We start from the raw sequence: 53,752 nt of genomic DNA, 5'->3' as shown, positions 1-53,752 counted from the left end.
CCAATCTTATTTTGTGAACAATTGCTATAAGAAGCTTTTTAAGTGGTCTCCATGTTTGATGTTGAGGTGGAATCTCCCATAATCCCCATTTGGGTATCTTTTTCCCATCTTAGACCTCACCTTTTTTCACCATGTATCCTTAATGGATTAGGTTCCCTTTTTGGTCGGCCTCTAAAACCGACCATGCTACTGTTTGTGGTTATAGGCTGTCGATTGCTCGAGTTCTAGTTGAGATGTGACCAAACAGTATCCATATCGGGTGTGGGTTGGTCCGGAAAATTTGGATTATGTTCAAGTTGTTATCAAGGAAGAATTTCCTTCTTATTGCTTACATTCATTGTAAATCTCTTGTCCATTCGAAGTTGGAATGTTGTTCCCTGAACACTATTCCTCCTTCTAAACCTCTTGCGAGTAATGAGAGTGTTTTTCCAACTATTTGTGGAGGTTCATAATGAGAAGGTGGATTTGGATCCTCTAAAGGAGGTTGTTGATGTTGGTGAAGGTCATTTTGGAAGCTATACTAATGGTGGTAGTTTGGGTTTGCCCGCTCCTGTGGCAACTTCTGTGATGTCTCCTAAGATTGTGTTGATTTCTGAGGTTGCGCACTCTCCTGAGCTAATGGTTGCCCCTGATGGTTTGGTTAATGATGGTATTGAGGTAATGGATCCCGTGCAAGAGGCTGATGATTCTGTAGCTGTTATTGGTAAGGATTCATTGGATGTTATTCTTACGATGTTATTATTACTGTTTCTCTTGTCTTGAATGTGGCTAACATAGAGTTATGTTGTGTTAACAATGTGGTGTTAAAGGTTTCTTTAGGTGGTATGCATGATGTTCTTGATGAACCTGGTATGCCATCTTCTTTGGCTAATCGCACAGTTGATATCTCTGCTGGTATTATTTCCAATGATAATTTAAAAGCTCAATCAAAATTGTCAATGCATAATACTTGTAAGGAACAATCTGATTGGCTTGAAGACAACTAGGCCTTGCCTGGTGAGGGTGAGCGGGTGGATTTACAAGGAGACGAGGTGGAGTTTGATGAAATGTTTAATTTGAATGTGAACCATTTGGTTAAGAAGGCTTTCTCCTAGGGCAGTGGCAAACGTAGGGGACGTAAACCTAAAAGGAAGTAATGTGGTTGGTCTCTTCTTGTTGGGTCGAGAACGTCTTTTGTTTCCTTAGTCATTTTGTATCTCTCTTGACATTGCTTGGAATTTGGATTGTTGAGGATGTGCTCGGATTGGGTTGGCTTACTGGTTGCTTTGTTTATTTTTTGGACAATGATGTGGCTAGGTTTTGCTTGCCATCTGGAGTGTCGAGGCCTGTTGGCAACCATTGGTGGTGCTGCAAATTTATCTCAGTTGATCCTTCGTTAATTTTGGTGCCTTCCGCCTGGGCGGCCCTTGCCTGGCATCTGGGTGGTTATAATTTCTTTGCAAATTGCTAAGCCTGGTGTCTTCTTTGTCATATGTTTTGCTTCACTGTGAACCTATCTTTTTATTACCTGCTGGTTGTATCATCCTTTTTATTTATTGGAATTAAAAAAAAAAAAAAGCCTTTTAGGTTAAAAACAAATGTAGATACTGCAAGTATTTTTTAAAAGATGGAGGATTTCCTAGCTAGAATTTAGATATTTGGGTTTGCATGTAACATGTTAAGTTTGCCTAGTTAAATTTATATTACTTTGCAATAGGAGAATATGTCTGATAAGATTAATGATAGAAACAATATGGTAGATTCACAAAAAGAATAACTTGAAAGCATTTTAGAAATAAATAAGTTTGTTGAAATTCAGAAGCAGCTCCTCCCCTCTTAGGCTTCGTTTGGGATGGTTTTTTCACTGCTTCTTAAAGCAACTTTCTAGTATTAAAATTTTAATTTTTGAACTAAAAAGTCGCTTTAAGAAGTAGTAAGAAAGCTGTCCCAAACGAAGCCTTAGAGGAGTCTCTTACAGTTAGATAATTGATTGATTCTCATATGCGAAGAGAGTGAAAGGCCAGGTGATTGGTTGATTATTCTCATGCAGCTTCAATAATACTGAGGCTTCATTTGGAATTTTAGCCCAAAAATTATTTATAGATTTGTATTCATGTTTTCTTTCTCCTATCACTATAATTTTTTTTTAAAATTATTATAATATATATTTAATCATTGATAATTTAATTCTACGACGTAGAATTACTAAAGAGGGGAAGAGTTGATGACCGTCAATGAATGAATATTTTTTTATGAATAATCATATTTAGTATAAGATTGATATATTGATTAAAATGATACAATATTTCATGAATGAAGGAGAATTGTGTGGTTTATGAATTATTTTCATTGAATGGAGTTTCATGTAAGTTTGAATTTCTCATGATGATGAAGCTATTAGTCAACATTTGGATGGATGGATAATTTTGTAATTGAGTCTAATTTAATGGATGAAATCAGATAATGATACTAATGTAACAAATATAATTGCGAGATAAAAATTGATCAAGGAGTCGCAATGATTTTTTTGTGATTTGAGCTTAAACTAGCCTTCATTCATGTCAAAGCATTTCACATGCTTAAGATTTTATTATCTTAATCAATCACCCAATCACTACAAGTTGATAAAAACCATTATAATCATCTTACATAAAGTGTGAAAGGGCCCTTGATCTGCAATTGGATATGGGCCCCCATTAAGCCTTCTTTTTTTTATGACGAGGAACCGCCCGCTGCCACAGTACCCGACTTCATCGAGTCCGTAAACCCCGACCGACCTAATGGGCCACCCAGGCCACAAACCCATAACCCAGGCCACAAACCCATAACCTTAAGGGCCGACTGCCGCTCGAGGGAATCGAACTCGGGATGGGGGGTTCTTAACCGAGCACGCCTAACAACCGAGATAAGCATTGGTGGGTCATTAAGCCTTCTTCAAGAGACTTAGTATAACATATAACTATAAGTGAGTACAAAAAAGAAATTTTATAAGCAAATAATATCTTATACATTAAGAAATAATTTTTTTATTATTTTTCTTGTTGTTTTGGTTGCTTGGAAACTTGCTTGGCATATAACATTTATTTGGCTAGCTTGAATCTCCATGTCCTACTTTTGGTCATCTCAATGGGTGGAATTTGATGGATTTGTCATCGACCAAACAATTGCAAAATTTGAGAAGCTTTGAAATAATTAAAGATTCGTTTGAGATAGTTTTTTTGTTGCTTTATAAAATAGCTTTCTAATATAAAAATTTTTTAATTAGAAAGCTGTTTTAGAAAGCAGAGAGAAAGCTATCACAAACAAAGCCTAAATCTTCACGGTAGCTCAAAAAAAATCAAATATTTAAAATGCTAATAGTCACTTGATCTTCCATGGCCAAAATTTGATGAAGAGGTGGGCTTTATTTCATGTTTCAATGCAACTATGATTATAATTATTCAAGGCTCATACTAATAATAATATTAAATGCCATAATATGATAAAAATGATAATAAGAAGCTCACATAATAATTTTTTTATATGATTTTAAAGCTTACAAAATTAATTCCATAATTTTACTTTCTCAAAATAATCTAAAATTTTCATAAATAATTTTCATCCTCTTGCACTACATCAGTTACCAATGACCTACATACATTTTTATATATCTTGATTTTTTTAACTTTGTTTTACTAAGTATATTTTTGCAAAATAAGTTTATTCCTTCACTTAAAAAAGTATTTCTAGCATAACATAAAAATATAATTAAGGATATTTAAAGGAAAATAAATACAATATAAATTCAAATGATGGTGAAGACGGTAATGATGACGGTGGTGGATGATAGCAGTCAGTGGTAACACAACTTGCAGTGAAAAATGAATTCATCCAAAATTGGACGATTTTATAATACATAAGAAATGAACAATAAAGTGAAACAAGAATTCACTAACATTACAATGTATTTTTTCATCTCAAACACATAAAATTTAAAATATCTTGTATTTGAAATATTTTTTATTCTTTTTTCAACAAATCAAATAGCTCCTTAAAAAATAAAGATATTTAAGGTAAAATTTTAATTTAGAAAAATGTATATTTTTAATGGAGATTAAAGATATTATTTATTTTATGAAATTTTTAATATTGTTGTATTTATTGTTATTTTAAATAATACAAAGTTTATAAACATATTAAAAAAACATCAACTGCTTGAGCTTCTCAGTTATATGGTAAATTATTGCATCCGGTTGCTGGACGCGAAGGATATGTTCGGACATCCAATAAAAACATGCCACGTCACCTGCGCTTTTGACTTGCGCTTTAGGTGTGTTTTAGTTGCGCTTTGACTGCGCTTTACCTGTGCTTTTGACTTGCGCTTTGCCTGTGCTTTACATGCGCTTTTCCTACGCTTAATTTAAAATAATATTTTATTAATATTCGAACCTATCTCCCCGTCTGGTGACCGGATGCAATAATTTGCCCAGTTATATTGACAAAGATTGTGAGTACTACATTCAGGCAACTCTACTGGATACAGCATTTTTTTGGGACTATCTAATCCTAATTCAGTAAGCATCATCTATTTAGGCTTCATTTGGGACGGATTTCTTTCTGCTTAAAGTAAATTTTTAGTACAAAATTTTTAAATTTTATACCAAAAAGATACTTTAAGAAGCGATAAGAAACCAGTCCCAAACTAAGACTTAATATCCATATACAACAAAACAAAATCATTAACTTTCTCTACGTTATTTGATTTTCATATTAAAGTGTAATATTTTGTTTGAGAGGATTTTTTTGTTGTTTCTTAAAGTAGCTTTTTAGTACAAAATTAAAAATTTTATACTAGAAAATAGCTTTAAGAAGCAATAATAAAGCTGTCCCAAAGTCTCATCATTGAACATTCTTAACATATAAACTAAAATATAGTAGGATTATCACAATGCACACTAAACTATAACATTTACACACAAATGAACATAAGAGTTGTTATCTTTATTTATCAAGCCATTTTTTTTCTTCAATTCAAGACTCACTTTTTTAGAAGTTTTTGAATTTGTTGGAGATTTGTTGGAGAATGAATACAAAATATTTAAATGCAGATGGTTATAAATTTTGGGCGTAGAGCTTAATGAAAAAGAAATACAGAGTAAATTTTTAGAGAATTCTTTTTCATTCCCTATTTTCATTTTTGATGTATTGTAAACTCACTCAATTTCAACTGAATTTATTTTTCATCATAAGCTGACTGTGTTGTTGCTGCCCGCAGCCTGCCATAGATCACCATCAGCCTCTGCTGCCATCTACTTCCACCGCCGCCACCATAGCTGCTACTCATTGTCAACGACATCGATTGCCACCACTAACTGCTGTACATCAGAAGCCTACATGTCGATTGTTGGTGCAACCACCATCACTATTGCCTAGCTCCCTCCCACCACCATCCACCGCTATTGATCACTATGATCATTTAATTCATTTTATTTCAAATAAAAATATAATCAACTATATTTTTTTTAGACTCATCTAAACAATCTTAAACATTTAAAACTTCCTTCTACAAACTATATTCCTTTTGGTGATTCTTTTTAAGTAAATCAAACAGCCCCTACAAACCCCCTACAAACATAATTAACATTTAATGTGGCCTTCTGAGCTTCAGGAGAAATTATTCTGTGCGGAATCCGGTTATAGAGCAGTGTTCGGATGCCAGTAAAATCATTACGCGTGGCGTGCTTACGTGGAAAGTTAGGATATTCATTTGACTTTTTACCCGACTCATTTGTCTTTTCGGACTTACTGTAGACGAAGAGAAATCCACAACAAATAAGCAGAAAATGCGCAATATATATGCAACAAATACTCAATAAATACTCAACAAATACATAATAAAATACTCAATAAATACGCACATTTTACACAACGAATACACAATAAATATTCAATCAATTCGTAAGTCAAATAAATATCACCAACTTTTAACTTTTCATGTAAACATCCAAACACAACTCTGTAACCAAAATTCCAGACAGAATAATTTCTCGAGCTTCAGCGCATCGCCCATGAAATACACACTTTTTTTAGCGAATTCGGAGCCGTCCAGTTAATGGATGTTATCTCTGTTCCCACTTTCTTCTCTCCAAAAGCCCTAGGAACTAAACCCCATAAATCTCCCCCTTCGTTTCGCCGCTCTTCCCGACGGCCTCTGCCGCCGAAGACTCCATCTCCTCCCAGGCTACCTGCCGCCGTTCGCCGACCAAAAGTTTCTAGCAATCCCCTAAGCAGTTCCTCAAATGCACAAAACTCTCCACCTTCTAATCCTTTAGACAGCAAGCTCTGGCTGTCCAGCAAGATTTGTCCTTCTCCTTCTACTGCTTCCCCTCCAGTCAATGATAACCCAGAGACCAGTCATTATGGTGGTGACGCCGTGGAGCTTTGCAGCACGGATTATCGTCAGAAAGGGAAGATCTTTTTGGGTAATCTTCCATTGTGGATTAAGAAGAACGAGATTGCCGAGTTCTTCAGGCAGTTCGGGCCGGTGAAGAATGTCGTGCTTATCAGAGGCCACGAGGACCCCGAGCGGAACGTAGGGTACTGCTTCCTGATCTATGGAGGCCCAACTGCAGAGGAGGCGGCGGGGAGGGCAGTAGAGTTCGATGGCATGGAGTTCCATGGTAGAGTGCTCACTGTAAGGTTGGATGATGGCAGTAGGCTTAGGGCAAGGGCGGAAGAGAGGGCTAAATGGGTGGCTGGGGAAAAGAGGGAGTTCCGGTCGAAGTGGCATGAGGATCGGGATGTTGCTTGCCGGAGGTTCCGGACAGTTCTAGATACAGAGCCGGAGAATTGGCAGGCCGTTATCTCCGCCTTTGAGAAGATATCAAAGGTATCCTCTCACTCGTGAACAGTCGCAGCATTTTTTTATAGTTCTGTAGAATTTAGCGCTATCATTTGTATTGATAACCTGATACGTTAGTTTTTATAAGGTTAATACCATCTAAATCATTGTGCGTAGAATCAATCTGACCTTTATGGTTGCAAAATTAAATAGTCAATCTTGTGGGCTTCAAAATATTCTCACTGAAAAGATTTCAGTGTTTGGGTAGTGGTCCCGGAATTACCACGACCAACAAATCCTAACATAAATATTTAATTATCAGTGGAAGAGAGGTTAGAATATGTATTCTATAGATTTTTTCCTCAAGGCTATAAGTGACTAAGTAAAGTTTATTTAGTCATGGGGGTGGAGTTCTTCCATGAGCGTAAGCCTCAATGATTAATTACATCTCGACTGCAAAATGCAAGAGTATTCTCAATTTAGGAGTTTTGTTTGTGTTCTTGATTTAGCAAAAAAGGGTTTTTTGGGCAACAAACTATCAAGAGGAGGTTTAGTCAAGCAGAAGGTGTCCATAAGGCAATAGAGTGACTAGAAAGGCAATAAAGTGACTAGAGTGTCAATAGCTTGATAAGGATTTTGATGCCTTCTCTTCAAGAGTTTGAGCAAGAATAGGTCAACTGGATTGGGCATAACTGAAATGCTTGAGAGAATACCTAGGTCCTACTATACTTAGGAAAGGACATCCTAAAAAGGGACATAAGGGGTGCAATGCATTGAAAGTTGGCATCACTTATGGTTTTTGAAGGGATGGTGCATGAAAAGATTAATAAGTTTATGCTAGTTGCAAAGGGAGATTGCTATAATTGACCAAGAAAAGGATAGAACCTATTATTTTCTATACCAACTAGAGAAAATGCTTACATTTGACTCATAACAAACTAATGGGGTAGTTGCCTTGATGACCAACTAGAAAGTGGGGCTTATGACTCTACAAAAACTAGGGTGAGCTTCTTAGGTTGCGTCTTACATCACCACTCACGTGAATGCCCTCCTAAATCTAATACAAATAAAAGGGATACATGTGACCGTTTTTCCACCTACTAGGACGATATAAAGATATTTACAACCCAACTATGAAAGATCAGGAAGCCCTAAACTATTTTTATTTCCTAAGGAATGCCACTAAGTTCCTTATGTGAGTTTTAAAGCAATGTCATTTAGGTCTTTACACAATGCAAAATAGACTAATCAATAAGGAGGATATCTGTCTTAAAATCCTCCCCTATTTGCATGATGTCCGAACATGCATGTGGGGGGTCATTATACATTTGATGATTACATTAGTTACGTAGTTTACTTACATACATGTCTTAGTTTTGTTTGTTTGTATCATGCCTATACACTAGGGCACATCTTGCATTGTGTTAAGAGCCCAAAATATGATGGGTCCTAATTTGCTCATTAGAAAAAATCTTTCCTCTTTGGTGCTAGTTGGTTAATTTGGGCAGATATTAGAAGAGTGTGCAAATCTTGAACTATTTTTGGAGCATGTATATTAATACCTAACAGTCAAGTGTTTAGCACTTAAGCCTAAATTTCAAGAAGAGTTTACTAATGTTATGAAAGTTGAAGCAAATCTAGAGGAAATGAGTCGATCAACATGCTATGATCAGACACATGGACAAGAATTAGTTCAGTGGAAGGGAATAGGGAAACAAATCAACAGGCTGGTTGTAAATAGGATGAAAGTCTTTGGCCAAATGCCAACTGGGAAAACAATGTTGGGTGCCAAGATTTGGATATCACTTAGTGGAGAAGTGCCCAAGGAGGGTATCCTGATCGGGGTTTTAGGAGTTAGCACTAATGAGTTGCAACATGTGTAAAATTTAGATTCTTCGGGACACAGTTGTCCAATGGAAGGCGCTGAGGTAGAACACCCAGATTGACAAAATGACATTAAAGGGTTGGGGCCTAACAGTTGGCACTGAAGGAATTGGTCGTAATTTGATAAGAAAATGTGTTGACATTGGTAAATGATCGTGGTTCCAAAGTTACTGGTGCATGCTTGCAATTATAGCAGTGAATTTATTTTATATGACTTGATCAAATATGAACTATCATGGCAAGTTCTTTAGCTTTGCCTGGCTGTACATATATGAAGTATGCGGGCTTTCTTTTGGATGAACGTCATACAACATGAAGCTATTTTGCTGCAGTTTTATTTTGTTTGCATTCAATACACTGCTCTTGCTTTCTCCAAATGATTACATTAATTCCTTGAAAATGCTTTTTCCTGTTTAGCCTTCAAGAAGGGAGTTTGGGTTGATGGTTAACTATTATGCCAGGAGAGGAGACAAGCATCATGCTCGTGCTACTTTTGAGAACATGAGGGCAAGAGGAATAGAGCCTAATTCTTATGTGTTTACCAAGTAAGCAAAATTTTATGATATTCTTTTAAGCAAAATCATCTTTTTTTTAACCTTCACCTAATACTTGCCTTGAAAAAAATATTAGAGTGAGTGTATTGAGCAATTTTTTGTTTTTTTATTTAGCTTGGATTAAACTCATTTTTTTATAGCAGTTGTTTGCACTTTATTTTTCTTTTGTTGTCCACATATGTGATGAGGAAGGAATAACAAAATCATTTATAAAGCTAACCTCAATAGTTTTGACAAGGCTAGTCATAATGATGATGCTTATATTTAAATTTGTTTTTTTTGTTGAATCTTTAAGAAATTCTATAAGGCTAGGTAAAATTATACTTGCTTTTATAAGTGGACTTCATTCCATGCCTTCATTCTTTTTTAACCTTTGTTTGGCTTGGCCTGCTATGCTACTCACTATTTATCAAAAAAATATTATCTTTCTATAAAATATTGCCTGAAAGATAATACACCCCAATAGTACGGGACTTACAAAAACAATAACAACATCAACCATTCATCCCACTATATGGAGTCGAACAATATGGGACATGATTAAGAGATTTAATCTCAAACCCATGGGATAAACTTCAAGATTTTAGATCAAATTTAAAAAATTTGTATTCAAGAGGAAAATTTTCATGTATAAATATTTGAAGCACAATGTATGATCATAAATATAAGAGATGACATTAATAAAGTCTTTATCAATATTTCAATAAAGAAAATAGAACATCTACTAATGAAAAGGAAAACAAAGGAAAGGAACAAATTGCATGAGCAATAACTAGCCCAAAACTCAATAGAAGTATAAATAAAGAGCTTCAATCCAAACACAAATGCCGAATTAATGAAAAAACTATTGTGAAAGATATACTTCTGTAGTAACGGTCCACTGTGCAAACTAGTAGATTCTATTAAAAAATTTACCATAAATATATTTGATATATAAATTTAATAGGTAACTTCTATTCATTAAAATATAAATGGCAAGGTGATGAACATTAAAAGATATATGATTTATAATATAATATCAATATAAGGAATGCCATTAGAATAATATTGCCTGTCAAAATGTATCGATTGTTTTAAGATGATGCACAATATGTTGAGTCATGATTATTCATATAAATAATAAAAATCAATGCAATTCTATGTTAACATATTCATGTGCAATCACATCTGGCATATTCATATATATCCAAGAGTGTCTCATCTATTATCTTTCATAATATCTTTTAAAATTGTGAATATATCTATAGCCAGCCTATTAAGGCATGATTTACGTCCATTATAAACAAGCATAAACTATATATATATAGTGAGTGCGTGAAAAAAAAATCATTTTATTTTCCTTTCGATCACTCTAAAATATTGTAGCTTTTGTCATAAATGCTAGTGGCTTTTGCAACAGTATTTCATGTCAAATCATCATTATGAGTAATTAATTCATTATCTTCATTTGATTCATTATCTATTTTTTTTATTAGCCACTTATTTACATCATTTATATCATTTTAAAGAAGTAGGGTCAAGTACGTCACTATGATTTTATTTGCGATTCAATGCCCTATTATATTCTACATAAACTAAATCTTTGAGTCCACCATGATCCATTCTGCTTTAAAAAATATAAAACTTCATGAAAACAATCTATACATAATTTCATTTTGTACTTATATGTTTAAATATATTCCAAATATGTTCAAATTCATATTAACTACTAGTTAGGTTTAGGACTTTAATTGCAAAATTTTGTGTGGAGCTCCTTTGCCATACACTAGCCATCAATCAGTTGAAAGTAGTGAGATATTTAAGAACTTTTATTATTATTTAAATATCAAACTATTGCTTATTATTAATTATAATTTTACTTAAATCATGTTTCTCATTGCCATACGTATCTGATTGATGACTAGCCTTAATCGAAAGTTCTCTCTCGTTATCGAGAGGGGTAATTAACTATAGGGGCTTGCGCCTATAGGAAACCAGAACTCAGATCATAAAGTCCTCACAAAATGAGGGCGAAATCTCTGGGTAGTGTCTTATCTACAAACCTATCTGCCTTCCAAAATTTACCCCGGAACTTATTCTGTTAAAACTCCCCCTCGCTCAAAGCAAAAAGAAATTGCGCGGCGGGGAGGCCGGGGCCGAATTTTCGGAGCCCACATCAGACAATGAGCTGCTTAAGGAGTCCAGTATGTATTGATATTTATCCTTAAATATTTTTCGTACAATAATATTAATAGTCATGCAACAATAAATTAATATCCTACTTTATATAACTCAAACCAAATGGAAGTTTATAGTGAGTGACACACTTACAAGAATGTTTTCATAGGCATCATTTGTAACCATTTGAATGCACACCATGTGACCCAATGTCCTCAACAAACTTATTTATCAATTCAAATGCTTCACTACATTCTTTGAATAAGAATTGATATCAACTAACTTAATGAATGCTATTCCTTTTGGACAATTCGCCAAAAAATGACTAAAAGTTTCCCATTACGTGATGTCAAATCATTAGCTGTAAGAGAACAACCGTATCTAAGGTGAATTTCCTTATGGTTTTATAGTAGTTTTTGTATGTCCTTTTTGTTTTAAGAAAAAGATGTGCACCTCATGATGGAAAGTATGTTTAATCCAATGATCAAATTGTCCAACTGCCTCTATTATAATAAGGAAGTCATCATACTTAATATCATTGAATGTAATGTCACATCAGACACCCATCGACAAAATGTTTGAATATATTTTTCTCTCATTTTTTTCATGGCAGCATCTATCTCATTGTAGAATTTACCTTTTATTTGCTTCATCACATCATCAGGTTTTCAATAAAATATGTATCCAATGGTCCTTTAGCCCTAGGGTTTTAAGCATAGAAGTTGTTTAACTTTGACTAAATGTATTAGATTTTATTGCCTGGTATCTTTTGGATGGTCCAATGCATAAAATGTCATCATCCAACATCACATCAAAATCATCGTTTTCATCATTATTGGCATATGACATTTCATTAGTTTGGTCTTTTATGTCTCTGTTCTTCTTTAAAGAATCTTATATTTCATCATTCACATGCTTTGGGAAATTAGAGCAAGCTTTAGTATTTTTTAAACCCCCAACTAAATTTTGTTTATGATGAGTAATACCTTGCTCTGTAATTTTTCCACAAAAAATACATGTCACACAATTATTATGGTTTTCATTTGCTAAGATTGTATATTCCATGAAGGTTCTATATATCTTTGTAGTTTGAACTAAATTTGTTTTTTTTAGAATACCTATAAGCAAAATTGCATTTGGAAATTCTTATGCTTTTATTTTAGATATTTGGGTGAAATGATGAATAATAGATTATACAAAAGTAATGATTTTGTCATTCATAAATCTCAGTAGAAACTTTGAAGAAATTTGACTAATAATCATAATATATTTAGTTTGTAACTAATAAAATTATGAGGAACTTTTGCTTTCATCTTAAAAAATTTGGCACTCTTACATGTAATGATGGCGTCCGAGCTTATCTTGAGGTGGTTGCGATGGCGGCGTTTGATGACATGTTCTGGGTGAGTTCTCAACTTTTTTGTGGAGAAGAGGCGGGGCCTTGCGGGATTCTTTGATGGTAGGATTAAGGGAGATGATCTTCTTGATGTTGAGAAGAGCTGCATTGAAACTGAGGAGGAGAGGCGCGAGATGCAATGTACAGTTGATTGCTCTTCTTTGTTCAAAGCTGAGAAGCCTAGAGGGAGATACATGACTGATGCGATGTTTTTTCTATTTGAAGCCGATATACCGAGATGGGAGATGATGCCTTCCGAAGTCGAGATGCTAAGTGAGCTAGAGGGAGACGGCTAGGGCATAGGTCTTTTTTATTTATTATTTGAAAAAAATAAATTAATAAATTAACAAATATAAATATAAAGATTAATTTAAAATTTTAAACCCTAAAAAATAATATAGCATGTGTTATGTGGGATTCACGCTATGCAAAAAAAAAAAAAAAAAAGGAAAAAAGTGAGATTCACGCAATACGTTATTGCTCCAACATTACATAAATAGCTTGTGCCATTTTCAACTATGCACCGTGCCAAGTAAATAGCCCCGGATGCGTCGTGCTGTAGCATATGCCATGGTGTGTACTATTTTGTGCCATTGACATGTATGTTCAAGTGTATAAAAAATATTCTATAACCAATATGACTATAGATAGTTTTAAAATAAAGTATGCTATGTATGGTTTAAATTTATTTTATTCAACTAAAACAATGTGCATGACGATATATTTTGCTGCCATATAGAGTTAAAATAAACCCTTGCGCCTCACGCTGTGCTTAGTATTTTGAAAATACTGGCAACATTCCAGTATTATTATACTATAGTACTTAATAATTATGAAAATAAATCAATGCATCACTTATATCCTGAAATTAATGATTTTAGCATGACAAAAATAGGTCAAAGTACTTATAACATCAAATATTATTTATCCATTTAAAAGATGAAAGGTTTACAAACCAACCTATGAAATTGTTAGTAAAGAAAAGATTGAAACAGGTGGTGTTGGCTACTTAGATGATAAGTAGTAAAAAGATGATGGCTGCTTTTGCTCCTTACAAGAATGAAGAGGGACGGGTGGATCAATGATTATGAAAAAATGAGGTCATGATCAGGACAAAATGAGGTCACCATCTCAAAGAGGATGAGAAGAGTAGGGCTAGAAAATCTTGAAAACACGTGAGTCAACAAAATAGGTACTCAAATTATTAAAATAAAAAATAAAATTTTTGCCATGTTGTCATTGTATATATCTTGTGTTTTTGATGGATGTAAACTTTGAAAATTTCACACTCTATCTTGCTTGAAAAAATTTGAATTTGACGAATTGAGAATTGCACATTAAGCAAATCTCAACATAATAGAATAATCCATGAATTACCACATGCAAGCTTGTTGTCACGACAGTGAATAAAATATCCCTAGTTTCCACTGTCAATAATGGATATGATCTCATCATCTAAATTAGTCTTAAGAATATGCTGTACAATAGTATCTAATAGAGGATTGAATGTGGATTCACATGGAAGAGATGGAAATGGAGGATAATCCAAGAAATGATTTGACAACGTGATCATGAAATAATATTAAATTAATCACATTTAGAGCTAGGTGGATACCATAATTTCCTAGAATTTCTAATTTGTAGTCATTATCTCCAATGTATTTAACAATTTTGAATGGCCATGCTTCATTGCATTCAATTTCTTAAAAGTTCCTTATGAAAGCCTTTTTTGATTTAGATATGTCATGGCTTTTACTAATTTTAATTTTTATATACATAATGTTCATTTCAACAAAAAGTTTGTAATTGTCATAAATAATGGGTGATTCTTTGTGAATATCCTCATGCATATGTTGTGAAATTGTATTTATATGATATGAGACAATAACACCGTAGTTGTTGGGTCTTTAAGCCCTAGATGAGAAAAGTAGAGGGTTACGTTAAGTAGTCAACAACCAGCGTAAAACTTGTCGAAGAATCTTTACATTAATACTTTAATGATATATGATACAACAACAACAACAACAACAACATCAAGCCTTTATCCCATTACGTGGGGTCAGCTACATGAATCCTTTTTCTCCATTGTGTCCTATTAAAAGTCAAATTCTCGTTTAAAAAGTACTAATATGCATTATAATGAATACTAATTATGATTTATATTTAAATTCTAAAAAAATAAAATATTAGTGTGGGCTAGCTAATAAGACTGACATAAGATGGGGATAAATTAACTTTTTAATTAATTTCAAAAGAATAAAAAATTCTCAAACCAACGAATTACTAACAACAACACCCCATGGATCAAAGAGGTAGTAAAATTGCGAACTTCAATCCAATCATGCCGCAAGTTAGCAAAAATCCCATAATATCTTGCAAGCAAGAAATCCACAAAAGCCCATCCCAGGAAAATAGACATGTGTAGAAATGAGATATGCAAAGTTGCATGGGAACTACAACTTAACATTTGTAACCCCAAGTGTGTAAATCTCAAGGTATTTTGATGCATAAGCCTCAAAATTAAAGTGTCAAAATACTTAAAAATATAAAAAAAAACAAACCATTTGAGAGCAATCCTTCTTAAGACTCAATAATAAGTAACATCATAAAAAATTGAGCTCAATTTTCTCCTAATAAATATTCTAGAGTAATTGACGTAGGATCTAGAGGATTTTTATGGTGAAGGTAATGATTTGATTGGTGTCCCTTTGGGTGGTGGTGGAAGGGTTATTTGGGTAATGATGAAATGAATATTTAGGGATTGTACAAGTTGGATGTTGATACTCCTAGGCTATCAAATGACAAAATTTTCTAGGAGGAACATGGGGAGGTGCTCTAGTGCTTAAGGAGTTATGATATTTTTAATCAGATTGCTCACAACATGAAATTGTCTTTAAATATTAGGCTTTAGGCTATTTTATCTTTGGTTGATTGAGGAGTTGAGCCTGTGGGAGGTTATGAGGGATATGGGGAATATTTGAGAGAGTTTTGAAAAGGTTGGACTTGTTTTGGGGTTTAGGAAAGTTATGCTCGAGGCTATGTAGAGGAGATGTTAATTTGTTGGGAAAGAGAAGGAACAACGGTGAGAAAAGATAGCTAATGACTTATCAAAATCTTAGGGGATTAGTCACCAAGCTTCACCGTAGAGTAGAAAACTATGCCTTTTTATTCGAAATTTGGACAAATAAATAGTCTCTTTATTCAATGAATCTAAAAAAATAAAAAGGAAGGTTCATTTGTAGGCCTTTTCTAAGCCTAGACAATTTCTTAAAGCCTTAAGAACCAATAAGTCACTATTACATGGATTGATGACTTGTCCTAATACAAAGGAAAAGAAACTAAGTGAAATAAAACAAAATTTAAAGTTTTGAAAAAAATATGAATATTTAAATTTGCCCAATATGCAAGTAGAATAGTCATGAAATTAAGCAATTGATGAAGATTATTGCTTCCTTGATTGATAAGATCCTCCTACCTACCAAGTGATTTTAAATTAAGCTTATTAATTATTCTACAATAATTTTGAAGAGATTATGGGCTGTTCAGGGGCTTGTATGGGGAAATGTGCATGATGAATTGCCCAATTCTTGATAGAGTGCCTTAATTTGTGATATTGTCCTTGATGTTTGTCTTGTTGCTGCATCAGTAATCCTAAAGTGTCAAAATATCATCATACGAAGCCATACAAGCACTCCATGATAAGTAAAAAGTCTAAGCTATAAGTAAGTAAAAATAAGTAGCAAGTCTAAAATAATTTAGTTATGCCTAAGAGTTTGAATTCAAAAGTCTCGCCTACTTCTATCACTAAGAGGGCTTCAGGAGAATCAACATCATAGTTGATTTCTTTTTCACCCTCTCATTCTCACTTATATCAATATCCTCCCAATTTTTTCATCATCTTCAATGTCAATTATGCTCCTCTTCCTATATCTATAAAATTAAAAAATAATATTATTTAAAAATGACTATATTGCCTTTTTATAATTTCTATTACTTAAAGTTTTTTATTAACATATTATGTTACTTCTTTGTTTACTTTTACTATTTTTGTTTCTTTTTTCATAAAGAAGTTAACATTGAGATCTTCCTTTTATAATTATGATGATGAAACTCTATTTTCATCTATCACAAACTATTATCTCCCACTTTAGCTAGTTACTTCTTGATGGTTCTTCTCTTTATGTTCACTTGCCCACCAGTTTTCTTATATGCTTAATTGGTTCTTACTGTTAGCCTCAACAGCTTCTTGCTCACAACCTTCTTCCCAAAAATGCTTCTCATACCTCATCTTCACACTCTCGTTCTTCATGCTGCCTCCACCTCCCAGTTTCTAGTTAGTCATTGAATTTCATAAGCTTTCTTAATTGTAAGTATTATTTCAGTGCCCTGCTATTCATATCTTTGATTTTTTTTTTCATAATTTTGAATGCCTGGAAATAACTATCATTAAAATATTATTATTTTTGTTGAAAATTATTACCATGTGTAATTTAAAATTGACTAATTAAATAACTATTTTGTGCTAATAAAATATGCATATTAATATATAAGTCATGAATGCTCTAGTTTATAAATTATAATGCACCATTTTGCTTTGTGCTTTGTACATTGAAGCAAAATGGAATCCTTGTACATCGCATTGACTTGGCTCTTTGAAAACACTACTTAAATATATGTATATATATTTTAAATTTACCATTCAATTGGGTTTGCTACATGGAGTAAAATTTTGAGCAAAAAAGTAGTAATATATAAAATTGAATCTAGTGAAAATGGAAATGATAAGATAAATTGGAAAATGATTTTCTAGGAGGATAGTAATGTACACATTATAGAAGATAACATATATTAAAAAATGGATTTATATGATTTTATCATGCACAATGATGATAGAAGATGCACTGACAAGATGAGTAAGATTGAGTTTTGAATAATTTGGTAAGGAAGAAGGTATAAAAGTGATATGTTTAAAAGTAGTATATATATATATATATTTTTTTTTGCAAAACGCGCATTATTCACTCATGTATAACTTAATATGAATGACTGGAGAATGATGATATTTAACATCGACCCCAAATAATTGGGGTAACTGAAATTTGATTTTATTGTATGATCCTTAACTTGTCATATTGAAGGTAGCTCATTTCATGCAGCCTTGTCCACGCATACGCGGTTGCTAGAGATATGCGAGGTGCCTTGTCTTGTACTGAAGAAATGAAAAGTGAGGGTATCGAGTTAACATTGGTGACATATAGCATCCTCATTGGTGGTTATGCCAATATCAATGATGCTGAGTAAGAATTCCTTCTCATTTTACTTATTTTTTCTGGTCTTTAATTTTGATCATATCGTCCTTTAATTTAAGGATATCATCAATAAAGCAGAACATAATACTCATTGTTTTCACGAAATTATCAGAATTTCCAGAAATACTGAAATCATTTGCCTGATTTTATTGAACTTTATAATTTGTTTAGTATTGTTATTCATTGCTTCATAATTTGTTTAGTATTGTTGTTCAGTTTGTCAACGTTCCTTTTTGGTGAGAAGATATGCGTTGCCAATTCAATGACTAATTAGATTGAATATTTAACTTTCCCAGCATTTCACTTAATTTGTAATTCAAGTTTTTAACTAATTCATTAAATATTTGTTTATCAACATTTGTGAAAATTACATTAGATACAGAGATTTAAACTATTAATTTTCTGTTTTTAGAAGATTGAGCATGTATACTGAGGGCTTTTCAGAATTATTAACCTAGGTTTCATGCCAAGGAATTATAAAAAAGTCTGTATATGTATTTTGTTTTTTTGTTGATGAATAAAGCTATGATGAGGTTGGGAACTATTCACAGTGGTTGACAGTTCTACATGCTTTAACGTTTAATAAGTTAAATGATCCAAAACTCTAGGAATCAAGCAACAAACAATTGGTTAAATGATCCAAGAGTCCTAGATTATACAGTGGTAGGGATTTGTGGACAGGCATGTAAATGATTCCCTCTGTTCTACGCCTCACTGTTGCTGGAATTTCCGTTGAAATGATAGATTTTTAACAACAAGAAGCTTTCCAATGTAAAATCCGGATGTTTGGATATCTACCCTAATCTTATTGGCTTTTGTCCTAGCCAAAACAGAGAGAAAAGGGGAAGGAGAGTGGTGTTCCTGTTTCCCTGAACAGTTGGTGGGACAGTGATGAGAGAGGAGGAATCTGATAAATCAAATGAAATTCTGATTTTCTTTGCATCAACAATGCTTATAATGCAAATATCAATTCAAATTCCTACTAGCTAAAATTAAGAAGAGGGCATCTCCTACCTAAAATCAACATTCTTAGATTTTAGGCATCCAACTTCTACATACAATGATTAGCCAATTCAATAGTCTAAAACCTAAGAATGGATAAGGAAAGTGATAAAAAGTAAAATTCAAATGAAACTTTAGTTTTTCATGTTCCTGAGGTATAAATTGTGTTTTATGTTGGCTCATATTTTTTTAAAAAACACTTCACTTAGATTTAGATGCCATTTTATCTTGCAATTAGGTCCCAACCGAGCTGATATGTTATTCTTCGCCATTTAATGCAATTGTGCGACCTTGTACATGATGCTTTTAATCATTTTTAGTGGGGAAATGACTAAAAATCTTTTGTCATGACCGTCTTCCTCACCTTTTGCTTTGTCCATTTCCATGTCATCTCTCTCCTCTGCTAGCACGACTGCTCCAAGTTTATGAGCAAAGATTGCTCCATTACTCACTTTTCTCTAGATCTAAATATCAACGAGTGATCTAGAATAATATCAATGCACTGCAACAATTCCTCTAGTCTTAGGTGAGCTGCACAAATATTCTCCGTAAGTACGCCCCACTCTAGATTTATAGATCAATGTGAGAGTAACATATTTTTAATAAAATATGACAGCTTAGATCTAATTTTCAAGCAGCATCACTTTGCTTTAGCTTTAATACTTAATAAATGTGTGGTTTTCTATAAAAAAATAAGAGTAAGGAGTGATGGATTGACAACAATCAAAAGGAACCGAGAGGTAAAAAAATGGCATATGAATCACAATAGCACTTAGATCTAGTTTCTAAGCATTATAGCTGCTTATTTTTTTTTCGAAGTGATTTTTTCTTTGTGGATAACCAAATGTCCCCTACAAACTTAGGAGCAGTAAATTTTTGTTGGAGTGCAAGGGAAGTTGTAGCTATTGAAGCATGTGGTTGAACTCCTAATCTCTTGTTGTCGGCTGGGAATGAAAATAACACCCTAAATCTTAGAGAAAGGGGAAGCATCACAGCTGTCAAGTGATGAAGCAATGCTATCACAGCATAATTCCTAAGTTAAATTATTTATGCAAGGGTTTTTAGGGTTATTCTAGCAAAAATTCAAGTAGTTATAACGGAAACTTAAGTTTAAGTGGAAAATGATCTGAGGGATTCAAGTGAAGTATTTAAAAAATATGGACTGATGCGGTCTACATGTTAAAAACCAACGCATAATTTACCCTTTCTTTATAGAGGTCATCTTTTAGCTATTGTTCTAAATTGTTCAATAGGAGTTAACACCCTATGCTCTAAAATTGTTCTGATGGCTTTCTTTGCATTTGCTATGGTTGCATCACATTTTTTTTTAATTTTAAGCAAGCAAAGCCATTAAAGAATATTCCAGTTTTGTGGTTGAATTATTCTTAAAACCCAATTGTGCTCAGAAACGAGCTTTTTTTTTTTTTTGCTCAGATACAAGCTTGTCTTTACTGTTCTTTGTTGCTTTTCTTGTTTGAGGTGTCAGAGCTGGGACTTAGATTCAATGATTACTTGTATTTCGTTGCAATTTTGTGACTTTCATACCAATGTGGTACCTTATAACTCGAGTAGTTTTCTTTCTCCCTCTCTCTCTTTAACTTGCAATGTTGAATTTTGGTTTAGAAGGTGGTGTTGATTTTTCCAATGTCGTACCTTATAACTCGAGTACATTTGCTTATTTTATAACCATATTAACGTCAGGGAGTTGATGTTGATTTTTCCTAATATATATTTATGATTGTTGTTCGTAGATGTTTGTATATTTGAGCTGACTTTCTAATTCCTTTTTTCTTGTTTTGGAAGATCTGCAGAGAAATTATTTATGGAGGCAAAACAGAAGCTAGCAGCACTCAATGCTATCATATATAGCAATATTATCTATGCCAATTGGTTAGTTTTTCGGAAGCATTCTGATCTGCTATATTTAATACTCTTTTTCAAAATTTCTTTTTCATGTAGACCGCTAGTGGACATTTGTTCACTGTTATTACCGCATGTGTATCAACTTTGGTTTGTGTATTGCACCTTTCCAATCTTTAGTTTCTTTCCGTTGAAATCTTTTACTTAACATGGAAAATGTCAAATCAGTGTTATGAGGAGACTATTTAGCCATGATTTCAATAAAGAGCTTGGAAATTATTAAACAATTTCTTTTTTTATTGCATAAAATTCTGATCAGTAATTTTTTATCGAACTATCATATGGATTTCAACTGTTTTAGCACTTTTATTTGCAAGTGTTACTTTTGCTGCTTTTTTTCTCTGCATAGTTTTGCGTGAATATATAGAGTTGGTTTAAAAAATTTCACATTTAATGCGGTCATTGTAATGACTAAAAGCTTTTGCTAACCCATGTAGTCAGTCTGGCAACATGTCTAGATCTGAAGATCTCGTGCGGGAGATGGAGGAACAAGGAATTGATGCACCAATTGATTTATATCATACTATGATGGACGGATATACAAATGACCGGAATGAGGACAAATGTCTGGTTGTTTTTGAAAGACTGAAGGTAAATTTCAGGTTAATGCTTGCTTGTTTGGTTATTTTTGGATTTAATTCTCACAGTTATACTGATGAGACTACTAAGAATGAAAAATGATGTGTGAACCATCCTTCCTCAACTAAAAATAATGAAGATATAGGTTCTTAAGCTAGCTATACATTCATTTTGTGGTACTAAGCCACAAGGAGACCAAGAGAAATATAATTGGGGAAAATTTGGGCATGAATAATATTCAATTCATTATGTCTATGATGGAAGGAGTGAGTAGGAGAGTCATACTGCTCTCAAATCAATCCTCCCAATCTTCTTCATCATAAATGAATGTATAGCAAGGTTGTACAAATCACCAAGGGTCTTCAAGTTTGAGGGCCGGTCAACAAGCCTCCTCTTCTTGGAGAAAGTCCAAATTTTGCAACACAAGAAAGACCATTCTCTCTTCATTCCATTAGGCTTAAATGGTTTTACACATGACATTTGAATTGCAAAATAGGAGGGAAAAGGATAGAAAAAGTTATTTTTTTTTTGGGTGAGGGGTGATACACTAGTGTCAGAAAGAGCTTGTTTAATCCTCCCATTATTATCTTCTCTTGGTTGGCCAAGCATACATGGGCCTTATGTATTATTTGAATTAATTTATTCAAGATTTGAAACTTCAAATTTCAAATTTTTAAAATTTGATTTTTACAATTTTCTTAATAATTGCTACTACAATTCAAAATACCATAACATGGCCTCTCATACCATTTACAGCATAAACATAAAATTAAAATGCTACTTAATTTCTTTGCCTTGTCCTTTGTCCTAGCATCTTATCAGCTTCATTCTTGCTGTGAGCTCGTGGTTGATCCATTTCTTCTTTGATGGGCATCTTGTGCCACATCAATACATGTATGTATCTATCTATATACATATATACATATAACATACATACATAATCTTTTCAACACAATTTTTTTTACATTCTCATAACATTTGATAAAATTCAAATATATATTATTCTGGAAAGGTCAATATCAACTTTTGGGGAAAAATTTTGTTTATAGTTCATCAACGCAGAAATATTTTGAGTTTGATCTTTTCGATTATTCAAATGATTATGATTTTTTTTAATGAGTAGTGATGTCAATAACAAATAGCTTTATCAATATGTTTAACTTGTATTTGCAAGCACTTTCATTCTCCCTTTGTATATTGATTGCTTTGTTTGCATTTTGTTTCAGGAATGTGGTTTTGCACCTTCCGTTATCAGTTATGGGTGTCTTATAAATTTGTACGCGAAGGTACGCTTGTTTAATGGTTTTGTAGCCTTAATGATATTTATTATTAGAGATTCTAAAAGCACAAAGAGCGTATCAGAAGTTACACTTTGCATTTGCCACATGGTACCCGTAAAAATAGGTAATGATAAGCAATATTATGGAATAATTTTGGTAAATATAAGTTAGAAAAAGGCAATATTTGGTCTTTCCATTAAGATCTTGTTATGAGCTTCGTGTATATGGTAAGAAGATGACTTCTTAGGGATGCACGGTGAGCCAAGTTTTCTTATGGGAAACTACCAGCGACCACTTGGTTGAGTGATTTTTTCTTTTATCTCTAAAGTGGATGTCATATTTTTTTTTCTCTGCAAAAAAAAAAAAAAAGTTGTACTTGCTGCGTGCTATTCTTATGAATACCCAACAACCAGAGTTTGCATGGTGAAGGGCGTAACTTGAGATATTCGTTAGGTCTTTAATTTTATATCAATCAGCCTTTGAATGATATACAGGAGATTCCAATTTTCACGCAAGATGTATTTAATTAAGTATAAAGAAAGAGAAATTGTGGCCACTTTTTATCATTTTCTTAGCCCCCATCATTGTTTCATCACAAGATTTTCTTTTAATTGGAACCATTATTTAAAATTATGTAATTTGAGGCTCGTCTCAGGTTGAGACATTTGTGAAGCACCTTGAGGCATACACCTTGTAGTGGGAGAAAGAGGTTTATGGCTTAATTGTTTGAAGCATTCCTTGAGATGCATTTAATGAGGCGTATGTCTCTATTTCATTCTTTTCATAAAATTTGGTGGATAATGAAGATTCCTTGGTTATTATTGATATGCTCTCGAATGATGATGTTCAAATTAAATTATACTAAAAAAAGGGATAACCGAACCATGTCGCCCACGTTGTCCACGTTGTGATCGAAGCAACTGCATGTGAAGGTTGTATAAAACGAACGAACGAAACTAACAGGAAGGTTACGCTCACTTTTGCTCGAAACCCTGGTTACTTTCGACACCTCTTGACCTCTACTCTCGATCTCCTTCTGCTCTAGCGACTCAAATCCCATCGACGACAACATTCCGATCCGCATGCACCAGTGCAGCACCAAACTCGTCCGCGCTTTCCTTGCCAACACCGTCCTAAGCCACACTCGAGACTCCCATGCCTCCCTACACCATTCGATCCCAGCCTCCTGTGAATGACTTCACCTCACATGCGGTAGCAAGCTGCCTCAAGCTTCTAACACATGAACAGGGTCCCTCAATGAGCTCTTCTCCATGTGACTTTAGCCCAACCCGCCGTGGGTAGCCCGCGTGCAATCCTTGCGGACGATCCACACTTGAGCCCGCCGTCTCTACGGATGAACCAACCCGATCGAGCGAGCCATAGATCTGCTTGCTTCGAGCCTCCCATGCATGTTCTCAGCCCGTTCTCAGATCCAATCTAACAACCTGAACGAACTTGTCGAGCCTTTGTCTCTATTATTATTATTAAAAGAAAAAGCATATGTTGCGATCTTTAAATTGGAGGTTACAATCGCCAAATCAGAGGAGTCAAAGATGTATGTCGGGGTTGATATGTCTCCCGAAGCATTTTTCCGTCTATTATTAATTCAGCCAAGCAGATCAAAAGGGCAAATGCCCTTCATAATCTCCCCTCGCGGGGAGGGGTCGCTGAAAGGCTGTCAAATCTTGGAAAAATGTTGAAGCACTGCGAGCGTTAATTGGAGGAGTCGAAGACTAATTCCTAGGTTGATTCGTCTCCCAAAGCCCTCGGTTGTCGAATCCTGTCTGGCTGGGCTGGTTTGAAAGGGCAAGTGCCCTTCCGACCTCCCCTTCGTAGGGAGGAGACCCAGTAGGTTGCCAAAATTATGCCAGGAGGCTGCTGAGCTTATAATTTGAGAGCTTCATTAATAAATTTAATTAGCTAGTCAATTTAAAATAATTTTTTTAAACTAACTAATCTATTAATTAATTCAATTAAAATTAAATTTCTAATCAATTAAATGATTGATTAACTCAATTTAATTAATAACTAGATAAAAATTTCCAAACTTAATTGAACTAAGTACATTGAGCAAGAGAGCTTTTAATTAATAAAATACTTTAATTAATCAATTAAAACATTAATTAACCAATTGATTAACTAATTAAACAACTAATCAATTAATTAAACAAATTAAATAATAATCTAACTTAGTGTCTAATCAATTTAAAATAAAAAATCCAATTTAATTAAATAACTTAAAATATAATTGATTAATAATAAATTAAAACCCTTTTTAATTAATTAATAATTCAATTGATTAATTAATATTAAAATTCAATTTAAAACTAAAACTTTTAATTAAATGAATTAATAAGTTTAAACCTTTAAATTAATTAAATTAGTTGAGCAATCTGTTTTAAATTCAATTCGTAATTTAATTAATAATTAAGTAAATTTAAAATATATTTAAATTAATTAACGATCCAAAAGGTTGATTTTAATTTAAAATTTAAACCTTAAATTAAACTAATATAAAAAAAAAATGCAAGTATAAAATATTGAGGGGAGAGCCACTTTGGTGAATTTTACATTTTGTAAAATAGAAAACACGAAAAATCAATGTTTTCTACTAATCAGCCCTAAGTACAATGCACACCATCTAAAACCCAAAACTCCTAAAACTAAGAAAACATGAAATAGAAAGAAAGCTCCAAAACCCTAAGAAACCTAAGCTCCGACAGTTGTAAGGTCCAGCTCCTGCAGCTCCTCACCACAAACACCTGTAAACAAGTAAAACAAAAGTCAGCATTGGTACTAAAACAAGCTCATATTAAAACAAAACTAGTACTAAAGGAGAAAGAACTATTAATACTTGCAAAACTAGTGCTGAAAGAAAACTAGAACTGTAGACAAAATAAAGTGCTGGAAACAAGGTACTAAAGCCAAAACAACACAAACACTAGCGTTGGTGTCAAGAAAATGAAGTTTGTAAAACTACATGTCTACTGCTGAAGTCACCCTAGGTTAAACTTAACAGGTAACTCCCAAGGGGAGTAGTAAAACCTATGTAAACTAATTCGTTGAGGGTTCTCCCAAGGGGAGGCGAAAGAATTAAAAATCAAACAATGAGTCACCTCTAATAAAAGTTGTAAGTCTCACTTTAATTAGGGTGTTACGAAAAACTTTCTCATAACAAATAATACATCGTTGATAACCATGACAACCTCTAATAGAGGCCGTAAAACCTGCTGCACGGGCTACTTCTAATAGAAGCAGTAAGACCCACATGTTAGGGGAAGTCTCTAGGTAAAAGTTACCTAACCCTAAATCCCAACTACGGGTTATTTCCAAGCGAAGCAATAAGACCCGCATGCTAGGGAAACTTCTAAGTGAACAACCCTAAATCCAAACCTACAAACTACTTCCAAGGGAAGCCATATGACCTGCTATACGTGCTACTTTCAATGAAAGCAGTAAGACCCAACCTTTTAAACCTTACAGGCTACTTCTATAGAAGCAGTAAGACCCACTTCTCAAAACTTCTTAAACCTATATGGGCCACTTCCATGGGAAGCCGTAAGATCTACTATACGGGCTATTTTCAATGAAAGTCGTAAGCCCCGACCCCAAATTCAAAGCAAATTACAGGTAACTTCTAAACAAAGCCGTAAGCCCTAAACCAATTCAAACAACTGGGTAACTTCTAAATGAAGTTATAAATCCCAAACTAAATTAAATAATCGGTATTCTAATAGTTATAAACCCCAAACCATTATAAACCTAAATTCCACACACATCTACTTCAGTTTTCTCGGGATCTCTGAGAGGAGGCAACTCATGACTGCTAATCAGATTCCTTAGACGCTACATTCAACGGTCGTTAGTGTTTGTAGACTGAAACCTACGGTATACCAAGGACGACAAAACTTATGAGATCTTGATCGGGTTTACCTCCATCCTCCATAATCAAAATTAAAATTGTTGCTTGTCTAAACATCGATTCATCTTTAATCGAGAGTTCTCTTCTATCCGTTATGAGAGGTTATTAATTTTGAGGGCTTGCACTCATAGGAAGTGGAACCCCATAGGAAATATGGTTAATTTAAATTCTAATCTACCTCGGGGAAAATGGGATCTAAAGCTTGCAAAATCTGGGTTTGTGCCGTAGCACCATCTTTTCTTGAGCGATGACAGACGAATGATTTGTGGAAGATGAAAAATGAAGCTTCATTGTCAAAATTACCAAAGGATGATCTCATTGCTTTTTTTTTTTGGAGAAAAGAACAAGAACAACAGAAGTAAAAAATAAATTATAAAAAAAGATCAACATAAATCTTGCGGAATAGAACTTATAAAAAATTGATCATGTCATTATGTTAAATAATACTCTTATTGAATTGTATTGATTAGGAAAGAGGAAGATGATTGTGAGTATGTTAATTTAAGTGAGGATGAGGGAGGCAGGAAAGAAATCAATCACAATGTTAATTTTAATGAAGACTTTTAAAGTAATGAAGTAGGAGAATCTTTTGAATTTGGATTCCTAAGTTATTACTAGTTTCATGAAAAGAAAATACCTTAATGCGTGATTGTGCTATTTTTCATCTCGAATTGACATGTGGTCGGTGTAGAGCATGAGGAGTTGACCTTGCCCTTTCTGGCTAACTGCTGAGTTTAACTTTTTTGACGACCAGAGGCCTTGGAAGGTTTATTTAGAGCTATCTTACATAGCAACCCGTCAAGCCTTGCTATCCTATGAACAAACAACTTATTATGCTTTTTAGAACGTGATGCATCAACTGACTGTGCAACCATATGGTTGAACCACTCCTTGAATCACTCAACTTGGCTATAAAGACAAACTACAACTTTATACTGGAAAACTAGAACTTACCTGGTTAAATGACAATTAGGGTGAGTACATCCACCCAAAAATTTGGCTGATTGAGTTAAGCTTCTTCAAAATTGCCCAACCCAACATGCTCATAGGATTGCATCAGGTATTACACGAAGATGTAGAAATTGGCTAGCCTTTGGGATTCATGATGGAGAAATATCAAATACCACGTCATCCATCCTTTTCTGGAAGAAGAAAGGCTAGGGTTCTTGACCTTTTTTTTTCTACTATAAGATTGAAAAATGATGTGCGAACCCTTCCTCAACTAAAAATAATGAAGAAATAGGTTCTTGACCTAGCTGTACATTCATTTTGTGGTACTAAGCCATAATGAGAATAATAGAAATATAATTCTGGAAAATTTGGGCATGAATAATATTCAATTCATTATGTCTATGGTGGAAGGAATGAGTAGTAGAATCAGATTATTAAAATAGTGTAAAAGCAAATGTCATTCTTAGATGATCAATCAAATGCACTCTGTGGAAGGAATGAGTAGGATAATCAGACTGCTCGGAATTCACTGTTTGCTCTTGGATTAAGATGGAAATTAAATCTCTTTTTTGAAGACCCAATATACATTTTAAAGATCCTCCTTAACAAGATCTCTTGAATACTTCATTCAATGAAGCAAATAATCTCCAATTAATTTTGGGGAAATTCAATGAAGATATAGGTTTTGAGGCAATTGTCCATCAATAATCTTTCCTTTCTGGCAGTTTAATTTTCCCTGTTCATTTGGAAATACTCTCTCTCTTTTTTAATTTTTTTTTTATTTTTTGGAAATACTCTTTCAAAATGAGGATTGGGTTTATTTGTACTTATAACTGTTTAGCAAGAAAATAAATATATCCCCTGTGATAGTGGAGAATTCTTTAATGAAGATATAAGTTCTTTCAATGAAGCAAATACTTCTCCAACTAATGCCGGGGAAATTCAATGAAGACATAGGTTTTGAGGCAACTGACCATCAATGATCATTCATTTCCTGACAGTTTGATTTTCACTGTTCATTTATAAATACTCTTCCAAAATGGTACAAGAAGGATTGGGTTTGTGCTTATAACTGTTTAGCAAGAAGAGAAAATATATCTCCTGTAATAGCAAAGAATTCTTTAATGAAGATATAAGTTCTTTCCACCTATCACTGAGTTTTAAGTTTGTCATCATCCTCTGTGGTTGAAGTGGAGGAATGGTTCAACTCTGTTGTGTTATAGAAAAATACCCCTCAAACTTAAGGGAAAATTTTATAAGATGGTGGTGAGACTTCCAATACTTTATGGCGCAGAATATTGGACCTATTGTAGTAACTTCTCTTTTTCTTACAATATAAAATTTAACACTAGTTCTTGGCAAGTTTGACTATATTAACACTAGTTCTTGGCAAGTTTGACTAAACTTGGAGGATGAAAGGACCTATTGTAGTAACTTCTCTTTTTCTTACAATATAAAATTTATTATAGCTCATTTTTAATGCTTCATTAGGTAGAATAAAATAAATATTTGGTTTCTTTGTATAAATTAATTTAGATGTAGAAGTTTGAAAAATTGAGAAAGATATAGAGGGCCCTATAGGAATTCTAAAAAAAGAATATGTGATGCAAAAAATTTAGCTTTTAGTGATTTATATAATAGATTATATATTAAAGAAGAAGAAAGATATATGTATAAGTTAGCCGAAGAAAGAGATATGAGAAATAAATATTTAGTTCAAGTGAATTACATTAAGGATGAAGATAAAAAATATTTTTATTATAAGGGGACATTTAACATTGGTGGATGAAATATTTCGATAAATTTTTCAATCAAGATTGTGAGAATAAGATTAACTTTAGTGATCTTAGCAGAATGAAAATAAAGAATTTTATTTTTATCATCTTATTAGTAAAATCAAAGTTATAGAGGTTTTAAAGAAAATGATTGTGGAAAAGATATAGAATCCAATGAAATTCAAATACACGTGTGGATGTGTTTATAAGATCAAGGAATTTTTTGACTCACGAAGATTTTTAATATTATTTTGAAGACTAAAAAGATACTATATAAGTGGAGGAGTGTGTTGTTTCTTATTTTTAAGAATAAAGGTGATGCACAAGAGTGTGTGAATTATAGAGGAATTAGGTTAATGTGTCATACATCAAAGTTATGGGGGATTGAATAATTGAGCATAGGTTATGACGTGATATTAATGTTTCTCAAAATTAATTTGGATTCATGCCGGGTAGGTCTAACATAGAAGTTATACATTTGATGAGAAGTTTGTGGAGAAGTATGGAGAGAGTAAGGAGGGTCTACATATGATATTATTGATTTAGAAAAAAAAAACATATGATAAAGTTCCAAGAGAAGTGCTTTGGGGGTTGTAGAAAAGAAAGGAGTTAATGATGCTTATATTCAAGTCATTAAGGATATGCATACAAAAGTTATTTCTTATGTTCAAACACAAGATAGCTTGACTAAGTATTTTTTATTTATTTTAGTTGGATTACTTATGTCAAGATTCTTCTTTAAGTCCATATCTTTTTGCTTTAGTCATGGATGTTCTTATTACATTTGCAAGAGGATGTACCTTGGTTTATGGTTTTTGCTGATGATATTCTTCTTGTTGATAAAACTAGAGAGGGAGTTGATGAAAAAAATGGAATTATGGAGGTTAATCTTAGACTCTAAAGGTTTTCATTTGAGATCTAAAATGGAATGCGTGGAGTGTAATTTTAGTAGGAATAGATCTAATGGTGAGATTGTGACATTGAGTGCTTAAGCTATTAAAAATAGTGCAAGTTTTAGATATCTTGGGTTTATTGTTCAAAGCGATAGTGAATTAGATGGTGATATTATTAGTATTATTCAAGTTGGATGGTTGAAGTGGAGGAATGTTTCAACTCTGTTGTGTTATAGAAAAATACCCCTCAAACTTAAGGGAAAATTTTATAAGATGGTGGTGAGACTTCCAATGCTTTATGGCGCAGAATATTGGCCATTAAAAGAGAAGCATAAAAAAGTTTAGTGTTGTAAAGATAAGGATGCTAAAGTGGACAAGTGGCTTTACAGTTAGAGACAGAGTGTGAAATGAGTATATATGTGAAAAGTTTTGAGTGGCTCAGTGGTAGATAAGATTAGATGGAGTCGCCTTAGATAGTTTGGTCGCATAAAAGGTCGGCCTTTTGATGACCTTGTCAGGAGAGTAGATGTATTAGCTCCGACCTATGTTAACAAATATAGAGGTAGACTTAAAAAGACTTGATTAGAAAGTTTTTAAAATGACCTTTAATATTAGATTTAAATGAGAACTTGACTCTTAATAGTACATGGAGAAAAAAGATTCGTGTAGCAGACCACACATAGTGGGATAATGCTTGTTGTTATTGGTTGTGCTAGATATTCTAAACGCTTTATTCCAATATGTCTGGTTACAATCTCATATATAATAAATTTTATGTTTTTTTCTTTCAGATTGGAAAGATGTCAAAGGCTGTTGAAGTTTGCAAAATAATGGAGTCTTGTGGGATTAAACATAACAGCAAGACATATTCAATGTTGATCAATGGCTTTATACAATTAGATGATTATGCCAATGCTTTCATTATTTTTGAGGAGATGCTAAAATCTGGCTTGAAGCCTGATGCTATTGTTTACAACATTATCATCAATGCATTCTGCAAGATGGGTAACATGGAGCGGGCTATTTGTCTTGTAGATGAAATGCAAAAAGAAAGGCACAAACCTTCTTCACGGACGTTCAGGCCTATCATTTATGGTTTTGCAACAGCTGGAGATACTAGAAGAGCTCTGGATATTTTTGATCTAATGAGACGACTTGGTTGCATCCCAACAGTTGAAACTTATAATGTTCTTATTCTTGGTCTGGCTCGCAAGCATCAGGTACTTTCATACTTTTTAACTATTTGCTAAGGGTGTGGGACTTGTTTATTTTATTTCAAATAGGTTACAATGCAAAGTAGAACCCTTAACTACTAAGTGCGGAGATTTATGAAGAAAAATGGTTATGCGGATTTCTCCTACTTGGAAGAAAACACACACTTTTATTTACCAGTAAACATCTTATTATTACATCATATTTGTCACACTATCAAACAGCCTCTTATACTCTAATGTGTTTTATTTGCTATAGATGGAGAAGGCGGTTGGAGTAATTGACAAAATGATTCTAGCTGGCATATCTCCAAATGAGCATACTTACACAACAATCATGGAAGGTTATGCAGCTGATGGTGATACTGGCAAAGCTTTTGAATATTTCACTAAAATTAAGGATGCTGGTCTGAAACTTGATGTATTTACCTATGAGTCATTACTCAAGGCATGCTGTAAATCGGGCCGGATGCAGAGTGCCTTGGCAGTAACCAGGGAAATGAGCGCTCGAAAAATTCCACGGAACACCTTTATATATAACATATTGATTGATGGGTTAGTGCTAGTCAGTAGGAAATCTTATTATTTGAGTTTGAATCATGATAATGTTTTAGTTCTTAATCCATATGCACACATACTAGCATCCTTTTGTGTATCAGATTAGGTTCTGTAACTATGATAGGAAATGTTTTAGTTCTTAATCCTGGGCCGGTTCACCCTGAACCGGCCTATCAAACTACTGATCCCATCCAGATAATGACAACTTCAAAGTTCTGGAATGTCGATCTGTATAATCATTTGAATTTTATCATTGAACTTTTCCATGATATCATTCTTAATACTGCAACTTATTATTTACGTGTTGTGATGATCTAGCCGCTGTAAACATGGTACTTAAAATAAGTATACACTATATTGTTGGAGTGTTTTTAGTTTGAACTTCACCTTCTTCTTAGCTTGTCAACGTCATATTTTAGCATAATATGGTAGTATGTTGCTTCTAGCATCACAAAATTCTGATTAACAAAGGACACCAGGATTTACCATTTTCATTTTTATCACTGCTTATAAGTTTTCTTCACTTCAGTTCCTATTCCTTTGTCCCTGTGGAGATTATCTTGATTGAAGATTTTCTGTTTTCTTCTTCTTTTTTTATTTTTTATTTTTTATTTTTTGGTTGTAGTTGGGCTCGGAGAGGGGATGTATGGGAAGCTGCTGACTTGATTCAGCAAATGAAACTTGATGGAGTTCTGCCTGACATACATACATATACTTCTTTCATTAATGCATGCTGTAGGGCAGGTGATATGCAGGTAATCCAAAACTCTAGATTTGTTAATAGAGGATACATGCACGTATGCAGATTTATGTTTTTTTTACTTTATTTTTACATTGTACAATAATATATCACTTCATCACTAGGGAATTAAAAAAAAATCAGTTTCGCTTTCTTTAATTTTATCATTCTAGACGTGCTTGATATTTATCTTTTCACTTTAATTCAGCTTTGACTTTTGCCACCACGTTAGCGCCATCTTTGTTGTGCTCTTCTCCCGTAATAATCTTTGACCCCCCTTAAACTATGGTCCCTCAACTCCTTAATATAGTGCCTTTTTAGTCATAACATCAAATTTTAGATTTAATGGTGTTAAATTAAAAGGTATTTTCGTCATTTTTTAATTAAATTATTTATTAAATATAATTTTCATATAATAGTATTTAAAAAAAATTATTAAGCATTTCTTTAATAAAAAATTATTAATAATTCTTATCTATAATGTTCATAAATTAAAATTAGAATTATTAATAATTTTTTAAATTAAAGCTAGAATTATTCTATCTTCGCATTTTTTATTTACAAGTACATTTCTAAAAAAATATTTTGTGATAATTGAGAAGTCTATATCCCAACTTTTCAGGGAAAAATTAAATTTGTTTAAATTGGTACTATTAAGCACATATTTGAAATTTTTTTAATTTATGGTGAATTTCTTTTACTTGAAGGCTTTTTTTATTATCATTATAAAAGGATGTAAAATAATTGGAGAGTAATTTGGTACCAATAACTTTAGGTTTAAAAATTATATTGATTTACTAGTATACTTGACTAATACAATTAACTCCAATATTAAATGTTAGGACAAAAAAGATCCATTTTAAAGGGTTGAGGGACTAAATTGGGCCATTAAAAGAGTTGGTGACTATTTTGATCCCTCACAAAGAGTTGAGGGATCATTTTGATATTTTTCTCCTTTTTTTTATCTATTTTTTCAGACATCTTTTTTTATATATTATTTTAATTAATTTTATTTATTTTTATATAATCTCCTGTATGAAATTTCATACCGAGTAAAGATTTCGCTGTCCAATATTAATAGGATATGTAGTAGACTGGCTGGCTATATATATTATAACGGCTCTTTGGAAAGTACCTGCTTCTCTTCAGCATTATAAAGAGAACTGTATGATCCCTTTCTTGTATTGTTTTTGCAGAAAGCAATTAAGGTGATTGAAGAAATGGAGGCTGCTGGAGTCACAGCTAACATTAAAACATATACTACACTAATCAGAGGTTGGGCACGGGCTTCTCTTCCTGAGAAGGCTTTGATGTGCTTTGAAGAGATGAAAAGGAGAGGACTGAAGCCAGACAATGCTGCTTACCATTGCTTAATGAGTTCACTTTTATCGAGGGCAACGGTTTCCGAGGAGTTCGTTTACTTGGGGATTTTGAGTGTGTGCAGAGAAATGGTTGACCGTGAATTGACCGTTGACATGAGAACGGCAGTTCATTGGTCCAAATGCCTGTTGAAGATTGAGAGAGCAGGTGGTGAGCTCACACAAGCATTGCAGAAGACTTTCCCTCCTGCTTGGAGTTCAAGTAAATTTGTTTTTACTAGTTCTGATCAAATAGAGATTATGGAAGCTGGTAACAAGAATTATTATGAAAGCAATTATAGTGATGATGATGATGATGACCAGTATAATATTTCATTAAGCTGATCTATGTAGTCAAGGTAAGTCGACCAGCTTTTTCTCCATTTTCTTGTAAACAAATTTTGATTTCTTTACTATTTATTTATTTATTTATCATTGAAAGTCCTTCATGTCGTGTCAACTCTATAATATATGGCAACAAGGATGTTAATTATACGACTATATGCTTGTGAATTAGCAACTTCTAATTTCAATCTCCTTTATCATCTTCTTATCAATCTCTTTGTCCTTCTCTACTTGTTTTAAAGCACACTACACAAGAGAATCCACTTTTCTAAAGCTTAGATGAATAAACGACAAAGGGAGAAAGGATTTGTACTTTGTACTACGTCTAGTTGGCTTGCTGTACCATTTGATTGCCCATGCTAGCAGAATTTTTGTTCTCCCTGATTCTTCAATGCTTTCTGCTATTCTCTTGGTCGTTAGAATTTAAGGGAATGCTTATGTTGTTGGTCCAGGGACTTCTTGCTATATCATTAGCAGTATTCAGATGTTGCTATATTAGATTGAGCTGATTAGGGGCGTCAAATATTGGACCCGATCTGAAAACTGAATCCAAAAATTTTAGGTTTGGGTTGACCCGAACTCGAAGCGGGTCGGGTTCGAGTGTGAAAAATCGACCCGTTTGCAAAATCGGGTGGGGTTCGGGTTGACCTGAAAACCCGGGAATGACCCGAAAAACCCGTCTGCCCTCTCTTATTGCCCTTGCCCACGTTGCCCGCAACCTGCCTGCCCCGGCTGCCCGCATTACTTCACATCACATCACATCGAATCACTGTCGCGTCTGCTCGTTTGCTTGCTGTTGTGTCATCGCATGCACCTCTGCCGCTGCCTCGCCGGCAGCCGCTGCTGGAGGTCCGAATTGCGTGCGTGAGTTACAGGAAATCGGAATAATCGAATAAGGTTTAAGACTTACGGTTCGGGTCGGTTGACCCGAACTCAAAGCGGGTCGAGTTCAGGTCCGAAAAATCGTCCCGTTTGTAAAAACAAGTCGAGTTCGGATTGACCCGAATAAAGTCAGGTCAGTTCCGGATTCGACCCGAATCCAATCCGTAATTTGAAATTGACACCCTAAAACTGATCAAATGTTGTAGAGGGGTCTTAATGATCCTAAGCATAAGGATTTTCTTCCTGATTCTTACAATTATTTTGTTGAAGTGAGTTGATGCAACCAAACATTGCATAAGCGATGTTTTAGCCGAGTATCTACATGTTTGGCTATCCCTTGAGAATAGGTAGAAAAGTACAGGTGTGCTTCGCAAATGTAACATTCTTAATCAAAATAATTGCCAATTCTACCATGGTGATTCTGAAACTTTTGTCCTTTGTTTTCTTGAATGCTGATTCATATTCAACATACTTAATACTGAACTGTGACTGCAGATTTGTTTCTTATGATACCCTCAAGTTCTCAAATACTGGATCACACTGTTTGCGATAAGAGATTTCAATAGAATCATTTTGACATCATCATTAATACTATCTAATTAGATATTTTAATATAATTCATATTAGAGTTAATTTAAAAAATTTTAAATTTATTTTCAATTTAATATGATATAAATTCTTCGTAAATAAGTATATAACATTAATCTCTTAATAATTTTTACTTATTCTATACAAAACATAGGATCTGAAATTATTATAAAGAAAATAATTTCACTCCTATGATTACAAAAAGCATTTTAAATTTTTTTTTTGAAAAGTAATGAGTGAAAAAAAAAGTTCAAATGAAATTATAATAGTTCAAAAAATAAAGCAAAGCTAAAAAATTGTCCAAAACAGACCCATAATCTTCAAGCTATAAGTAATAATTAACAATATTCACAAAAAGGCAGCAAAGGCTTCATTTGGGACGACTTTTTTACTGTTTCTTAAAGGTAACTTTCAAATACAAAAAATTTAATTTTTGTATTAAAAAAATGCTTTAAGAAATCGAAAAAAAGTCATCCCAAACGAAGCTTAAACCCTAAACACACAATTAACAATATTCACATACAGAGCTTTTAGAAAAGCATACTTATACAGTTATACTCTCCTGGGCGATACTACATCAAAATAACCAAAACCATCACTGCACTACGAGCAATTTATCTAAGCAAGACGAGCAATAAACATAGAATCATTGCTCAGATAGGGCTCCCTCGCGAGAAGCCTATCGAAGTAAGACACTTTCAATCCGTGCTTACGAGCAATATCAGATCGCACCCAATAAGGAGATTTGCCTGAGCAGCCAGCGACCACAACGATGGTGTTCCTGCCAACGAAATGAGCAAGAGGAACAATTGCCTCAGGCTCTGTAGCCAGAGAAGCATCCGCTAAAAATATGTGCGTGAAATGCTCCGAATCAAGCCCTGCAGCATAAAGCCTGAAGCTGCTCATAAAGGTGGATGTTATTATATTGAAACATTTGAGCTCTGCAAGTGGCGGACATGCGAAGCGCTCGCCATCTTCCTCATATAGGGATGCAGGAATTATGTCATCAGGCACAAGATCGTAATCTCGGTAGGCAGCATTAGCTCGGAAAAGACTAGAATCTGGTATTTCTTTCTTCAAACTTCTCAACAACACATCAGATGTATCGTTGGTGGGAGCACATACAAGGATTCTGCAGCGGGGATTAGTTCTGTAAATATTCACCAGTGCTAATTGAATAACCAGTCCGGTGGGCGACAGGTTTTGGACCAGCTGCCCATTCACAAGAAAAGGTATGGGGCCTTTGTGATTCAAAATCTTCCTTACATGGTCCTGAAATTTAACTGCCTTATCAGGGATGAAGTGCGAAGTGTTGGGGTGATATGAGACAGTTTGATCAGGGAATAGGACATTGTGTAATGAAGGATCACTTGCAACTGATATGGCTTGGTGGGCTCGCTTCAGGCAGACTCTATTGAAGGAGAAGCTAACATCGTATCTTTTGGCTGGAGAATGCTGTGAATGGAAATCGTCTCCGAATTCAACTAGAACAGTTGTGCTTTTCACCAACCGAAAGAGTCTCCCCTAACCAAAGAAATCATCAAGCACCAAATGAAAAACAGAGCCATCTAAAAGAAAGATGATTACGGCATCTCCAACCAAAAATCCCATTTTTTCACTCCAAAATACAGTGAAACTCAAAAATGCCGTGATTCATCTCCAATCGAACTCCAAATGTGGCTTCTGCAAAGCTAACCGTCTTTCGCGCATTTCTTCAGCAAATTCGGTTGAGATAAAAAAATCGAGTTGGTGAACAGTGCAACACCAATATTGACGTCGCACTATTCACCCTCCACCCATTAGCGATTAGCAAACCAGCTACGCCATATGGTTTGGAGTTCAGTTGGAGATGCCCCTACTGATATTAAAATGCAGTAATATGCAAAGTATTTGCTTCATTTAATTGGGGGACTCTTTTGTGTGATCATCATTATGCTATCAGGATTTAGGATATGATGATTAATTTCATTAAAAAGATTGTTGTAAAAATTTTAGTAGAGTCTAAAAATAGAACATATATTTATAAGAAATATTTGTGATAAAAAAAGGAGATAGAAAAAGCTATCAAGGAAAAGAAATGCACTTTTAAAGATGGCAATATTGAATGCTACTAAGGCTTATAATTATGACTAACAGAAAATTATAAATATTACAAAGTGAGCTATGAGGGAAGTAAAAAACTATATTTTTTATGATTTATATAATATGTTCTGTATATTTAAGGTTCTGCATTAATATTCCTGCTTTTTCTTGAAATTTATCACAGGAAGATATCATAAGCATTGTAAAAAGCAAGTTCTCACTATAAACTTTGCTAAGGAAAAAGTCAGAACTTATAACATGCAAATTTCAACACTAACCTTGAAAGGTCCAGCAAACTCATTCAACGGTTTAAGGAAGACAAAATCTCTTGATAGAAGATATGGACGCTTCTCAGGAACTGAATCAATCTCAAAGGCTACAAAGTCTCTCTGAACTAGCATAGTATTCTTTCTTTTCATGCGCGACGACTCTTGTGTATTTTTTGAGTTGGTTCTACTTTGTAGCTCCAGTTTGACTCCCTTCAACAGATATTCACTCCATTTCTGATCATTGTAAAATAACCAAATATATCAGGAGGTTCAAAGAGATAAGCAAAGTTTGTGAAATAAATGGGCCAAATTTAGCATTTACTGATGGTTTTTTAGTTCCTACACAAGGAAGCACGGACTTTCTCAATGATCCCATGATGTTTGGCGAACAAGGACTTAACAAAAGGTCTTAGAAAAACCAACAACAAAGAGGTTTTGGCTCAAATTGAAGTTTTTATACATGATAAAAAGTCTCTCCATTATTTTTACCCGTTTATTAAACGGGTCGGATTTGAATTGAGTAAATTCAAGCCGGATCAATTTTGGGTTAGACCCAAATCCGACCCATTAATCCATTTTGACCCCCCCCCCAGTCAACCCAAAGATGAAACTGACTTGCATCATAAACAGGTCAAAAATGTCAACTCAAACCAAATTGAATTAACCTATAATTCCAAACCAACACAACACAAAAAACATTTAAGTTCTGACGAGTTAGTGTTTAACCCGATCAAAAATGAATATGATAACTCGATTTGGACACAACCACAAAAAAAAAAAAATGATTTCTTCATAAAAATCAATTAAATAGCTAATTAATTATTTTTTGCCTTAACCCGAATTGACTCTGCACGATCCAAACCTAACCTAATTTTTTTAGTGACTTATCCTAACCTAAGAGTATAGAGAGAATAAGGAGGATCTACACATGATATTTATTGATTTAGAGAGCATATGATAAAGTTTTAACAGAAGTGTTGTAGAGAGTTGTAGAAAAAAAAGTGTTAATAATATTTATATTCAAATCATTAATGATATGTATATAGGAGTTATTACTTATGTTCAAACACAAGGTGATTCGACCAAATATTTTTCTTATTTCAGTTGGATTACATCAAGAACCAGATTTAAATCCATATCTTTTTTCTTTAGTCATGAATGTTCTTACTAGACATTTATAAGAGCATGCAACCTAGTGTAAGACTTTTGCTGATGATATTATTCTTCTTGAATCTTGATAAAACTAGAGAGGGAGTTCAAGAAAAATTTGAATTATGTATATCAATCTTAGAGTCCAAAGAAGTTTGTTTGAGTAGATCTAAAACGAAAAATATGGAGTGTACTTTCAGTAATAATAGATATGATAGGGGTCTTGTGACTTTGGATGATCAAGTCATTAATTTTTAGAGATCTTGGGTCTATTGTTCAAAGTGATGGTGAAAAAGATGGGATATTATTAATAGAAATCAAGTTGGATGGTTGGAGTGGAGTAAGGCATTGAGCCTGTTGTGTGATAGAAAAGCACCCAAGAAATTTAAAGAAAAATTCTATAAGATGGTGGTGTGACTTACAATGCTTAATTGTGAAGAATATTAGCCATTAAAAGAGAAGCAAAAAATTAATTTAAGTGTTGCATATATGAGAATGCTCAGGTGAATGAGTGGGTTTCTACTTAGAGACAGAAATGAGCATATATGTGAAAAGGTTGGAGTAGCTACAGTGCCATATAAGGTTAGAGAGAGTCACTTTAAATGATTTGGAGTCACATAAAACATCACTTTTTGATGACTTGATTAAGAGAGTAGATGTATTAGATCTAGACTATGTTAATATAGCGGTAGACCTAAAAATTCTTTGCTAAAAAGTAATAGAAATGTCATTTTTATTAGATTCAGATGAAATTTGACCCTTAAAAAGACATAATGGAGAAAAAAGATTTATGTAGCCAACCTCATATAGTGGGATAAAGGCTTGATGTTACTTTTGTTACACTAACACATACCCAACCCAAATATTATACGGGTTGAACATAGATTTTTAGTGTCGGATTTGAGTTAGATTTTTTTTTTTTTTTTTGAGTCGGTTATAACATTAAGAGCCCTAAAATAATGTGATCAAGAATAGTCTATAAAAGTATATATTTCTATTAAAAATCAAGTAAATAATATTGTTGTTGATGAATGAAGTAATTATGAACTTCTTGTAAGTAAGGTTGTGCCTAATGTTTTGAAAATCAAACCGGATCGACCAGTTTAACCAGTTCGATCGTGAACAGGTCGATGACCCTTTTAGGATAGTAGATGATGTAGCACTAAAAGCGAAAGTAATTATGTAATGTTGAAAATACACGCCTTTTAATTAGAGCAACAATAATTACGTTTACTTTTAGCGATTTAAACAAATATTAAAATAACAAGAAGATGATTTAAGCTTAGGCCAAATTATAAGATAAAAGCTAGACTCACAAAAAATCAGTTCCAATCACAATTAGCATAGCATGGAGTTGTTCAAAAGAAATCCCTATGTAAACATATAGATTAGGCACTAATTTGATCCAGTCACTCACACTCTTGATGTAAGCTAAATGGAGATAGGTTGCACAACCTTTATGATGCCACAAATTAAAGAGAAGACTTAGAAAAACAAAAGACTTGAAGAATGAGAAATTCAGCTTTATCCAGATTTGGAAACGATCTATCACTGAACAGGAGATAGTTGTTCTTCGATAGCGGTGACGAGAGAAAATATAATCCTTTCGACGTAGTTTTCGACGGTACGGTCAACCTCCAAGTTGATGTCAAAGAATGGAGACTTAAGGATGTCCACTTGTCCTTGATCGTTGTAAACAAACGCGTGATAACATTCTGGGTCAGCCATACATCAAGGAGTCGCTAATTACAAAGTTCTAGAACTTCTGGACAGCAATCAGTGAACTTCCGGATGATAGGACAGTAAGGAGAAGATGCAGAAATTTCGGGACAGCACTTGTTCTGCTACTGGACAGCAAACAGGAATTGTTCTATACAGTAATCTTGCTGGTCTTGGAAGTCCTGGACAGCAAATACGATCCGAAAAAATTCTGGACAATAATATCTAATCCAGAAATCTAGATAGCAGTTGCAATGGATTGAGGCGACAAGGGCTTGATGTGGTCGACTATGGGAAAGAAAAAATATCTCTTACTTGGAAAGAAAAATAATTGGGGAGGTAATAAAGGAGATGGAATAAAAAAAAGGATGGGAGGAGAGAGGGTGGGCCGATGGGTAGAGGGGTGGGGAGATGGGGAAGAGAATAATGGGGTTACCAAAGAGGGATGTTTAATTAGGGAATGTGATATTATGACAAATCCCTAATTAAATTAAATTGATGTCATTTAAGAACTTTTCTAAAATAAATCATCTTATTTTATGCAAGAATTTAAAATTCAAAATAGATTGAAATTTGAAATTAATAACTTTCCTAGTTTAAGATGTTTAATAAATGAAAAGTATTAAATGGGAATTTGAATTTTGGAGGCAAAGGGGAGGAGGTTGAGGCCGACGGGAAGCACTCTTCATCTTCCTCATACAGGGATGCAGGAATTATGTCATCAGGCACAAGATCGTAATCTCGGTAGGCAGCATTAGCTCGGAAAAGACTAGTTAACGGTATTTGTTTCCCCAAGCTTCTCAACAGCAGATCAGATGTCTTGTTGGTCGGAGAACATACGAGGATTCTGCAGCCAGGATTAGTTCTGTAAATACTAAGCAGTGCTACTTGAATAATCAGCCCGGTGAACGAAAGCTTTTCATCAGGAGGCCTCCCCTCTTTGACCAGCTGCCCATTCACGAGATAAGGTATGGGGCCTTTATGATTCAAAATCCTTTTTGCATGATCATGAAATGGAAGCACGTTTTCATGGAGGTGGAAAGTGTTGGGGTGAGAAGAGACGATTTGATCAGGGAAGAGGACACTACGAAATGAAGGATCACTTGCAATTGATATGGCATGGTGGGCTCGCTTCAGGCAGACCCTGTTGAAAGAGAAGTTCACATCGTATCTTTTGGATGGAGAATGCTGTGAATGGAAATCTTCTCCAAATTCAACTAGAACAGTTGTGCTTTTCACCAACCGAAAAAGTCTCCCCTAACCAAAGCAAATCATCAAGCACCAAATGAAAAACAGAGCTATCTAAAAGATGGTTACTGATATGAAAATGCAGTAATATGCGAAGTATTTGCTTCATTTAATAGGTGAGCTCTTTTACGTGATCATCATTATGCTATTATGATTTAGGATATGATGATTAAATTCATTAAGAAGATTGTTGTAGAAAATTTAGAAGAGTTTAAAAATAGATCATACATTGATAAGAATATTTGTGATAAAACAAGGAGATAGAAAAAGATATCAAGGAAAAGAAATGCACTTTTAAAGATCGTAATATTGAATACTATTAAGTGATGCAGGATTTAAGTGCCAAAATGCTGTTAGAAAATGATCTTGCAGAATTTAATTTAGAGAGCTTTATTAACTAAAATATTTGTAGAGATTAAACGAGGAAATAAAACAAGGTATGAGATTAGTTTAGGCCAAGCCACACGGATATAGATTAGGATCGCAAAATAATCAATGGTTCAAAACATAACGTACATGAAAGATTTCCAACAAGAAATCCCTACACTAACAATGAGATTAGTCACTATGAAAAGATCCCTCACTCAACTCTCTAAGTCATTAGGCTTTAGCGGAAGAACATTAACACTATTTTTATGAATCAAATAAGACCACAATTGAAAAAGCAACTATAAAGATATAAGAATTGGAGGAAGAGTTTATCCAAACTAAAGAAGATACGAAGCTCCGGTGTGATTCGTTTGGGTGTTTAAGAGAGAGTGGACAGCAACACACACCTCCTAGCTGCCTTTAGACAACACTTTGGTGATTTCTGGATGGTGGACAACAAACTAACTTGGGCTGGATTCTTTGGACAACAAACTGAAACCTTCAGACAACACACGACGATCTCCTGCGTGGACAGCAGAGAGAAGTGCAGAACTTCTCTGGACAACAACCAAACAATGTCCAGGAAATCTGGACAGCAATTTGGAAACATAGAATTAGGGTTTAGGAGTTGTTTTGGGAGAGAGGAAGGGAAGGAAAAGGTGGTGGAGCTGGCGGTTAATAGGGGGCGGGAAAGAAGATTTCCAAAATCTAAAATAATTTCAGATTTTGGGTTTGGAGTGAGTTAGGGTTATGTGATTTGAATTTCAAACAAGAAGGAAGAAAAGAAGGTAATCCTTAATGAGAGGTATGATTGAGGTCTTTGGAGGTAGGGGAGTTAATATGGAGAGAGGGAGAGAGAGAGAGAGGGGATGGTGTGAAAGTTCATTTTCAGTTTTTCCTTCCAGGATCGTCCGGGACGACGTGGGATCGTCCTGGGAAGATTAGTACAGGATCTGTGAACTGGGAGGTTCGTCCCAGGACGAAATTTGGATCGTCCGGACGAAATTTGTCCAGAGAGCAAGTCGTCCAGGAACGAATACACTTCGTTTGAAGAAGAAATTCGTCCAGAGGGCAAATCATCCCGGGACGAATACACTTCTCTATTTTCAGAAATGTGGATTGTATCACAAGGGACGATCTGCATGTGTATATATGGGTTTGAGATATTTTTAAAGAAAAAAATATCTGAGGAGAGAGAAAAAAACGAAGGAAAAGAAGAAAAAGTGATTTTTGGGCGACTTCAGTCTGTTTTCGTCCGTCGCCGTAGTTAAAAAAGTTGCTCGACTCGAGGTAAGGCAAATTATGCCTTTCTCTATTTTCAGAAATGTGGATTTTGACGACTTTTCTGTTTCAAATTCGATTACTGTTAGCGAAAATCTGGTATCATTTTGTTCTGCTAAACTTTTTACCTTGTAACTTTTAATATGTCTCTGAGACGAGGTTTTTGTACGTTTTGAGTATTTTCTGGAAGATTTTCACAGGGTATTTTGAATTCTACGGAGTTTTTATCGAATAGCGAATTATCTGGATGCCGATAATATTTGCTTTAGTACAATGAAAGTCTTGAAATGATGTTTTGTACTATCTGTGATAATTTGATAAATTTCTGAAATCGTGAATTATGTGGAATTTCCGTATACTGCCGTTGTGCCGCTGACGATTTTTTTGACTTAATCCGATTTTCTGAATTGGATGATTTGATGTGTTTGTATGCTATCACAAGGGAGTTATAAGGGGCCAGAATCCTTAGAGATTCTATCTGTGTCAGGGAAATTTGAAAATAAGTTCTGTTCTGAAAATTCTGTATATCTGACAAGTTTTGGTGCTGTAAGCACAAGGGAGGCATAAATGGCCAGAATCCGTTGAGATTCTGCTGTGTCAAGGAAGGGAGGCATAAGGGGTCAGAATCCGTTGAGATTCTGTCTGTGTCAGGAAAGGGAGGTATAAGAGGATAGAATGAGATTCTGTCTGTGTTCGGGAATCTGATATGTGAAATGTGATTTTATCTGATTTAAAATCTGATTTACATGATTCTATCTGTTCTGTACGATTCTGTTTATTCTGTACGATTCTGTCTGTTCTGTGAAATCTGACTTGAATATTCTGTTATATGAAATGAACTCCGTTTGTGGTTTGATTTTTGTTTGAGCAAGTATCTGTATTCTGTCTGCTTATAGATTTCTTTACGATTATCTGAATTCTGTACGGCTACTCTTCTGATGTATTTTCTAATGTGTGTTTCTGAAGATTTTGATTGACTAGTGTAGTCTTGCTGAGCTGTTTGCTCATCCTTGTTATCTGCGTGGTTTTCAGGTGTTGGGAAAGGGAAGGAAGTCTTGGACTAGCCATTCAGTATTTGATATGTGATTAGGTATTTTGTTCTTTTGATTTTTGTACAGTCATGACTTTTCTATCCTGTTCTTTCTGTATGTAGCCATGCACTATATTGTATATGATTATTTTGATGAAAGAAAAAAATATAGATGAACTGTTCTGTATATTTGGATGTTTATAGTAGCTCTATGTTCTGCATGTCTGATATTTGGAAGAAAGTCTGAAGCAAATTCCAAAGCTAGATCCTGGATGTTTCTCCGTCGCGGCCCGACGCGAAGAGATTCGTTCCGATCGGGTTGGGTCGTGACAGGTGGGGGGGGGGTGACATGGTGAGATAGGAGTAGGGCTTAGAGAAAATGATGAGGATATCAGTAGAAGATTTCAACGCACCTATCATCGCAGGAATCGTAGATCGACGGTTATGATTCATAGTCTCTATTTATGATGCTTTATTATATTTTTCATTTATTCTATTTCAAATTTTCCATTTGTACCCCCTATGAGTTATTTCTTTATGTTGTAATCCCGAGGGCATTTGAGTCATTTAGTTTCTTTATCTTAGAGGCTTATATATTAAGGCTTAAACCATTATATTAGATTAATGATAATTATGAATGAAAAATTTCAGATTTTCTTGTTTGATCTCTTTGTGAGTTCTTGAGAGTAGGAATCTTAGGAGAGGGCCTTGCATCACCCGTTAGCTGCCAGTGGATTCCGGGACTCGCGGTTAGTACTTAGTATTACCTTCTTCCTTCTTCCTTGGTTACCACCACCAGCTACCCAACCCCTTGCCACCGGCCGAATCATCCAAACCCCTTATGTTTCTTTCCCTAACCCGCCAACCCTCACCACCTCCATAAGCCGTCGGCCTCCCCAAACCCGTCCATCGTCGGTCTCCCCCAAGGCTCCCTAACCGCTGGCCTCCCCTAGCCTCCACTACCCGCCGGCCCCTCCCTCCCATGACCTTTGAATTTCAAAATTCAAATCAACCATAATTACTTTCCTCATTTGAATTCAAATTATATTTGAATTTAAAAGCTTTCCCTATTAATAAACTTAAATTAGGAAAACTTTTAATTACATTAAATCTGAAATCAATTTCAGATTTTATGACAATTCCTAATTAAATCCTCCCCGGACCCATACGTCGAACCTAGACACATCAAATCCCTCCCCCTATGGTCGACCCCTCTATAACCCCATTCTCTCTCCAATTTGCCACGACTCTCATTAAATGCCCCTTAAATTCCCCTTGGATGCCGCCCCACTTAAGCCCTCAATTAGGATTAATTTGGATTTCAAATTAATCTCACCTCCCCCACAATCTTCTTGATTTCAAAATTCAAATTGCATCTTCAATACCTTCCTAATTTATCATATTATTAATATGGAAAGTTTATTAATTTGAATAACAAATACTTTCTTAATTAATAAAACTATTTTAGGAAGTCTCCCCAATGGATGCAAATATGAAATTAATTCAGATTTGAAGTCATCAATCAACATTCAATGCAAAGATCCACATTCAACATGCAAAGATCCACATTCGTTGAATGTGGACGCTTTCCTCTTCCCTCCCTTGGCCGGCCCCTATGATGCACCGACACTTCTCCTCAAAGAGGCGTGCAGTGTCCGACACCGAGTTCGACACCACACTTGCCCAACACTCTTTCGACACGTGTCGGACACGCCGAAAACGTGTCCGATTAAAAAATATTAAATACAAATTGGACACGCGTGTCCGACACGCGTATCTTAAATATTTCATGAATTTTTTTAAATATAATTTCATGTATTTGACGGGATTTAAACTAAATTTCTTATTGTCTATCCATAACACCAAATCAACGTCCGCAATTAATACCCAATCATCGAATATTCTCATTTTCATTTCTTTTTGGCAGTGAAGGTATTTTCATCTCCTCTTTAAATCCTAAGATTAGGGGATATTAATTACTTCTTCCCTCCTTTATTCCACTTTGTTTGAAATTCTAAATTTCAATCTTCCCCATTCAAATTCCGCCAAAAACCTAAAATTGATGTCATATTTGAACTTATCTCCCCCAACAACGGACCCAACCCAACTCCCCCCTAGATCGTGATCTAGAGAGAGATTTTCTGCCATCACAACACTGCTGCCGAGCCTCTGGTTGATCCATGAATTGTTGTCCAGAAAACTACAGCAAATTCTCTTGTTGTCCCAAAACCCAGAGTTTCAGTTTTCGCTGCCCAGAAAGAATTCCAACAAGGGTAGCTTGCTGTCTAACAATCCGATAGCTTCCGTTTGCTGTCCAAGAGTCTTCACACAGCTGCCGTCTTCTTCACATTTGGGTAAACTTGACCAAGAACCTTAAGTGCCTATTGTCCTTTAGTGGCATCCTTGGTATTGTGTAGATTATTCTCCTGCTAAAGCCTAGTTCAAAGAGTGTGAGTGAGGGAAACTTGGAGGTGACATTTCTGTTTATTAGATGAGGGATTTTGTTATTTGCATATTTGGCTATACTATGTTTTGTTGTTATTTCAAATTGTTCCGCTAATCTAACTTTCCGAGTGAAGAGGCCGGTGAAGAGGCCGACAGGTCAAGGGGAAAAGGGGAGAGGAGAAAGGAAGAAGAAATTAACCACAAGCCCGGACACTTCCTGCAGCTGGTGGGTGATCCGATTCCCTCACCTAGGGTTTTCTCTCCGAAGCTCTCAAGCTCTCACAAAACTCATGGATGCAGGAATTTTCATAATCATTCATTCATTGACCCTCAAAGGAGGGGAGGGCTTTAAATAGTCCAAACAATAAAAAAAATACAAAAAGCTCAATTACCCCTAGGGCATACACCTAACTAGGCCCTCAAGCGAGGGCATAAATGAAAAAGTATAATAAACTCATGAAACATAATAAAAATAATAAGTCTAATACAATGATAATCAAAAGTAGATTGGTGCGATCGTAATTGTAGATCGTCAGCCCCGCCTATGGTAAACTTTCCGAGGCCTGATGTCCTCATCACTAAGGCTTATAATTATGACTATAAGAAAATTATAAATATTACAAAGAGAGCTATGAGTGAAGCAAAAACTATAACTTTTGATGATTTATATAATAGGTTCTGTATATTTAAGGTTCTGCATTAATTTTCCTGCTTTTTATTGAAATTTATCACATAAAGATGTCATAAGCATTGTAAAAAGCAAGTTCTCAATATTAACTTTGCTTAGGAAAAAAGTCAAACTTATAACAAGCAAATTTCAATACTAACCTTGAAAGGTCCAGCAAACTCATTCAACGGTTTTAGGAAGACAAAATCTCTTGATAGAAGATATGGACGCCTCTCAGGAACTGAATCAATCTCAAAGGCTACAAAGTCTCTCTGAACTAGAATAGTATTCTTCCTTTTCATGCTTGACTCTTGTGAATTTTTTGAGTTGGTTCTACTTTGTAGCTCCAGTTTGACTCCCTTCAACAGATATTCACTCCATTTATGATCATTGTAAAATAACAAAATATACCAGGAGGTTCAAAGAGATTAGTAAAGTTTGTGAAATAAATGGGCCAACTTTAGCATTTACTGATGGTTTTTTAGTTCCTACACAAGGAAGCACAGACGCCTATAAGACAAAAATCTGGACACAAACTTTCTCAATGATCCATTGATGTTTGGCGAACTAGGGCTTGACAAAAGGTCTTAGAAAAACCAACAACAAAGAGGTTTTGGCTCAAATTGAAGTTTTTATACATGATAAAAAAGTTTCTCTATTATTTTTACCCATTTACGGTTCGGGTTTGAATTGAGTAAATTCAAGCAGGGTCAATTTTGGGTTAGACCCAAATCCAACCCGTTAATCCATTTTGACCCCCCCCTAGTCAACCCAAAGATGAAACTGACTTGCATCATAAACAAGTCAAAAATGTCAACTCAAACCAAATTGCATTAACCTATAATCCCAAACCAACACGACACAAAAAACATTTAAGTTATGACGAGTTAGTGTTTAACCCGATCAAAAATGAATATGATAACTCGATTTGGACACAACCACAAAAAAAAAAAAGATTTCTTCATAAAAATCAATTAAATAGCTAATTAATTATTTTTTGGCTTAACCCGAATTGACTCGGCATGATCCAAATGTAACCTAATTTTTTAGTCACTTATGCTAACCTAAGAGTATAGAGAGAATAAGGAGGATTTACACATGATATTCATTGATTTAGAGAGCATATGATAAAGTTTTAACAGAAGTGTTGTAGAGAGTTGTAGGAAAAAAAGTGTTAATAATATTTATATTCAAATCATTAAGGATATGTATATAGGAGTTATTACTTATGTTCAAACACAAGGTGATTCGACCAAATATTTTTCTTATTTCAGTTATATTACATCAAGAACCAGATTTGAATCCATATCTTTTTTCTTTAGTCATGAATGTTCTTACTAGACATTTATAAGAGCATGCAACCTAGTGTAAGCCTTTGGCTGATGATATTATTCTTCTTGAATCTTGATAAAACTAGAGAGGGAGTTGAAGGAAAACTTGAATTATGTATATCAATCTTAGAGTCCAAAGAATTTTGTTTGAGTAGATCTAAAACGAAAAATATGGAGTGTACTTTTAGTAATAATAGATATGATAGGGGTCTTGTGACTTTGGATGATCAAGTAATTAATTTTTAGATATCTTGGGTCTATTGTTCAAAGTGATGGTGAAAAAGATGGGATATTATTAATAGAAATCAAGTTGGATGGTTGGAGTAGAGTAAGGCATTGAGCCTGTTGTGTGATAGAAAAGCACCCATGAAATTTAAAGGAAAATTCTATAAGATGGTGGTGAGACTTACAATGATTAATTGTGAAGAATATTAGCCATTAAAAGAGAAGCTAAAAAATTAATTTAAGAGTTGCATATATGAGAATGCTCAGGTGAATGAGTGGGTTTCCACTTAGAGACAGAAATGAGCATATACGTGAAAAGGTTGGAGTAGCTACAGTGCCATATAAGGTTAGAGAGAGTCACTTTAAATGATTTGGTCACATAAAACATCACTTTTCGATGACTCGATTAGGAGAGTAGATGTATTAGATCTAGACTATGTTAATATAGCGGTAGACCTAAAAAGTCTTTGCTAAAAAGTAATATAAATGACATATTTATTAGATTCAAATGAAATTTGACCCTTAAAAAGACACAATGGAGAAAAAGGATTCATGTAGCCAACCTCATATAGTGGGATAAATGCTTGATGTTAATTTTGTTACACTAACACAAACCCAACCCAAATATTATACAGGTTGAACATAGGTTTTTAGTGTTGAATTTGAGTTAGAATTTTTTTTAGCCGGTTATAACATTAAGAGCTCTAAAATAATGTGATCAAGAATAGTCTATAAAAGTATATATTTCTATTAAAAATCAAGTAAATAATATTGTTGTTGATGAATGAAGTTATTATGAACTTCTTGTAAGTAAGGTTGTGCCTAATGTTTTGAAAATCAAACCGGATCGACCAGTTTAACCAGTTCGATCGTGAACAGGTCGATGACCCTTTTAGGATAGTAGATGATGTAGCACTAAAAGTGAAAGTAATTATGTAATGCTGAAAATACACGCCTTTTAATTAGAGCAACAATAATTACGTTTACTTTTAGCAATTTAAACAAATATTAAAATAACAAGAAGATGATTTAAGCTTAGGCCAAATTATAAGATAAAAGTTAGATTCACAAAAAATCAGTTCCAATCACAATTAGCATAGCATGGAGGAGTTCAAAGGAAATCCCTATGTAAACATATAGATTAGGCACTAATTTGATCCACTCACTCACACTCTTGATGTAAGCTAAATGGAGATAGGTTGCACAACCTTTATGATGCCACAAATTAAAGAGAAGACTTAGAAAAACAAAAGACTTGAAGGAGAAATTCATCTTTATCCGGATTTGGAAACGATCTGTCACTGAACAAGAGATAGTTGTTCTTCGATAGCGGTGACGAGAGAAAATATAATCCTTTCGACATAGTCTTCGACAGTACGGTCGACCTTCAAGTTGATGTCAAAGAACGGAGACTTAAGGATGTCCACTTGTCCTTGATCGTTGTAAACAAACGCGTGATAACATTCCCGGTCAGCCATACATCAAGGAGTCGCTAATTACAAAGTTCTAGAACTTCTGGACAGCAATCAGTGAACTTCCGGATGATAGGACAGTAAGGAGAAGATGCAGAAATTTCGGGACAGCACTTGTTCTGCTACTGGACAGCAAACAGGAATTGTTCTATACAGTAATCTTGCTGGTCTTGGAAGTCCTGGACAGCAAATATGATCCGGAAAAATTCTGGACAATAATATTCTAGTCCAGAAATCTGGACAGCAGTTGCAACTGGATCGAGGCGACAAGGGCTTGATGTGGTCGACTATGGGAAAGAGAAAATATCTCTTACTTGGAAAGAAAAATAATTGGGGAGGTAATAAAGGAGATGGAATAAAAAAAAGGATGGGAGGAGAGAGGGTGGGCCGACGGGTAGAGGGGTGGGGAAGGGAATAATGGGGTTGCCAAAGAGCGAAGTTTAAGTAGGGAAGGGGATATTATGACAAACCCCTAATTAAATTAAATTAATGTCATTTAAGAACTTTCCTAAAATAAATCATCTATTTTTAGGCAAGAATTTCAAATTCAAAATAGATTGGAATTTGAAATTAATAACTTGCCTAGTTTAAGATGTTTAATAAATGGAAAGTATTAAATGTGGATTTAAATTTTGGAGGAAAAGGCGAGGAGGTTGAGGCCGGCGGCTAGGGTTAGGATTAGGGTTTGGGAGCTGGTGGTGATGGGGGGTCGGCCAAGAGAGGGAGAAGGGGAGGGATGGTCATCAGTTGAGGAGAGAGGGGAGGGATTGGCGGAAAGAGGAGGACCACGGACCCGGACGCTTCTTGCGGTTAGCGGGTACTACGCCGCTTTCACTTAGAGACTTCAAGCAAGCTCTCTCAAGAACTCTCACAACTCACAAACAAAGTGCAGAAAATTTTTCTTCATAATCATAATTACCCTCAAAAGATGAGGGGGTGGATTTAAATAGCTAACATATAATGAAGAAAAACAAAAAAACCAACATAGGACTACTCCCTCAAGTGAGTGCACAAATGAAAAATATGTATTAACAAACTCAATACAATAATAATAATAAAACTAATATAAATAATAACTCAAAAGTAAAGTGGTGCAATCGTGTTCGTTGATCGTCAGCCACTTCTTTGGTAAACTTTCCATTGCAGGAGCAAGTAGTGTTGCCAATAACGAAGGGATTAGATCACTACGTAGAACTCTTTTTCATACATGGAATAGCGCTGCCTGATGTCATTTAGCTTTTCGCTAAAGTTAGTAATAAGGTGACCTTCCTGGGACAAGACTCCTCCAATTCAAACCCCTAAAGCATCACAGGTAACTTCAAAGACTTTGAAGAAGTCAGGAAGTCTCATTACTAATTTTTTTCTTAATTTCCTCAAAGGATTTGGTGACAACTAAGGTCTAGTGAAAATCACCTTTTTTTTAGGCACTCAGTGATAGGAGATACGATAGTGCTAATGTTTTTTATGAATCTCCTATAAAAAGTGGCTAAGTCATGGAAGCTGCGGACTTCCCGAACATTTCGAGGAACAAACCATTTAAGTATGACTCTCACTTTGTTGGGGTTTATAGAAAACCCTTGGGTAGACACGATATGTGAGACCTCGTTCCCTTACTGTTCCTCTCTGACTTGGATTTTCCTCCCAGGATCGTCCGGGACGATATTGAGATCGTCCAGGACGATCTGTACTGTTCAAAATACCGTCCTGAGAATAGTTCTGGGAACCGTCCAGGACGATCGATTTTGGTCTGATCGTCCCGGGACGATTTTGCGATCGGCCGGGCCGATCAGCCTAATGATATAAGAAAATCAGCTCGTTTTGAGGAGAGAGAAAATCATTTTTTAAACAAAATATCTGATTTGAGGAGAGAGAAAGAGAAAGGGAAAAGAGGAAAAGCTTGGTTTCGGAGGCCGCGGAGCTATTTTCGTCCGACGCCGTTGTTGGAGAAAGTGAAGATCTCGTGGTAAGGACTCCAAATCCTATTTCTGTTTTCAGAGATATTGAGTTTTGACCGAGTTGTGCATTGTTTTGTGTTTTCGTAGTCGAACTTTTGACCTGATTTTGATTTGACACAACTTTCACCGCACAACTTTTGGTATGTTATAGATATGACTATTGTACACGATTTGAGTATTTCCTACGACGATTTTACCGGTCGGAATTAATTCTACGCGATTTTTATTGAATAGAAAATATCAGGACTTGATTTGATTTGGATTCTATAGAACAATAGTCTTGTATTGATGTCGTGGATATTCTACTGTAATTTGGAGAAATTTGAAATTTGTGCTTTTTGCAGGATTTTTGTGTAAATTTGACAGACTGCCGTTACTCTGCCCGATTTTCGTATGATTTCTGATTTT

General features: G+C 34.5%; 3 protein-coding genes across 3 annotated transcripts; 1 reads left to right on the top strand and 2 right to left on the bottom strand.

Moving 5' to 3' along the window:
- The first annotated feature begins 5,989 nt into the window (after window positions 1-5,989).
- LOC110102522 (pentatricopeptide repeat-containing protein At5g04810, chloroplastic) lies at window positions 5,990-34,732 on the top strand. Its single transcript, XM_020830881.2, has 10 exons — window positions 5,990-6,847; window positions 9,101-9,228; window positions 17,947-18,087; window positions 20,905-20,991; window positions 21,459-21,612; window positions 22,827-22,886; window positions 31,213-31,641; window positions 31,892-32,187; window positions 32,816-32,945; window positions 34,126-34,732. The coding sequence occupies exons 1-10, from the start codon at window positions 6,071-6,073 to the stop codon at window positions 34,630-34,632; spliced, it is 2,709 nt and encodes a 902-aa protein (XP_020686540.2). The 5' UTR covers window positions 5,990-6,070; the 3' UTR covers window positions 34,633-34,732.
- A 1,684-nt stretch (window positions 34,733-36,416) lies between these two features.
- LOC110102514 (probable RNA helicase SDE3) lies at window positions 36,417-38,706 on the bottom strand. The gene is made up of 2 exons (XM_020830868.2): window positions 38,463-38,706; window positions 36,417-37,626 (listed from the first exon to the last, which is right to left on the bottom strand). Exons 1-2 carry the CDS (start codon window positions 38,601-38,603, stop codon window positions 36,721-36,723), a joined length of 1,047 nt encoding a protein of 348 aa, XP_020686527.1. The 5' UTR covers window positions 38,604-38,706; the 3' UTR covers window positions 36,417-36,720.
- Window positions 38,707-41,912: 3,206 nt separating this feature from the next.
- LOC114578366 (probable RNA helicase SDE3) lies at window positions 41,913-48,756 on the bottom strand. The gene is made up of 2 exons (XM_028697448.1): window positions 48,523-48,756; window positions 41,913-42,578 (listed from the first exon to the last, which is right to left on the bottom strand). Exons 1-2 carry the CDS (start codon window positions 48,661-48,663, stop codon window positions 41,913-41,915), a joined length of 807 nt encoding a protein of 268 aa, XP_028553281.1. The 5' UTR covers window positions 48,664-48,756.
- Between the last annotated feature and the right edge of the window lie 4,996 nt (window positions 48,757-53,752).

The sequence above is a fragment of the Dendrobium catenatum genome, unplaced genomic scaffold (assembly GCF_001605985.2).
Source record: "Dendrobium catenatum unplaced genomic scaffold, ASM160598v2 fragScaff_scaffold_932, whole genome shotgun sequence".
Classification (NCBI taxonomy): Eukaryota; Viridiplantae; Streptophyta; class Magnoliopsida; order Asparagales; family Orchidaceae; genus Dendrobium; species Dendrobium catenatum.
The sequence above is the reverse complement of the archived record's forward strand: the minus strand, read 5'-3'. Positions and strand labels throughout refer to the sequence as shown.

What these genes read in the sequence shown, in the direction of transcription:
- LOC110102522 (XM_020830881.2), top strand. Translation starts at nt 6,071, where the DNA reads ATGGATGTTATCTCTGTTCCCACTTTCTTCTCTCCAAAAGCCCTAGGA. An exon ending in GCCAATATCAATGATGCTGA is followed by an intron (nt 18,088 to 20,904) that starts GTAAGAATTCCT and finishes TTGTTTTGGAAG; the next exon opens with ATCTGCAGAGAAATTATTTA. An exon ending in GTCTGGCTCGCAAGCATCAG is followed by an intron (nt 31,642 to 31,891) that starts GTACTTTCATAC and finishes TATTTGCTATAG; the next exon opens with ATGGAGAAGGCGGTTGGAGT.
- LOC110102514 (XM_020830868.2), bottom strand. Translation starts at nt 38,603, where the DNA reads ATGAAAAGAAAGAATACTATGCTAGTTCAGAGAGACTTTGTAGCCTTT. An exon ending in AGTTTGCTGGACCTTTCAAG is followed by an intron (nt 37,627 to 38,462) that starts GTTAGTGTTGAA and finishes TTCTTTGGTTAG; the next exon opens with GGGAGACTCTTTCGGTTGGT.
- LOC114578366 (XM_028697448.1), bottom strand. Translation starts at nt 48,663, where the DNA reads ATGAAAAGGAAGAATACTATTCTAGTTCAGAGAGACTTTGTAGCCTTT. An exon ending in AGTTTGCTGGACCTTTCAAG is followed by an intron (nt 42,579 to 48,522) that starts GTTAGTATTGAA and finishes TGCTTTGGTTAG; the next exon opens with GGGAGACTTTTTCGGTTGGT.